Source organism: Saccopteryx leptura, unplaced genomic scaffold (assembly GCF_036850995.1).
Source record: "Saccopteryx leptura isolate mSacLep1 unplaced genomic scaffold, mSacLep1_pri_phased_curated manual_scaffold_39, whole genome shotgun sequence".
Classification (NCBI taxonomy): Eukaryota; Metazoa; Chordata; class Mammalia; order Chiroptera; family Emballonuridae; genus Saccopteryx; species Saccopteryx leptura.
Genome location: NW_027095721.1, coordinates 199,616 through 265,596, shown reverse-complemented (window position 1 = coordinate 265,596; position 65,981 = coordinate 199,616). Strand labels below are relative to the sequence as shown.

General features: G+C 40.6%; 1 protein-coding gene and 1 pseudogene across 1 annotated transcript; both read right to left on the bottom strand.

The window, feature by feature from the left end:
* Window positions 1-6,495: 6,495 nt before the first annotated feature.
* On the bottom strand, window positions 6,496-18,339 carry LOC136386998 (histone-lysine N-methyltransferase PRDM9-like). Its single transcript, XM_066358081.1, has 3 exons — window positions 18,237-18,339; window positions 11,066-11,167; window positions 6,496-7,106 (listed from the first exon to the last, which is right to left on the bottom strand). Exons 1-3 carry the CDS (start codon window positions 18,337-18,339, stop codon window positions 6,496-6,498), a joined length of 816 nt encoding a protein of 271 aa, XP_066214178.1.
* A 13,583-nt stretch (window positions 18,340-31,922) lies between these two features.
* LOC136386997 (histone-lysine N-methyltransferase PRDM9-like) lies at window positions 31,923-38,365 on the bottom strand (annotated as a pseudogene).
* Between the last annotated feature and the right edge of the window lie 27,616 nt (window positions 38,366-65,981).

Sequence of the window (65,981 nt, the reverse complement as noted above, 5' to 3'; positions counted from 1 at the left end):
TCATAAAAGGAACTTGGAAGTCTTCCTCTTGAATTTTTTGAAATAGCTTGAGAAGGACAGGAGTTAGTTCTTTTTTGAATATTGGTAGAATTCACTTGTGAAGCCATCCAGCCCTGGACTTTTTTGGGGGGAGAGTTTTTTGATAACTGTTTCGGTCTCATTTGTTGTAATCAGTCTGTTTAGGTTTTCTGATTCTTCCAGATAATTTTGGGAAGATTGTATGTTTCAAGGAATTTGTCCATTTCATCTAGGTTGTCTAGTTTTTTGGCATACAATTCTTTTTTTTTATCTTTTTTTTTTTTTTTGTATTTTTCTGAAGCTGGAAATGGGGAGAGACAGTCAGACAGACTCCCGCATGAGCCCGACCAGGATCCACCCGGCACGCTCACCAGGGGCGATGCTCTGCCCACCAGGGGGCGATGCTCTGCCCCTCCGGGGAGTCACTCTGCCTTGACCAGAGCCACTCTAGCGCCTGGGGCAGCAGCCAAGGAGCCACCCCCAGCGCCCGGGCCATCTTTTCTCCAATGGAGCCTTGGCTGTGGGAGGGGAAGAGAGAGACAGAGAGAAAGAAGGGGAGGTGGAGAAGCAAATGGGTGCTTCTCCTATGTGCCCTGGCTGGGAATCGAACCCGGGTCCCCCGCTCACCAGGCCAATGCTCTACCAACCAACCAGGGCCTGCATACAATTCTTTATTGTATTTTCTTACAATATTTTGTATTTCTGTTGCGTCAGTTGTGTTATTTCTCCACTCTCATTTCTAATTGTATTTATTTTAGGCCTCTCTCTCTTTTTCTTGGTGAGGCTGGTTAAAGGTTCATCGATCTTGTTTACCTTTTCAAAAAACCAGCTCCTAGTTTCATTGATCCTCTGTATTGTTTTCTTTAGCCTCTATGTCATTTATTTCTGCTCTGATCTTTATTATTTTCTTCTTTCTACTAGCTATGGGCTTAACTTGCTGTTCTTTTTCTAGTTCTTTTAGATGCAGGGTTAAGTTGTTTATGTGAGCTTTTTCTAGTTTCTTAAGGTGTGCCTGCAGTGCTATGAACTTCCCTCTCAGGACTGATTTTGCTGTGTCCCATAAATTTTGAGTTGTTATATGCTCATTTTTATTCGTTTCTAGGAATTTTTTAATTTCTTCTTTTTTTATTTTTTATTTTTCTGAAGCTGGAAATGGGGAGAGACAGTCAGACATACTCCCACATTCACCTGACTGGGATCCACCCGGCACACCCACCAAGGGTGACGCTCTGCCCACCAGGGGGCGATGCTCTGCCCCTCCGGGGCGTCACTCTGTTGCAACCAGAGCCACTCTATCGCCTGGGGCAGAGGCCAAGGAGCCATTCCCAGTTCCCGGGCCATCTTTGCTCCAATGGAGCCTCAGCCATGGGAGGGGAAGAGAGAGACAGAGAGGAAGGAGAGGGGGAGGGGTGGAGAAGCAAATGGGCGCTTCTCCTGTGTGCCCTGGCCGGGAATTGAACCCAGGACTATGCATGCCAGGCCGACGCTCTACCGCTGAGCCAACTGGCCAGGGCCGAGCTCCTTATGATTTAAGGTAGGCATTTCCCAAACTGTGGCCCCCTCAGGCCATTAATCTGGCCCTTGCTGCACTTCTGAAAGGGGCACTTCTTTTATTGGTGGTCAGTGAGAGGAGCACTGTATGTGGCATCCCTCCTACAGTCTGAGGAACAATGAACTGGCCCCATGTGTAAAAAGTTTGGGGACCCCTGATTTAAGGTATAAGTGACATTTTCTAAATAACCCCCCCAAATGCATCACAATTGGAAATATAAAATAATTTCAATTGAATAATAATTAAAATAATACATTAAAAAGCTATGTGGCACTGGCCATATAGGTAAGTGCAGATACCATTTTCCCAAATGCCAAGGTGACAGGTGTGAGCCCCATTGTTGGCACCTAAAAGGAGCAACAAATGAGCACCATAACTAATTAAAACAACTAAGTGGAGCAATGAGTAATGCTTCTCTCTCTCTGTCTCAAATGAATGGATGAATTTGGAAACTAATGAAATGTGGAGTGATGAATCCACAACGTGGTCACTGTGTTCTCGAAGCAGGAAGCAGAATAAAATGACAAACAAAAGGCCCAGATCTCTATTAGAGACCATGTTTCTATTCTTCAGCTGACAAGGACATCTTTATTGTTCATATACACTCTGGATTCTGAACATCAGTGTTTTCCACCCATTTTTTACTCTGATGGTGCCTCTTCCTACAGTGGAAACCTTTTTCCTCTTGTTTCCCCCTTTCACAGGGCTGGCGTGCCTTAAGAAAAACTCCTCACCCAAACCTGAGCCAGAGGGCTGCAAGGGACAATGGGCTTCTCAGGACACAATGGATTCCTCTAATGTGCCATCAAGCCTATGAATACTGAAGCCTTCTATCAGATAAGACTAAATGGAACCTAGGGGTTTTTCCCTGAAACACATTTTTCATTTTTTGTTTTTTTTGTTTTTGAAATGAGAAGCATAGAGGCAGAGAGACAGACTCCTGCATGCAACCAAGCAGGATCCACCCAGAAAGCCACTAGGGGGACAACTGCTCATACCTATCTGGGGCATTGTTACATTGGAACCATCCTCAGCACCCAGGCCAATTTTGCTTCAATGGAGCCTCTTCTGTTGGAGGAGAAAGCTGGCAAGGTGAGAGGTGAAACAAGAGGGAAATGGTTCCAGTGTCGGAGAGGCACCATGGGAGGCAGAAATGGGAGGGAAACACTGTGATGTGCAGAATTAGATTGTTGATAATTAAAAATAGTCTTTTCTAGGTGAAAAATAAAAACATGGTCGAAGAGATACTTGGAATTTTTACTTTGTTTTTCTTTTCTTTTTTTCTGCCTTTCTGTTGAGCGAAATGCACTAGGCATGTTTCAGGTCTATCACAGCTTTTTCCATTAGATTTTTACACTTTTTACATTTATTTGAGAGAGGAACATGAAATAATTTCTTGGTCACTTCTCTTAGATGCTGAGATCTGTGACAAAACCCACAACCTTGGCACACAGGGAGGACACTCCATGCACTGAGCCATCTGGTCAGGGCACCATATGTTTTTTAAAAATTATTATCTTTCAGATGAGAAAATTATTTTAGATTTCCAGTTCCATTATATGTTACAGCTTATTTAATATTTCATTTTATAAGTGTAAGTATAAGAACTTCCTGGTTTATCTGTTACTAATGATTTCAAGGTTAACTCTCATGAGAGGAGGAAACATGGGTTATGTAATTTCAAATCTTTGAAGTTTGCTGCCACTTGCTTTATAGTGCAATGTGGTCCCTTTTAAATGTGTCCTTCATCTGTGTCTCAGCGTTTTGGTTCTGTACATCTTGGGAACAAGACCTTCATTGTGATCATGAGGAACTGGGGTGGGTGCAGTGCATTATCTGTCAGTGGTTGTATTGCAGGAATCAAAGAAGGAGAAAAACGCCCAGACAACTTGATGAAGAAAGTAGGATTTATTTAGCTGGTGTAGCAGTGTGACCCCCAAAGAGGCAACCAAACACGTGCTTTCCAAAGTTAGATTTCTTACGTCTTATATATCTTTTACAGAATACAAATATTCATGCAAGGGGCTCGTGATCCCTTTTTCTAGAGGTACATGTCACTCTCATGACTCCAGGATGAGAGGGTGGATTTAGGTGGAATCAGAGGGTAAGTGTTGGAATTTTTAATTAAGGTATGTAAACATGGTTTCTTGAAAGCTTTTGAGAAAAAAAAGGGAAAAGGGTTTTCAGATAAGTTCTATCTTCTTTGCTCTATGTAGCAAGTGGCCCCAGGCACCCTTTCAGAGAACTATAGGACAGTGATGGGCAGTCTTTTGATCTTGGTTTGTCAAAATTCACCAAAAAAAAACAAGCATAACTCGGGTGGTGTGTCACTTTGAGAACAATAGCCTAACAAGAAGTCCCAAACTAGAGGCTCAGTGTCAGAGTTCTGTTGTTTTGGCCTACAGACCTCTGGGATAGAGTGTCTACACTACAGCAAATGCTTTATCCTCGGCTACTGCACCTGGCCATTCAGGAGCCGAGGATAAAATGTCCTTCTCAGCATGTGGCCCCGTGCTTCTTTGGTATGCGACAGTGTCATCAAAAATGGCTACGTGTTTCAGTGTTGACACGCATGTCATAGGTTCACCATCATGGTTATAGGAAGTAGTTAACCTAAAACTCTCTGACTCAGATACCCCTGCAGACTCCCTTCCATTGCATTCTTCTTGTTTCTTCCTCCTCAGTGAAGAGGGGGCCTGTCCCTCCTTCCTCAGGTGATCCAGTTATCTGCTTATGTTAAGTACGTTTTCTATCTCTACTGATTTTTTTGTGTGTGGTAATCTATTGGTTCCGAAAAAGGTATTTTCTATCCCTAAATGAGAGTTGGATAAAATTTATGGTTATGCCCTGGCCAGGAAGCTTAGTTACTTAGAGTGTCATTCTGATACACCAAGGTTGTAGGCTTAATCTTTAGTCAGGAGACATCTACAAAATAATGAATGCATGAGAACATCGGTACAGTCATATTTGGAGTTTAGCAGTTCTAATAGATGTGAGTGCTATACTATAGTAGTCTGAATTTGCCATTTCCTAACGATATATCAGGCAGAGCTTATTTTTACAAGGTTAGGCACTTGGTCTTGTTGAAATAAGAAACATGAAAACTGGGAGTTTTTAAGACTATCCAAACCAAAATGACTTCAATCATTTGGAATGAAGATCTCTAATCCTGGAGACTGATAGTGTAGCAATTTCTATTTCATTTATTTATTTTTAAAACTCATTTTGAAGATTGGAGATAGAGAGATGAGAGAAGGGGAGGAGCAGGAAGTATCAACTTTCATCTATGCCTTATTCAGGCGAGCCTACTCTTTTTGTTTATTTATTTTATTAACGTTAGTGTGTGGAGAGAGAGAAGCAATTTTTGTGTGTGTGTGAGAGGGACAGATCGTGACAAAAAGAGAATGAGATAAGAAGCATCAATTTTTTGTTGGGGCACCTTAGTTGTTCATTGATTGCTCTCTCATATGTGCCTTGAACAGGAGGCTACAGCATGAGTGACTCCTTGTTAGCCAGCAACCTTGGGCTTCAAGCCAGTGACCATGGGGTCATGTCTATGATTCCACACTCAAGCCTACATTCCTGCACTCAAGCTGGTGAGCCAGAGGTCAGGCCAGCGACCTTGGGGTTTTAAACCTGGATCCACCCCATCTTAGTCCAATGCTCTATGCACTGCACCACTGACTAGTCAAACACCATTTCCATTTTATAGATTAAAAAACAGGCACAGAGAAGTTGATAATCTAGCCTTAGGTCGCACAGCTGGTGAGAGCAGAGCAGGGATTCATACCCACTATGGAATGATCTGGAGTCCATGTGGTGTATACCATGAGATTCTCACCCTGAAGGGACAGTGAAGAGATAGTGAGGGAGACCAGGTGCCCATACAGAGCCAGGCATATGGACAGGCACATATTTCTCCCTGGTTTTTACCACTGGGATAACAGAGGTCAGAGAAATCCAGGACAAGAACCAAAAGAAGCCAAGGGAGGAGGGTGATGAGCCTACTAGGAGAGAAACTCCACTTCCTGGGAGTCAAGAAAATCCCTTTCTCTAGTAAGACTGTCTCAAATCCCTCTCACTGGGCAGTAACCTAAGAAGATTGACTCCAGACTTCCACGTTTCCAGGGTTGAGTTTCTGTGTTTGACAGTGTGAGTTCTCTGTGGCCCTCTGGGAACTCTCTGCTTTCAGTGATGGGGAGGGGGTAAATGAGGTATGTGGGCATCATAGTTTTATAAAGATAAGATATATTAGAACAAGAGGCCAAGAGACCATGGAGGAGATTGGTGTTGACATTCCAATAGCACTTAAGGAACTATTTGTCAAGGTCATCTCTTGTTATGAAAGTGAAGAACTTGTTTAACCAGTTACTTCTGTACTAATTGCAGTCTTATGAGGGTAAGGGGTCAGTAGCCTTCCTCTGAAGTCCCCTCAGAGCTGAGGTATGACCTGTGTGGTGGCTATGGCTGTGGAGATGCAAGTTAATGCTAATGACTCACTCACCCTCCTTGCAAACAGGGGGCTTCGCCCCTGAGTGTGTACTCTGGTGTCTGAGGAGAACTGATTTTTGTGTAAATCCTCACTCACAATCCCTGAAAACATAGGGCTTCTCCCCTGAGTGTGTTCTCTGGTGTGTGAGAAAATTTAACTTCTGTGAAAAGAGTCGCACACACTTTATGCAAACATAGGGCTTGTCCCCTGAGTGTGTCCTGTGGTGTCTGAGGAGATGTGACTTTCGTGTCAATCCTTGCTCACTCTCCCTGCAAACATAGGGCTTCTTCCCTGAATGTGTCCTCTGGTGTGTGAGAAGATTTGACTTCTGTGAAAAGCATCGCACACACTTTCTGCAAACATAGGGCTTGTCCCCTGAGTGTGTTCTCTGGTGTGTGAGAAAATGTGTCTTCTGTGTAAAGCCTCACTCACATTATCTGAAAACATAGGGCTTCTCCCCTGAATGTGTTCTCTGGTGTGTGAGAAGATGTGACTTCTGTGTAAAGCCTCGCTCACACTGTCTGCAAACATAAGTCTTCTCCCCTGAGTGTGTCTTCTGGTGTCTGAGGAGATGTGACCCATCATCAAAGCCTTGCCCACACTCTCCATACTTGACAGCTACAAATCTCGACATTCCTACTCTCATAGACAGTTTTTCTGTGTCCACAGAATACATGTTCTGGACTCTGCTGGGCACTTCCTGCATCATTCTCTCTTGCTCACTAGAGCTTTCCAGGTGTCCTTTGGGAGGTTTGAAAAAAGCCCTTGAAATCCTCCTCTGCCTGGTCCTTTTAAGCAAATGTTTGGACTTTTCTTTGACCTTTTGACCTTCAGCTTTGTCATTCCAGTTGTGTGTATCAGTATGTTGCTGCTGCTGATTTGGATCCTCTGGGCAGGGATCCTCTGATTGGAGGTGATTTCTTGCAGATGTTCCTGGGAGAATTTGAGAGGGGTGATTGCATCCCACATGTTGACTGAGTAATTTCTGACTGGAGAAGGCCAGAGAGCAGGAGGGACATGGGTGTATCTCTGGCTGTGGTTCTGCTGAAAAAAAAATTTTGGTCAGGACAGATGTTTAAAAGGCTGCCTGGGCCATATGTTTTGTTAAGACTTGTCACACAAGTCATTCTTATGGGGTTGACAGTGTAATCTCTTTCTCCCACAAAGTGTTTCTTTACAGTCTGTTTTCTCTTTTCATTTTTATGTACTATATCTTCTTTAGAAATCCACAAGGCCCACATTAAGAGTTCTTTCTACACATTGCCAGATGTGGGACTATCAAGTAGCAAACAGATGACAAACTAAAAACATGTCCTTTCTCAAGCTTCACATAAAATATTCATAGTTGATTTTATTCAGTGTCAGCCCATTTCATATACAATAGGAAGACCTCTTTCAAAATAAATCCCCAACCATACTTTTTAAAAATTGATTGATTTTAGAGAGAGAAAAAGAGGAGGAGGAAGAAGAAGAAGAGAAAGGATGAGGAGAAAAAAGAAGAAGAAGAGACAGAGAGACATTTATTCATTGTTCTACCTAGATATGCAGTCATTGGTCATTTCTTGTATGTGGTCTGACCAGGCTCAACCTTGGTATACAGAATGGTGCTCTAACCAACTGAGCTATCCAGCCAGGTTCCCCAATCATACTTCTTACATTGCTGACTCCTATTCCTCTCCAGCTAATCCATAATCCTCTCTCACTAGGAGATAAAGTAATCTCTGAGAGGATTCCCCACTGAAGTTTATTCTCCAAAAATTAACAAAGCAAATCTTAGAGAATAAGCCTCCCTATAGCCAAGAACAGCAAAATCATCCCACCTCACTCAGGAAGGTCCCCAGTGTCTCAGCTTGGATCAGAGCACTGCATTCCTGGCTTCTGGACATCTATTGAAACTCTGCTGTAACCCTATACACTAGACAGGGGTGGACATTAGAAAACAGGCCCATGCCAGTTTTACCAGTGCATAGAGTGTTGGCCAAGCATGTGGATGTCCCAGGTTTGAACCCCAGTTAGGGAACACACAAAAAGCAACTACCAGCTTCTCTTTTCCTCCCTCTCCTCCTTCCCACAGCCAGTAGCTCAATTGGTTTGATCATCAGCTTGATATCTCAGTTGGTTCAAGTGTTGACCTCAGGCACTGAGGGTAGCTTGGCTAGTCAGAGCATGAACTGCAGACTTGGGTTGCTGGGTGGATCCTGATTGGGGCATATGAAGGAATCTGTCTATCTCCCTTTCTCTCACTTAAAAAAATTAAATCAAAATAAAAAATATAAAGATTTAACCTAAGAATCAAAGGAATATGAAATGAATTCTTAATTTCTAAAGCATCTGATTCAATATTTTACTGACTTTAGAGTGTACCATGAAGATTTCTAAGAAGAGTTCTCTCTCTTTTTTTTTCATTTTGAAGAACAGTTGTGCCCACCTCTAGTTGCTGTAAACTGTCTCTTCTCCTTGCTGCCACACTTGATGCTCAGCATCTGGCCATAGTCATCACCATACAAGACTAGCAGCTCACAGTCTGGCTTGATGACCCAGAAGGTTTGGTAAAAAATATGCCCATGATACTGAAAGGCTACCAGGTTCTGCTCTTAATCATCCCGGGCACAGTTCACATACCTGGGATTCAGGCAGGTGAAAGAAAAGAAACTCACAGGTGATGAATTCCTACTGCCTCTGAGATCCATGTCCAGCTCTGCACCTGACAGTCGGGCTCTGATGTCACTCACTCCCACAGTGCTCCCAGAGAACCTTCTGTTTAATGTCTGAGCCTGTCACAATGTCATATGACTTCCTATGTCCAGGTCCTGCTTATGGTGCTCATCCTTCCTAATACCATTTTCCAAAGCCAATTTCAGACATAACCTCCACCCTGATTGGCCATAAATTCCAGTAACCACTAGCTTTTCCAAACTAACTCAGGTTGTTTTATATCACATAACTTGCTACTTGATGTTGGACTCTGTGTCTAGATTAGTTCATTTCATTCAATACTCAGCCCAAGTCCATCTTTTCTTGAGAGGCCTTTCTCCATTACTCTCACATTTTATTTAGGCAGCATTTGATGCCTCACCAGGTTCCCCAAAAAACCTGAAGGTTTCCCTGCCCCACCGAAGTGAGAAACAAAGAGGGAGACAGACAAACTCCGGCATGAGCCTGACCATAATCCACCTGACGTGCCCACCAGGGGGCAATGCTAAACCCTTCTGGGGTGTTGCTCTGCTTCAACTGAAGCCATTGTAGTGCCTGATTTGGAGGTCATGGAGCCATTTTTAGCACCCGGGCCAACTTTGCTCCAATAGAGCCTTGGCTGTGGGAGGGAAAGAGAGAGATAAAGGAGTTGGGGAAGGACAAAAAAGCAGAAGAGCAATTCTCTGTGCCCTGGCTAGGAATCTAATCTTGGACTTCCACAGTCAGGCTGATGCTCTACCGCTGAGCCAACTGATCAGGACTTGGAGCTCTCTTTGTCTTAGCAAAATCATAAAGAACAATATTAGCTTACTCACATGCTGTAGCTTCTGATGAAAGAGCCCCTCAAGGAAGTGGCCAATGATCATTGCTCTGCAGGCTTCAGAACTCAGTTCTAGTTAGAAGTGAGACTGGGATCATTTGCTGCCTTCACAGTTTTAAGCTATCCTGGTTTAGATATCCTGGCACTGTGTGATTCTCAAAAAATAGAAAAGTTATAGTTAAACATTTCTAAAATTAATTGTTTCACTCTGTCTGCAATTCATCCTCTATAAGAAGATGGGTTATATGATCTGTTTAAATAATGAATACCTTCCTCTGAACTGGAATATAGTAAGGGCTTGCTTAAATAATGTTCATTAGATCAATTAAAGTATAATCCAAGCCCTCAAAATTTTTTATCCAGTGCCTAAATTTTGTCTAGCATAAAGATTTATATTTTGAGGACATATGCTTTATTTTTATCTCCTTTTTTAAATCTAAATACCTCCTGCCTTGAAAGAGCACTGAAGGGAGAAAAAAGAGGATCAGAGGATTAAGGGAGACCACTGAGGGAGGCATGATGAGAAGGAAAGATGTATGGGCCTGAGAGGGACAAGTGTTCTCCGTGACTCCCAGAAACTTATTGGCATTACCTCATCCAGTTGGCCAAGGATTCATCCTTCCCATCCACATACTCATGGAAGTTTCTCCCTTTGGTGATCTGCATTTGAGGAAGAAAATATAGAGACTTTTTTGGATGAGCAGGTAATAGAGAAATTATTTTACCCTACTGTCAACAAAACTCTTTCAGCTTGCATGCATTGCCACTCTGGACCACATGATACTTTTCTTACTCATCACATCTGAGTTGACCTGTCCACTCAGGTCTAGGAGGAGGCATTCTTTTGTGTCTGTAACACTTTACTTCCACTTAACCTGTGATACTTATCAGGAGTTTCATAGTGTGAAAAGTGCACTTGTACCCAGAACTAACCATATTGTCTCCATCCATGTCCTAGTATGTAGAAGGGCAGGTCCCACCAAGCCATGGGAGTGATGTGGAAAGCCACAAGAAAGGGAAAGAGGTAAATGTTTCTCACCAGCCAGGATATCCATTGTTGCCTGCCTCTTCATCTTCTGTAATCTGGCCCTCATAAGGGCCAAAGTGCAGATCCTCTGGCAGAGCAGATGCATCATTTCACACTCCAAGACCAGCCTCAGGGATGCCCAATACTCTAATTCTCAACCCAGGGGGCAGAGTGAGGGCTGCGTGGTTTGGATGCCCCTTATCCACTGCACTGTCTTTTACAAATGCACGTCACAACTGTCAATGAAGAAGTTCTGACACTTCTCACAATCTGGGGGTGAGAGCAACAGGGATTAGGGAAGGTGTAGTGCATGTTCCTGGACATATAGAGCTTCAGAGAGAGCACAGGCACTCACATTATTGAGCCTCAATTCTGTAGGGCAAGTCCATAGAGAACAGAATGCTTAAATGACTGGACAATATTATTGTATGAAGAGATAACATGCTTCTGAGGGTAACTTACAGAGGTAGTCATCATCCTGGGGTTTGCTGTCCTCTTGGTGCACATGGCCTTTTCTTTCTCGTAGACTATACATCTTTACTTCAGTCTCCTTTCTCATGAGATCTAAGTTGGAGAAGAATGAGTTGAATGGAGGCTGGAGTGTTAGTCCCTATGTTATCAGAAAACACACAGTCTCCTCTCATCAAATTATCACATGTCCTTCTGTATACTCTGGTATTTTCCTTTGTAAAATATTGGCTCAGAGAGCCTCTATAATAGTAAGCCTCTACACTGACTACAGATGACCAATGCAATAATTGTTTTTATATCTTCCCATTATAAGGTTTAACTTCCCTCCATTTAATTATTCATAAAATATTTATTAAGGGCTCAGTATATGTAAGGCATTTAGGAAAGGCCTGTTATACAACACCAACAGCATATGGTTGCTATTATCAGAGATGTATTTATTGGACAACGTGTATCTGTCAGTTATTTTACATTGAATTTAAGCCCTAGCCAGTGGCTCAGTGGATAGAGTGTTTACCCAGTGTATGTCCCGGGTGTGATTCTGGTCAGGGTACATAGGAAAAACGACCATCTTCTCTACCCCATTGTCTTTCCTTTCTCTCCCTCTTTTATTCCTGCAGCCAGTGGCTCAATTGTTTTGAGTATTGGCCCTTGGTGCTGAATATGGCTCAGTTAAACAAAGCACATCATCCTGAGGTGCTAAAAAATAGCTCAGTACTCGAGAAATGGGGTTTCCAGGTAGATCCTGGAAAGAATGTATATGGGAGTCAGCCTCACTATCTCCCCTCATTTTACCTAAAAAGTAAACAAATATATACACAAAGAAATAAATTAAATCGAATACTGTCAAAGAATATATGCATGTATCTTCACCTTACACATTAGCATTCAAGAGCTCAGAGAATCTGTAAGATTTGCCCAAAGCTCCAGTGCTAAATTCACTCTCGGTTTAGTAGAGCTTAAATCCAGGCCTATCCAAAGTCTATCCCACATACCTAGGCCATAATTATTAGTCTGTCTAGAGGACTTAGAGGGACTGAAATCTACAAATTTTTTTCTCTTACCCAATTTTCATCTAGAGTGTTGTCCAGAGGGTCTTGCTTCTTGAGAATGGACTGTGATTCTGAGGACCCAGGTTTGAAACCCTGAGGCTGCTGGCTTAAGTTTCAGCTAATCTGGCTTTAGTGCAGGCTCACCAGCTTGAGCATAGGTTCGCCAGTTTAAGCGTGGGATCATAGCCATGACTCCATGGTTGCTGGCTCAAGTCCAAGGTAGCTGGATTGAGCAAGTGGTCACTCACTGTACTGTAGCCCCCCAATTAGGGCACATATAAGAAAGCAATCAATGAACAACTAAGGAGCTCAATGAAGAATTGATGCTACTCATCTCTCTCTTTTTCGGCCAGTCTGTCTCTCCCTCTCTCTCTATCTCACACTAAAAGCAAAAGAAAAAGAAATTGGTCATTCATGTCAAAAATATAATAAAGATTGCTGAGGCTATTGTTGTCCTCTTTTGGTTCCATATAAATTTTTGGAATATGTGTTCTATATCTTTGAAGTATGTCATTGGTATTTTAATTGGTATTGCGTTGAATTTATAGATTGCTTTGGGTAATATAGACATTTTAATGATGTTTATTATTCCTAACCATGAGCACGGTATATGCTTCCACTTGTTTGTATCTTCCTTGATTTCTTTTATCAATGCTTTGTAATTTTCCGAGTACAAGTCTTTAGTCTCCTTGGATAAGTTTACTCCTAGGTACTTTATTTTTTTGGTTGTAATTGTGAAGGGGGTTGTTTCCTTAATTTCTCCTTCTGACTGTTCATTGTTGGTGTATAAAAATGCTTCTGATTTCTGAGTATTGATTTTATATCCTGCCACTTTGCTGAATTTATTTTTCAGGTCCAGTAGTTTTTTGACTGAGACTTTAGGGTTTTCTATATACAATATCATATCATCTGCAAATAATTATAGTTTTACTTCTTCTTTTCCAACTTGAATGCCTTTTATTTCTTCTTCTTCTCTGATTGCTGTGGCTAGGACTTCCAGGACTATGTTAAATAAGAGTGGTGAAAGGGGGCACACCTGCCTTGTTCCTGATATTAAGGGTATTGCTTTTAATTTTTTCCCATTGAGTATGATGTTGGCTGTGGGTTTCTCATTGGACACGAATAGCCTCAGCAATCTTAAAAAAGAAGAATAAAGTGGGAGGTATCACACTTCCTGATATCAAGTTATACTACAAGGCCATTGTACTCAAAACAGCCTGGTACTGGCATAAGAACAGACATATAGATCAATGGAACAGAACAGAGAACCCAGAAATAAACCCACAGTTCTATGGACAACTGATATTTGACAAAGGAGGTAAGGAAATACAATGGAGTAAAGACAGCCTCTTTAACAAATGGTGTTGGGAAAATTGGACAGCTACCTGCAAAAAAAATGAAACAGCTTACACCACTCACAAAAATAAACTCAAAGTGGATAAAAGAATTAAATGTAGGCCATGAAACCATAAGCATCTTAGAAGAAAACATAGGCAGTAAGCTCTCGGACATCTCTCGGAGCAATATATTTGCTGATTTATCTCCACAGGGAAGTGAAATAAAAGACAGGATAAACAAATGGGACTATATCAAACTAAAAAGCTTTTGCACAGCTAAAGACAACAAGAACAGAATAAAAAGACAAACTGCACAATGGGAGAACATATTTGACAATACGTCTGATAAGGGGTTAATAACCAAAATTTATAAAGAACTTGTAAAACTCAACACCAGGAAGACAAACAACCCAATCCAAAAATGGGTGAAAGAAATGAATAGACACTTCTCCAAAGAGGACATACAGATGGCCAATAGGCATATGAAAAAATGCTCAACATCACTAATCATTATAGAAATGCAAATTAAAACCACAATAAGATATCACCTCACACCAGTCAGAATGGCGCTTATCAACAAAACAACACAGAATAAGTGCTGGCGAGGATGTGGAGAAAAGGGAACCCTCCTGCACTGCTGGTGGGAATGCAGACTGGTGCAGCCACTGTGGAAAACAGTATGGAGATTCCTCAAAAATCTGAAAATCGAACTGCCTTTTGACCCAGCTATCCCACTTTTAGGAATATACCCCAAGGGCACCATAGAACGGCTCGAAAAGGAGAAATGCACCCGCATGTTTGTGGCAGCATTGTTCACAATAGCGAAGATCTGGAAACAGCCCAAGTGTCCGTCAGAGGACGAGTGGATTAAAAAGCTTTGGTACATATATACTATGGAATACTACTCAGCCATAAGAAATGATGACATCGGATTATTTACAATAACATGGATGGACCTTGACAACATTATACGGAGTGAAATAAGTAAATCAGAAAAAAAAAAAAAAAACTAAGATGAATCCATACATAGAAGGGACATAAAAATGAGACTCAGAGACATGAACAAGAATGTGATGGCAACAGGGGCGGGAGGTTGGGGGAGGAGGGAGTAGGTGAAGAAGGAGAGAGGGGTTAGGGGAGGGGAGGGGCACAAAGAAAACCAGATAGAAGGTGACAGAAGACAATTTAACTTTGGGGGAGGAGTATACAGCACAATCAAGTTTCAAAATAATCTAGAGATATTTTCTCTCAACATATGTACCCTGATTTATCAATGTCACTGCATTAAATTTAATAAAAAAAATATAATAAAGATAACTTAACTGGATAGAAAGTCCATTTCCTTAACATAACACTTTCTTCTTTCTGTCTTCTTTTTAAAAATTTTTAAAAATTTTCCTGACCTGTGGTGGCACAGTGGATAAAGCAGTGACCTGGAACACTGAGGTCACCAATTCGTAACTCCAGGCTTGCCTGATCAAGACACATACAAAAAGCAACACTACAGATTGATGCTTCCTGCTCCTGTCTGCCTCCCCCTTCTCTCTTTCTGTCTCTCTCACTCCTCTCTCTAAAATCTATGAATTAATTTTTTTTATTAATTTTAGAGAGTGAGGAGGCAAGAGTGAAAGAGAAAAATTGATTTGTTTTTCCACTCATTTATGCATTTAGTGGTTGATTATTCTTCCTTTTACGGTTGTTGTGAGTCAAGGGGCAGAGAGAGATTAACAGACGAAATCATTAAGGACTAGCAAAGGACCACCGCTTGCTCAGGCAAATGGCCTTGAGTTTATGCAGTGTCCTAACTTTTCTCACAAGATAACAAAAGGCTTGCCCATTAAGAAATTGACATAACATTAAGAGTAACTTTTACTTAAAGATATATAGAGTGCACTTGCAAGATAGCTTAGTAGCAACATAATTTCAGAAGACATTTAATGCTATTGCTTCTGTGGATTCCCCCACATTCCTCTCATTATCTGAATAAAGAATTTTGGAAAGTATACAAACCTCATGAGAGTGTCTCACTGAGAAAGCCCAGCAACTGCCTTCAGTCATAAAACAAGTCCCTTAGCAAAACATTCTTTTCTTGCTGACTGCATTCCCATCCCAGGCCATGCAATGGGCCATTCCATTACTCCTTTCCTAAGATTCTATTGTCTAGTCAAATTTTATTTATTTACTATATTCACACACTAGTTAAGTTCTAACTATATTCTTCTCAGAGTGTTCCACCATCTGCAGGTCAGGTAAGCAAGAAGAAAGAAAAGTTTCTCTACTCTATCACATGAAAAGGCTAGGGAGGAAAAATGTTGAATTAAGTGAAGGCCGCAAGGTGCTCTGTGCACAGCCACTGCCTCCTACCCATTCACAAGTCACAATCTATTCTTTCTAACATGATTAAGAAGAAATTCTCCTACAAACTTAACCCTTTATGAGGGATATCATAGCCAGCCTCTTATGTTTATGAGCCCAGTTCAAGGGGCTTACAGGCTTCTCTGTGGAACTCACACCCTCTGTCTCATTTCCAAAGAAATCACTATGAATCTACAGGGAAAGCACGGTACTATTATCTCTGCACTATAAATAATAGCACACACCCAGAAAAGGGGGGATATAAGGCCAGATTAATTCAAAAAGTCAAAGGGGGAAGTATTGTTGTGCCTTTCCTTTGCAGTGACTTTGTCAACCCACAGCCATTGGTCTTCACTGTGGTGACTTTGTCAACCAGCAGCCGTTGGTCTTCTCTGCTGTGACTTTGTCAATCAGCAGTTTTTGATCTTCTTCTGCTGTGACCTTGTCAGCCAGCAGTTGTGGGTCTTCTCATGCTGTGACCTTGTCAGCCAGCAATTGTTGATCGGCTCCCAACATTTCTCCCTTCCTGTAATCCTGAGACTGACATGTACTTCTAGGCAAAAAAGAAAAGATAGACACTAAAATGATTTGTGAATGTCTTTGATTGTATTACCTTGAAAGTTTTAATGTTAATCTTGTTAATGTAATGTAAATATTGTTAATGATTGTGTCTTGCTGTCATGCTTCCCAACCTGTGTGTTGTCAAAGGGTATATAACCAGCCTCTGAGATGTACTTGCGGAACATGATTTGGGACTGCTATGCCCGAGTCAACCATATGTGACCAGCATATTTAACAAATCTCCTCCTTCAATAAAATTCTTCAAAATTTATCTGGACTGGGTGTCTCTACATAAACCCAATGGAGTAAGGTACAGTGCCTTTCAGAATTTGGGGTATGGTACTTTATAACATTTCTTTCTTTACAGCTCTTCTAACCCTCCATCTAGAACCCTGTAAGAATGTTATCTGTATGGCCAGTAGGCACGGCCATCATCACAGCTACCTGGCCCATGCAGATTCGCATTTGATTTGGACAGACAGTAATGAAACAATGGAGCCAAGAACTGGTGGGTCATCAACTTTAATCCTAGCTTGCATCTCATGGGCAAGTAAAAACACACACTGGCTTCAAAAACCCACTCATTCAGTGCTCACAAAGCTATTGTCTTATTCAGGTTTTCTAAAATCAAAGGTTTCCAGCTCACCAGACTTACTCACTTCTGTTCCCCATCTCCTTTTCTCTGCACAAACTCTGCAAAAACTGGCTTCTCACTCAGCACTCCACCATCTCGCCTGCTTCTTTCGGCCTCCTCCACGTGGCCTCTCTCTGCTCTCCTCTTTGCTTTCTCCTCTAATACTAATCTCAGGAACTGAGAGAGAACAAGCTCACTGTCTGCCCCAGTTTATAGTGTAGAAATACAAAACCTTTAATCCAATATACAAATAAGAAAGTCTCTGATACAAAGTCACTTATCTGAGACATAATGGGATTCCTCATAAGAGTGCACCACCCTACATCATGCAATCAGTCAAAGGTGTGGGGAAAAGCTTAGTCTTAAAACTAAGCCTTAGAGCTGTAATGACCTGGCCTGCTTACAGCCTGTCCCACACACACAATATAAACTATAAGTGAGCAAACATGTACATTATATTTACAAACTTATTTGACCAACATTATCATTACATAGACATGTTTTCAAATGAATGAACATTACATTAAAAAATACAGAGTGGCTCTGATTGTGGCAGAGCGACGCCCCAAGATGGACAGAGCATCGCCCCCTGGTGGGCATGCCAAGTGGATCCCGGTTGGGCGCAGGCAGGAGTCTGTCTGACTGCCTCCCTGTTTTTAGCTTCAAAAAAGTGCAAAAAAAAATTTTAAAAATACAAAATTTAATTAATGATAGTCTTATAAAATAATTTCAAAGGAACAATGATGAAAATACTACTTCCAAGGCCAGATTGCTCAAAGTTTCCAGGGCTGTGCTTTCTGACAAAGGTGAACAGGCCCTGGGGCCATATTCAGCCAACAAGGTGCCATTTAATATTATCAAGAGCATGGGGATCTGGCTGGATGTTAATTCTGGGCTGTGAATAGAAGGAACACCTCCTCACAAGCACCTACAATGCAGAGGACGTTCCCCAGGACACACAATGATCCTGCCCCAAAGCTCAATAGTACTCAGAAGACAAACCCTACCCCACAAGAAACAGGATGATGAGTGACATACAATACAAACAGCAGGTCATTCTGCTGATCTTACACGGGGAGCAGAAGCATATTCCCTAAAAACAGTCTGGGAGCTCTTCTCTTCTGGCGGCCAGCTGCACCTCCTCCCTGAACCTCTAGCTTGCTCGCATCCCCTCTGTCCAGTCCCCCCACCCCATTATCCCCAGGCCCCGGGGATACACTCACGTTTATCTGAGCTCTGCACCTCCCGACCAGTGAACTTCGGCCCCTGCCTGGAAGCCTCACACTTCACGTCCACAGGCTTGCTGCCTCTTCCCCTGCGCCTCATCTCCAATCTGCTCAGGCCCCAATTTCCCTCGGCCCAGCCCCGTCCCTCATCTAGGCCAGGCCCCACCTCTCACCTCCCTGCTGATCCTACCTTAGGCCTCACGACAGGCCCAGCAGCTCACACACAACTTTAGTTTTCAATGGTTCATTTACATGAAAACAGCCATGAACCTGGTACACACGTTCACGTTTACTTTAGCAATAAAATTCATTTTCATTTTATAAAACTAAAAACTGCCATTGAAAATGCCATCTTTAGAGAATATAAACAGGAATCACAACATAGGAGACATTCTGAAATGCAATAACCCTAAAGGGACACGATGATTGCAAGGGAAATGGTAGAAAAACTGCACGGTAGGGCGAATAAAGGGTGACGGTCATTCCAAGAAAAATACTACAAGAATTAATAAATATGAATACGACAATTAATTCCTTCTCAGTCACAGCGAAAACTTATTGTGGAACCCTCCTATATTAGGAAAACATTATAAAAATAGATATTATACAACTGTTGTTATGATTGAGGGCAAAAATCATCACTGCAAACAGTAGCACTTCCTATCAATAAGCTTTAGTCACTCGGTGATTCCAACTTTTTCTGTACTTAATATAAACTCAATAACATAAACTCCCACTTACAGCACAGTTACAAAAAAAAAAGAAAAACAATCATTGAAATATATTCAACACATCTCTCATTCAGAGACTGATCGTCACTCCTTCAAAAGTGATAGACACCCTGCTTTAAAAAAATCAGTAAGGCCTGACCTGTGGTGGTGCAGTGGATCAATCACGGATCTGGAATGCTGAGATTGGTGGTTCAAAACCTTGGGTTTGTGGTGGCGCAGTGGATAGAGTGTCGACCTGGAAATGCTGAGGTCATGGGTTCAAAAACCTGGGCTTGCATGGTCAAGGCACATATGGGAGTTGGTGCTTCCAGCTCCTCCCCCCTTCTCTCTCTCAGTCTCTCCTCTCTCTCTCTCTCTCTATTTCCCTCTCTCTCTCCTCTCTAAAATGAATAAATAAATAAATAAAAATTGAAAAAAAAGTTAAAAAAAACCCCAATAAACCTTGGGCTTGCCCGGTCAAGGCACATATGGGAGATGATGCTTCCTGCTCCTCCCCCATTCTCTCTCTCTCTCCTCTAAAATGAATAAATAAATAAATAAATCAGTAAGGACAGAACAAACCTTATGTCAGTGCTGGTCAACCTGGTCCCTTCCGCCCACTAGTGGGCATTCCAGCTTTCATGGTGGGCGGTAGTAAGTTTTTTTATAAAGATTTATTCTGCCAAACTTAGTGAAAATCCGACATAAAGTATTTGGTAAATAATTATTATTATATGCTTTAACTTGCTGTAACTCTGCTTTATAAATTTTATAAAGTAAAGTTACTTCCCTATTATATAAATTACCATTACTGAGGAACCGGGGGGGTGGTTAGAAAATTTTACTACTAACAGAGACACAAAAGTGGGTGGTAGGTATACAAATGTTGACTACTCCTGCTATAGACGGATGTTATAAGCTCATTTTCCCACTAACCTGTATGTGATCAAGTGTATATAATGAGCCTCGGAGCTATATTGGGGACTGCACGATTTGGGTCAGCTATACCCTGTGTTTGTCATATGCAGCTGGCTTATTAATAAATCTCTTCCTATTAATAAAACTCCTCAAAAATTCATTTGGACTTGGTGTCTCTACGAAAACCCATAGAAGTAAGGTATGGTACTTTACAACAGTTTCCCATTATGGGTTTCTAGTATAGTCCATAATAAATTCACCTGGATATTGTCATGAGGTATTGTGATGGTTTTCCTATGGGGCACTAATTCAATGTGTTGTGGTAGGATTTCTTTTCATCTTTGGAGCTATAATAAAATATCTGTCGTTGATTTCTTTCTCATTCTTTTGTATTCTGTCGGGAGCCGATCAATGACTGCTGGCTGACAAGGTCACAGCAGGAGAAGACCCACAACTGCTGGCTGACAAGGTCACAGCAGAAGAAGATCAAAAACTGCTGATTGACAAAGTCACAGCAGAGAAGACCAACGGCTGCTGGTTGACAAAGTCACCACAGTGAAGACCAATGGCTGCGGGTTGACAAAGTCACCACAAAGGAAAGGCATAACGATACTTCCCCCTTTGACTTTTTGAATTAATCTGGCCTTATATCCCCCCTTTTCTGGGTGTGTGCTATTATTTGTGGCACAGGGATAATAGTACCATGCTTTCCCTGTAGATTTGTAGTAATTTCTTTGGAAATAAGACAGAAGGTGTAAGTTCCACAGAAAAGCCTGTAAGCCCCTTGAACTGGGCTCATAAATATAAGAGGCTGGCCATAATATCCCTCATAAAGGGTTAAGTTTGTAGGAGAATTTCTTCTTATTAATCATGTTAGAAAGAATAAAATTACAAATTAACTAGTGTATGAATATAGTAAATGAATAAAGTTTAACTAGACATTAGAATCTTAGGTAAAGTGTAGTGAAGTGGCCTGTTGCGTGGCCTTGGATGGGAGTGCAGTCGGCAAGAAAAGAATGTTTTGCTAAGAGACTTGTTTTATGACTAAAGGCAGTTGCTGGGCTTTCTCAGTGAGACATTCTCATGAGATTTATATACATTCCAAGGTTTTTTGATTCAGATAATAAAGAGGAATATGGGGGGATCCATAGAAGCAATAGCAATTAATGCCTTCTGATATTATGTTGCTACTAAGCTATCTTGCAGGTGCACTCTATATATCTTTAAGCAAAAGTTACTCTTGATGTTATGACAATTTCTTAATAAGCAAGCCTTTTGAAGTCTTGTGAGAAAAATTAGGACACTGCATGAACTCAAGGCCATTTGCCTGAGCAAGTGGTGGTCCTTTGCTAGTCAGTCCTTAATGATTTCATCTGTTAATCTCTCTCTGCCCCTTGACTCACAACAACAGTAAAGTTGAGTTATTAGTTAGTACTAATCCTTTAAAAGCTTTTACCAATGTTGTTATCACTATTCAAGTTATTTTGTAGTTGTACTTTGAATGATTTGCCACCTGATTTGTAGTTTATAGATATAAATTAACTGTTTTCTGGAAACATGTAACCATAGTGAAACAAAATACCATGTGATTGTAACTTAGTGTGTGTGCATAAAAAGAAAGATAGACCAGCATTTGGCAGAGATGCCTGGCAGTAAATGCTAACTAGAGAATAAAGAGAAAGAAAAGAATTCGGCTCTCTCACTCGATTTTTGCCGACGCCGTCTCCTCCTGTGGGACCCCTGGATGCCCCCAGGGCTGGACCCTGGCATTTGGAGCCTGAAACAGGGACCCACAGGTAATCCCCCCTTGTTGTCTCAGGATGGCTAGGACTCCACTCAGGGTGCTGCAGACACCCCTGTAAGAAAGACAGGGTGAGGATAGGTGGAGAATTTCAGAACTTAAGATTTTGAGAAGTCATGGGCCATACTGAGTCTAAAGAAAGAAGACTCTTTATAAAAGTCATTAAGTATACACTTTCCCTAAAAGGAGTTAGTGTTTCCCCTCAACAAGTAGCTCATTTTATGAATTTCATACAAAAATGTTCTCCATGGTTTCCAGATGAGGGAACGCTTAGTTTCGAGAAATGGGTTAAAGTTGGAGAAGATTTAAAACTTTATTATGAGCTACACGGACCAGAAAGGGTCCCAGTTGATACATTTGCTTTATGGAGCTTGATTAAAGATGCCTTAAATCCAGAACATGAGATGCATAAATTCCCTAAGGCAACTGCTCCTCCAAAAGAAGAGACTCCGTTAATTAGAAGTAGAAGGCAGTCTCAAGATAGTACAGATCATGCTATGGCCTCTTTAAAATTAAGTAAACATCAGGATGATAGTGAAAATCATTTATCTCAAACAGATGAGGCTGAATTAGAAGATGAGGCAGCTAAATATAATAGGGATAATGAGGATTGGAAGTCAAAAACAGTCTTGCCTATATTATATTCCTCCAAGACTGACAAAAAGGATAAAAATAAGGTTATTAAAATGGCTTTGCCTCTACCAGTACAATCACCAGATGTTAATGATAAGAAAAAATCATCAGGGTTAACAGGGTTGCACAAGGCAATTCAAGCTTCTTGTGACCAAGGGGAAACTGATTTGGCATTATGTTTTCCTATGGCTGTGGCTGGTGAATTTGATGATGAGGAGGATCCTACATGGGAGCCGCTTTCTTATAAATTATTGAAAGAGTTGAAAATGGCTTGCAGTCAATATGGACCCACCTCTCCTTATACTATGTCTTTGATGGAAACAGTTTCTCATACTTGGATGACTCCTTATGATTGGGAACAAGTGGCTAAAGCTTGTTTATCTGGAGGAAATTATCTCCTTTGGAAAGCTGAATATGAGGAGCAAGCTAAACAACAGGCAGTTAGGAATCAGAGGATTCATAATCCTGTGATTAGAGAAATGATTACAGGAGAAGGAGAATTTGCTGCTGTTAGTGAACAGTTAAAACTTTCTAAACCGGCTTTGATACAAGTGAATGGTTGTGCTATATCAGCTTGGAGAAAGTTGCCGGCTTCATCTGGTGGAGATGTTACTGTGTGGTAGGAGTAAAACAGAAAGGTGATGAACCTTATGAGGAGTTTGTTGCTCGGTTGATTCAAGCAGTAAGAAGAGTTATTTCAAATGAGATGGCAGGAGATATTATAATTAAACAGTTGGCTTATGAAAATGCTAATTCCACTTGCCAGGCCATGTTGTGGTCAGTGAGGAGAGAAGGAATGATAGGGGATTTCATCAAAGCCTGTCAGGATGTAAATCCTGCTTTTATTCAGGGAGTAACTATTGCTGCAGCTTTAAAAGGAGAAATGTATCCTCAATTTATTAAGACTGTGTATCAAGAAAAAATGCCTTCTGTTAATGAAGCTTCCTCTAAGGAAAGTCTTACTTGCTTTACTTGTAATCAAATGGGCCACTTTAGCCGACAATGCCCTAACAAGAGTGGGCAAGCAGGCCCAGGAGTGCAAGGGACAGCTCCCATAATTAATAATGCTAATAATAATGTCCCATTGCCTACGACTTTGTGTCCACGCTGTCAAAAAGGATATCATTGGGCAAAGCTGTGCCTTTCTAAATTTCACAAAAACAGACAGCCATTAGGACCAAAGTTAGGAGTAGAATGGCAGCCCCCACAAAATCAAAATCTAGCAAGCAATCCAAGTAGTAATCAGGGAAACTGGCAAGGGGGCCAGCCTCAGGCCCCAATAACAATTGGTGCCAGCCTGAATCCATTTGTCAACTCCGGTCTGTCTCAGACCTCACCCGGGCCTCCCGCATGGCGGGCAGGAGTTCTGCCACTGAACCACCCATGCCTCCATGCAAAATATGAGAAGCAAGCCTCTTGTGGGGGTTGAAATGGAGGGATTTCAGCTGCCGGTTGTAGCAGCTATTAGAATTTAAGAATGATTAGAGACTGAGATGAGTTTTAAAGTTGTGTTATTATCTGATTTTCTTTAGTAAATAGAAGGACTTAAGAGTTTGGAAAAATTACAGTTTTTTTGTTCTCCTCTTTCTCTCAACTCATTTTATTTCTTTCCTGTTCTATGCCTGAAAAGAGGGCAAAGGGAACACCTGTTTGGATATGGCTAAACAGAATCTCATAAACGGCCATTCTTGAAACTTTTCAAGAGAGAGTTCTGTTTAGTTTCTATCCAATATGTTCCAATCAAAATAGCCCTGTGTAAAAATCAAGCAGGCCATATTCTAATCTCTAAAATCCCGGGTTTCTCTCTAATTTGTCTGATTTGTCTACTTTGTCTGATTCTTGTTTGTGTTTGGTCTTTGTTTAATGTTGTCTAAATGTGATTTTTTTAAATTCTTGCATGCAAAAATTGAATATGCCAGCTCTAATATTATAAAAATATCATCCCTACAAATTTATAATTTTAATTGAAACAAGTAAAGCACGCTCATTTAAATTTAAATAGTATGAAATATGAATCCTAAAGACTTGTTGATTTTGACTAAACTGCTTCAAGCTTCAGGCTGCTTGCTGCCACTGCAGAGCATGAAGCAGAGTAGATTTGCCTAACAAAGGTGTAAATTTTTTAATACAGAAAAAAAAAATGAAAGTCACACTAGAATTTTCCAGCTTTAATGTGTTCTTTAAATTGCCTGTTAATTAATGGAGTAGAAATGTTTTTATGAATATAGGACACTCGTATACTGGAACTCCTGCAAATCTTCTTTATCATGCTTCTTACTTAAAATTTTTTCTTTTGAATGCTGACATACAGGATTATTCAACAGCTGAGAGATGCTGGAATCCTACAGGAGATGTTGAACCTGTTTCTTCTGCAAACTTTTACTCTCTTTTGTTTAATCCAGCTAATAACGCTGTTTTGTCTTTTTCCAAATAGCTCCAGATATACGGAAATGATTTATATAGGTGAATAAAAACCTTTAAACCCCTCACCAGTTGCAGTGCCTCATGGCTACAGTGTAATTGTTATAGATTTACAGGACTGCATTTTTACTATACCATTAGCTGCACAGGATTGTCGAAGGTTTGCATTTAGTCTGCCATCAGAAAATTTTAAACATCCTTATGAGAGGTATCAGTGGAAGGTATTGCCCCAGGGAATGAAAAACAGTCCCATGCTTTGTCAAAAAATTTTGAATCAAGCTTTAGATCCAATAAGATTAAAATATCCTAATCTTTATTTAATTCACTATATGGATGACATTTTACTTGCTTTGCCTGATCGGAAAAAATTGCATAATATTTTACAAGAAACAACTCAGTCTTTACAGAATTTTGGATTTAAAATAGCCCCTGAAAAAATTTAAGTACAGCTACCTTTTAATTACTTGGGACGTGTTCTGTCTACAGACATTGTCAGTACTCAAAAGTTACAATTAAGAAAAGATCATTTAAAAACTCTAAATGACTATCAAAGATTATTGGGAGACATTAATTGGATTAGACCCTATTTGAAATTAACTACAGCAGAGCTTAAGCCATTGTTTGATATTTTGAGAGGAGATGCTGATCCAACTTCTCGAGAGCTCACAGAAGAAGCGGCAAAAGCTCTTAGAAAAATAGAAGAAGTAATTAATAATCAACATTTAGTCAGAGTTATTATAGAGGAACCATGGCAGCTTGTGATTTTAGCCACTGAACACACTCCTACCGGATGTTTGTGGCAGAATGGCCCTCTAGAGTGGCTTCACTTACCTGTCTCTCACAAGTAAGTTATTATGCCCTATACTGATTTGGTGGCTACTCTTATAATTAAAGGAAGAAACCGCAACAGAGAGTTGTTTGGTAAAGAAGTGATGGAAGTCATTGTTCCTTATAATAAGGATCAATTTCAAGCATTATTACAGCTAAATTCAGAATAGCAAATTGCTTTTAGTAATTTTACAGGGCAGGTTTTATTTCATCTTCCTGCTCACCCACTGCTGCAATTTCTAAAAAGACAATCAGTAATTTATCCCACTAAGACTTCTAGAAATCTGCTGCCCCCTCCCAGCCAGAAGGAGACTCCTGTGCCACCCGCATCACCAGTGACTTTCCAGCAAAGGTCATCAAGAAACTCTCCGTATGATCCTGTTACTCGAGTGATGCAGTGATTGTCACTACAGGAAGCTAGACGACCTCCCTATCATAGTCAATGGATGGCTCACTCTACTCGAACTGTCAACCCACCAACCTGGGACCAGTTGAAGGCATTGACTGAAAGGGCTGATTTAATTTGTCATCGACAAAACATACATTGTAACCCTGTTAATATGTTTATTGTTATGCTAGCTGTACTTTCAATTCAGGTACTTAATGTTGAGGCTACTGGACAAAACAAATCTTATTGGGCTTATATTCCAAATCCACCATTAGTTAAGCCTGTTACTTGGGGAGGAGATGATATACCTGTGTTTAATAATCATACTAAGTTTTTGGGAGGATCATGTAGTTCTTTTATTATGCATAAAACTGATTCAAATTTCTCATTTCATGGAAAAATGGATAAGGTACATATATGTTTTATGTTTAATAATACTCGCAAGATTTCTGGGTGTTTTCCTACTACACTTAAGACTATTTTGACTGACTCTCCTAAAAGTAATAAACCTGGACACATTACAAGAGACTTATGGTCTCTCACAATTTTAATGCCTGGAGGCCCTGACACCCATGAGTATAATCCTGTTACCTTGCCTCCTAAGGGATTTCACCCATGTAAACTTTATCCTCCAAAAAAGGCAACTCAAGAGCCTTACTGGTGGTCTGTGGAGAATAGATTTGGTTTTCCCCCATGGCAAGAATGTGCATATTACAATTATATGAATTATACTGCATATGCTGTTAATTTCTCTGTACAAGATTGGTCTAGTCCTTATTTTGAATATGATTATAGAAAATTAGTGCAGGAAATGAGATACAATTACAGTTGGTCAGATAAATATAATCCTTTAAATAAAATCATCACACGTTGGCAGTCTACTGGATGGATACCTGCACAGCTGACTTATCAGGATGAATCAACCACCAGGTATCAAACAAAGCTTTGGCAGCTAATAGCAGCTGCTGCACCAGCATATTTGGTTAGGCCTTACCCTTATCCTGTTCAGAATATTTTTATTCAGGCTTGTGTACAGGCTCCTTATGTACTCTTGATTGCTACAATGAACAGTAATCTTTCTGTTAGTACTTATAATTCTATGTTTAGCATTTCCTGCTCTCACTGTGTTTTAACAAACTGTCTATCTATTGACACCAAAGCTCAAGTCATGTTTATTTTGCAGCAGCCACCTTATGTGGTGTTACCTGTTAGTCTGTCTCAGCCTTGGTATGATGACCCAGGGTTGCATGCACTACAGGCTGCTTCTGAAGCGCTTGCTCACCATCAAGGAAAGCGATTTGTTGCCGAATTGATTTTGGGAATTACTGCTCTTATTACTATTATAGAATCTGTAGCTGCTTCCACCACTGCTTTAGCTCAATCAGTTCACACTGCAAATCATGTAGATAGTTTATCTTGTAATATATCTTTTGCATTAGCAATACAGGAGACTCTAGATGAGAAATTAGAAATGAAGGTGAATGCTTTAGAGGAGGCTTTTATTCACATAGGTAATGAGCTGTTAGCTATGAAGGCTAGAATGACTCTTAGATGCCATGCAGGATTCAGGTGGATATGTGTGACTCCTTTAGAATACAATCAGTCTATCATAGCATGGAATAATATACAGAATCATTTGTTAGGTGTATGGAATAATAGTGATATTAGTTTAGATTTGAAGGAATTACATCAGCAGATACAAAACTTAGGGCATTCAGGCTCTTTAGTCTCTGCCTCATCAGTAGCTGATCAATTTGTTGAAAACATTAAAAGTATGTTTTCTATGCATGACCTGACCTGTCTAGCTACTGATATAGGCATAATAATAGCTGTGGCAATTATCACTCTTCTTGTCCTTCCAATCATCTTCTGACTCTTAAACAACAATCACAGGAAAATAGTGGTGAAAATACAAAAGCTTTATTTAAATAATAAAAAATGGGGAGATGTTGGGAGCCAATCAACGACTGCTGGCTGACAAGGTCACAGCAGGAGAAGACCCACAACTGCTGGCTGACAAGGTCACAGCAGAAGAAGATCAAAAACTGCTGATTGACAAAGTCACAGCAGAGAAGACCAACGGCTGCTGGTTGACAAAGTCACCACAGTGAAGACCAATGGCTGCGGGTTGACAAAGTCACCACAAAGGAAAGGCATAACGATACTTCCCCCTTTGACTTTTTGAATTAATCTGGCCTTATATCCCCCCTTTTCTGGGTGTGTGCTATTATTTGTGGCACAGGGATAATAGTACCATGCTTTCCCTGTAGATTTGTAGTAATTTCTTTGGAAATAAGACAGAAGGTGTAAGTTCCACAGAAAAGCCTGTAAGCCCCTTGAACTGGGCTCATAAATATAAGAGGCTGGCCATAATATCCCTCATAAAGGGTTAAGTTTGTAGGAGAATTTCTTCTTATTAATCATGTTAGAAAGAATAAAGTTAGAACTTAACTAGTGTATGAATATAGTAAATGAATAAAGTTTAACTAGACATTAGAATCTTAGGTAAAGTGTAGTGAAGTGGCCTGTTGCGTGGCCTTGGATGGGAGCGCAGTCGGCAAGAAAAGAATGTTTTGCTAAGAGACTTGTTTTATGACTAAAGGCAGTTGCTGGGCTTTCTCAGTGAGACATTCTCATGAGATTTATATACTTTCCAAGGTTTTTTGATTCAGATAATAAAGAGGAATATGGGGGGATCCATAGAAGCAATAGCAATTAATGCCTTCTGATATTATGTTGCTACTAAGCTATCTTGCAGGTGCACTCTATATATCTTTAAGCAAAAGTTACTCTTGATGTTATGACAATTTCTTAATAAGCAAGCCTTTTGAAGTCTTGTGAGAAAAATTAGGACACTGCATGAACTCAAGGCCATTTGCCTGAGCAAGTGGTGGTCCTTTGCTAGTCAGTCCTTAATGATTTCATCTGTTAATCTCTCTCTGCCCCTTGACTCACAACAACAGCAAAGTTGAGTTATTAGTTAGTACTAATCCTTTAAAAGCTTTTACCAATGTTGTTATCACTATTCAAGTTATTTTGTAGTTGTACTTTGAATGATTTGCCACCTGATTTGTAGTTTATAGATATAAATTAACTGTTATCTGGAAACATGTAACCATAGTGAAACAAAATACCATGTGATTGTAACTTAGAGTGTGTGCATAAAAAGAAAGATAGACCAGCATTTGGCAGAGATGCCTGGCAGTAAATGCTAACTAGAGAATAAAGAGAAAGAAAAGAATTCGGCTCTCTCACTCGATTTTTGCCGACGCCGTCTCTTCCTGTGGGACCCCTGGATCCCCCCCGGGGCTGGACCCTGGCAGTATTCCATCTGTTCATTAGTTCCCAAGTGATAGATATATGAATTTACCACAAATTCCAGCTTTTGTTTTTCCACCTGGCTGCCTGACCTCACCCTTACTTACTGGATAATTGCCTTGAGGCAGAAGAGTTTCAGGAAGCTGGTCAACCTGCCCCAAAAAGGAGTGTTTGAGAAAGCTGAAACCATAAAACCATAAAAGGCACAAACCAAAACTTTTGACTCAGTACCCCCTCAGGTTCTCCCAAGGGTTCCTTTCTTCCTTTCAATAAAGCCTGTTACTCCGGTCTTTTCAGACTCCCATGGATTCAAACACCAAGGTGTTCTGAATAGAGTGGCTTTCCAGTGGAATGTGTTTCTGTTTAGCTCAAATGGGCTTTCTCTGTTGGTTTGAATGTTTTTTTTTTGTTGTTTTTTTTCCAGAGACAGAGAGTGAGTCAGAGAGAGGGATAGACAGGACAGACAGACAGGAATGGAGAGAGATGAGAAGCATCAATCATTAGTTTTTCATTGTGCATTGCAACACCTTAGTTGTTCATTGATTGCTTTCTCATACGTGCCTTGACCGCAGACCTTCAGCAGACCGAGTAACCCCTTGCTGGAGCCAGGGACCCTGGGTCCAAGCTGGTGAGCTTTTTTTTTTTTTTTTTAAGATTTTATTTATTCATTATAGAGGGGGGGAGCAGGAAGCATCAACTCCCATATGTGCCTTGACCAGGCAAGCCCAGGGTTTTGAACTGGCAACCTCAGTGTTTCCAGGTTGACGCTTTATCCACTGCACCAGCACAGGTCAGGCGCTTTTTTTAAAATTATTTTTATCTATTTATTCATTTTTAGAGGAGAGAGAGAAAGATTGAGAGAGAGAGAGAGAGAGAGAGAGAGAGAGAGGAGCAGGAAGCATCAACTCCCATATGTGCCTTGACCAGGCAAGCCCAGGGTTTTGAACTGGCAACCTCAGTGTTTCCAGGTAGACGCTTTATCCACTGTGCCACCACAGGTCAGGCCTGGTGAGCTTTTTGCTCAAGCCAGATGAGCCCATGCCCAAGCTGGGGACCTTGGGGTCTCGAACCTGGGCCCTTCCATATCTCAGTTCAATGCTCTATCCACTGCGCCACCACCTGGTCAGGCGGTTTGAATGTTTTGAAGACATTTTTAATAATTAATCTGGTTAAATGTGGTGAAAATAAGCTCTTCTTTCTGTTATAGATTTTGGTGAAGTCTGGATTCACAAATTATTGAATGAATGAAAGTTTTGTAAAACAGTGTGGCTTTGTGTGTTTTTCTGTAGGAATATGGTGCAGTATGACATCTGGTGTTGCTATTATCCCATTGAGGGCATGGTGTACATGTCGCTTTGTCTCTGATTCTTACAGCTTTCTGGTCTTGAGGGTGTTAATCCAAATTCGGAGGGACTCGAATTATGGAAGACAGAAGCAAGGTCTGTCATTTACACATTAAAGCTTTATTGTCTAGCTTGGCCAAGCGGTGGGAACTCCGACAGAAATCTGATGGAGAGCACACTGGCCCTTTGTTTTATTTAGTTTTTATAGTTTTGTAAGTGGGAAGTACAGAAGCAAAAATTGTAATTAGGAGCCCCTTACTGCTATTGGTTATAGTCATATGTCCTTTAACATGATAGGACCATGTTCAATTTGCAAACCATACATTATTTTGGAGAAAACAAAATTTACAAGTCAACACAATGGTAGAAAGATATTTCTTTACATATTAAAAGGCCTTCCTATATTTTTTAGTGTTCATCCGCCATCTCTCTGTCCAGAGTCAGACGTATTAATTACATGCATTTACATAAGAGAGGTAGTTTCTGTGGGGACAAATGCCCACAAATGGCTTATAGTTATAAGAAAAGGTTTATTTTGGCTTTTCCCTTCCTGCACCTGGCTAGCCATTCACTCCTTTCCCCACAGGTGTGGTGGAATGTCAGGGAATCTATGCTTTCCTTCCCTTTTCATTTACAATACAATGGCAAGAGCCATCCTGGTTATGCCAATCACACAGTACAGAGACTATTCTCACAATTTCTCTGCACACCTTAACCCAAATTAATAAAATGTTCTCCAAGCCTCCTAAAATATTAATATTAATTCTGTAGCCTTTTGGTACTTTACAATATCTGCAGGTGAAATGGATCAGTGGCTCCTCAAGGGAAATTTATGTTTCTATTGTTGATGAAAAAGAAAAAATATAGCTCTTTTTAAATTAAACAGAACTGTGGATAGTAAATGAAGCTGAGAAGGTTGGGGAAGTAAAGTGGATCCAAGGAGCAGAAAATCTGATGTTTTAACCCACCACAGCTCATGCTGGGTAGTTCTGTCTGACAGAAGAACTTTCTTTCAGCAAAAGTAATGCCTCTTACTGAAGCCTGTCAGTTGTGTTTTGCACCTGTGGAGTGTGAGGAAGTAAGACATCTCAGCCCTCATTGTCATTGTTATGTGAATCATTTACAGCTAACTGTATTTTTTCTGCCTAGGTAAAGAAGTTTCAGTGAAGATATCATCCATGCTCCGAGCCCACCCACCACCCGGTGTGAGACATGTTGCCTGAGGGCTCGGGGGTTTGGGGCCTGGTGTCCAGCTCTGGCTGCAGTTTGAGACAGGCCCCTGGGCTGCCATGTTATCTATTAGAATACGTCCAGGGTTCCACCTCAGATGGCAGTCCATGCCCGGTGTGTAGCACCTGCCTTCCACCACCAGGCCTCTGTGGTCTGATACCCCTTTTTGGTTTGTTTCGGGGATGCATAGGGTTGAGGAGTGTCTTCCAGGGTGGTGGTCAAAGGCAAGAACTGCGCGGGGCAAAGGACTGGGCGTGGCTGTGAAGGGCGGGACAGGCTAGGGGCCTGCGTTTGTATAATGCGCAAATTGGTGTGCGGCAGGACATGAGACTGGGCAGGGAATGGGGCAGGCATGGTGTGGGGCATGAATTGCGAGGGGCAAGGATGGCAGAAGTGGGGTGGATGTCATGAAGCTGCACAGGGCAGGGTGGATGGCAATGAGATGAAGAGGCAGGTGGGATCCTGCAGGGCAGGGTAGACAGTGAGGGGTGGGGGCAGTGTGAGGCAGGGACAGAGCAGGGCCTGGACTTCGAGGGCAGGACACTTACCTGTGGCAGGGTCAGTCCCTGGAAAGGAGCTGCAGCTTCTCCTAGGAGCTTCCTCCCTGGAGAGGGGGTAATTCCCTGGAGAGGGTCTTCATTTTTGGATTTGGTGACCGAATGAGGGCCGTCCTTCTGTAGAGTGTCTCTTCTTCCATGGAGGGGAGACATCTCCCTCGAGATGTTTAGTGAGGAGAGTGAGCCCCCCCCCGACCAGAATCTCCCTTTTCTAGTTAAGCAATGTTCAGACCTGTAGAATATTTATGAGTTTATTTTAGCCAACCTCATGACAATTGCTAGTAATTAAAGTCTCAGTGGATTGAAAAAAGTGATATGGAAAATGGCATTTTGCCCCATATTTTGTGATAGATATATGAATTTACCAGATCTTCCAACTGCCCTTTGGTTGTTTCTCCTGGTTGCCTGACCTCACCCTTACATACTGGACAGTCGCCCCTGAGGCAGAAGAGTTCCAGGAAGCCGAAATCTTAAAAACGCCAAAGGGAACATACCAGAAATTCTGACTCAGTACTTGCTCAAGGCTCTTCAGAAACCTATAAAATTTACCTCATAGTCTGTACCAGTTCCCTTCTCCCCAAAGTAGTGCATGGCGAGGTTCCTCTCTTTCTTTCAATAAATCCAGTTACTCTGGTCTTTTTAGACTCCAATGGATTCTTATATTTGGTGCAGAAACCCAGGACAGGATACTGGTTTTCTGGATGATCCCTCTTTGCCATCCAAACTTACAATCAGAGAAGCAATGGGTAGTGGCAGCTCATCCCAGGCTTACTCCCTGATTCTGTTTGGACATGTAATAATAGGTTGATTTGCAAAAAATCTGACCCTGTCCTGAACTCTTGCTGAACTAGAAAGTAAAAAGTTTTCTTCCTTCCTTTTCCATGGTCAGCTTATCTTTTCCACAAAAATTTTCTCAGGTCAGATGGTTTTCTCTGATATGCCTCAGCTTTTAAGAGGATTGACTTGCACTCTTGGTAGACTGCTTAAAAAGACTAGATGCCTAGCCAAACCTCTCCACTCTCTCTCTCTCTTGGAGCTCCCTGACAGTTGGTGATGACCTCTCTCAGGAAAGACTCCCCCAAACAAAGATTTTCTTCTCTTGGGACAGTAAAAAAAAGGGGGGATCGCAACCTCTTGCTCACCTGTCTTCACTATGGGCTCTTCAGAGTTTAAGTCTTCTAACCAGACTTCTCTAGGATGTCTCATAAAAACCTCACTAAGTTGAGCCTCAATGACCTTAAGCCAAGAAAACCTCATTTTTTTCCTGTAACACAGCGTGTCCCCAATACAAATTAGACAATGACTCCCATTGGCCTGAAAATGTGACATTCAATTACAATATTCTAAGAGATCTTGACAGTTTCTGCCACCAAACTGGGAAGGCCTCAGAAATTCCTTACATGCAGGCTTCTTCTCCCTTCGCTCCTGTCCTTAATCTCTGTGCCACACGTTCTACATGCAGGCCATTTTTGGCAAAAAAAAAAAAAAAAAACCTCACCTAAAACCTGCACTCCTAATCTTTCCTTCTCCATGGACTCCCAACTCTTTTATCCTCCTGCCTGACACCGGGGGGAGACAGCCTTTTGGGACTTTTCTCTGGTCCCTCTGCAGACCTCTGAAACTGAAGTCTCTTCCCTCCAGAAAGCCCCATCTTTTTGCAAAATCTTATTTCTTATTCACTTGCAAATACCAATCTCTCACCTGCTCTGCTGGCCAGGGGCCCTCGTTTCTCCACTGTGTTCTTAAACCCCTACTCTCTTCTTACAGATGGGCAGCTCTGTCTCTTTTTCTTGTTTGACCCATTCTCCCTTCCCCACTGACTTTGGCTGTAACTTACACATCCTCCCACCCCAAGGGCTTTGGTTGTCTCTCCCCCCTCCCCTCCGGCTTTGGATGTATCTTACCCATTCCCCCCTTCCCACAGGCACCTATACCTTCCTCCTCCTCATCCTCTCCCCTCTCCTCAGAATTCTAAATCTTTTTGACTCCTCTATGTGGCACCCCCACCAGCACTTTAATCTCCTCTCTTTCCTCCTGCAAATTTTGACCCTTCTTCTTTCTTCCAGCTGTTCATGTTGTTCATTCTTCTTCTTTCTCTCTTCCTCCCTTCTATGCTGAGAACTCCTTTCCAACTCAAAATAATTAAAAAGGCAGAGTTGTCTATTAAACTGTGTGAAGAAGTAATCTGGTTGTCTCTTTGTCAGAAAGTATCTCTAGTATAATTTTAATTGAAACAAGTAAAGCATGCTCATTTAAATTTCTTAATTTATAATTTATATGTGAAGTCTTTGTTTAATGTGTAACTGTGTCTGTTTCTTAGGCTTTAAACCAATAATTACTCACCTCTTAAATCAAGGCTTACTCATCCCCATGGACTCTCCCTGCAATACCCCCACCACCTGCAGTCACACCTTAGATCAAACTCAAACCCTTTGTAGTCTCCAACCACCTACCACTGCAAATCAAATCCTTTCTTTCCTCAGTGTAATAGGCTTCTTTAGACACTGGATTCTCAATTTTGCTCTCTTAGTCAAGCTCCTCAGTAAGATCATCTGAGCATGGCTTTTAAGGTCTATAATGGCCAATGGAGTAACAGAAAAGGCAAATAAGTCCCAAAAGATTTCAGAAAATACCAGCTTTTGGCATACAATGTTAAAGGCTCCAGCACCCTAAAGGGCTTCATAGAATTCCATCAGGATCCTGCTTCAAGAATGGAAAGAAAGGTCATTGAACTGAAGCCTGCCTAGCTTCCCGGCCCCAAGATGAGACATGTCTTTGCTGTGGAAAAAGGTACTCTAAAAGGTAAGCTGCCCTCTTGTTCCATGGAGGGAGGATTCTGTCTCTTCTACTCCTGCTCCCACTACCTATGACCTGAACTTGTCCATCATGCTGGGAATTACCACTGAAAGCCCAAGGATGTTGTTCATGAGCCTAAGGTATTTCTTCCAAGTAGCAGATAAACTGATCTCATTTTTTTTTTTGTAAACACAAGGGCCATCTACTATGCCTTGCCTAAATATTTGAGTTTTCTTTATCCGTCAAAGATCTCTACTGTGGGTATTGACAGTCTGGTTTTGTTGCTTTATTTAATGTATATTATCTCCTTTATTCCTTTATTGTCTCACGGCACCATGATTATTTTAGCTGGGACCCGCTGCTAATTCAAGCTAGAAGCAGTAGTCACTAGGAGTTAAACTGTAGCTTCAAAGTGTACAAATGTAACTACCCTAAGTACTTGCAGGATTTACAGGTTACTCAGCAGGCTGTTCAAAGACTGTCCAAGAGGCGCTTCCAGCATTACATCACACAAAGACTGACTTTCACGTGGACAGGTCCACACACCAGGATCCTGAAAACTCCCACTGCTGCGAATGTAGAAAAATGGCTTGCATTACTCCAACCAGAAAGCAGAAGTGGGTTGGTCTACATATGGCAAATATATAAAAAAAAACTAGACTCTTTTAATCAGACTTTGGGAAATGGGAAACTATAGTAAAAAAAGTCAACTTAATTGTCACGAAAGGTTAAAAATGTTTCAATCAAGAGTTCTAACTAGAAAGAAAATTGTATGGTTTTGATAATAGAAGGTATAAGGTATGAAAATAGTTTTGAAAGAAAAACCAAATTGTTATGAAAACCAGTTATTTCTGAATAAGAAAGTTTATGAAAGTTGAATGTTTATATAAGTTGTAGAAGATTTGTGCAGGTTTTAGAAAGTTTGTACCAAGAAAAAAGAATTTGGTCAGAATCTGGTTCTTGAAGAATGTTTAATTAGTCACCCCAGTTAACAATCCTCTAATCTCCCCACTTATTGGGATAGCTCTTTCCTCCACCCTGACCATCTGGAGCTCAGAAACAGAAAAACAAAACTGACCCCTTGTCTTTCTATTCTCTATTCACCTCTCAGCTAGCCTCACCCAATCAGAGACTTTCTACTTGTGTGGGACCAACACCTATATGTGTCTTCCTACTAATTGGACAGAAACCTGTACCCTTATCTATCTCACCCAAATTATCAACCTAATCCCACCCCAAGAGACTCTTCCAATTCCTAGTACACCACCCATCAATCTAAGAACCAAACGAGCTATACAGGTGATTCCTTCTCTTGTTGATTTAAGAAGTTCTGAAAAAATAGGTGTAGGGGCAGGAGGATTTGTCACTACCTTGTCTTATTCCCACTCTCTCTCTCTCTCTCTCTGGCTCTGAAGCCCAGTGAATTCATAAAACACAAACCAAGTCATGGAATCATTGGTTTCACACAAACTGGGTGTTTTGACTGGTGCCATTTATTGGTCCACTCATTCTTCTATTTATTTTTCTAAATTTTGGACCTTGCCTCTTATGTTGGTTTACTACTTTCCACAGAACCACATGCAGACATTCACCAATCAGAAAATTGGAAAAGTTTACTGAACCCTACACAGCAACCCTAAAACCTGCCTTCACAAAACAGAAAAATCTGAAACCCTATATCAGCAGACCTATAAATTAACCACTACTGTGAACAATAGTGAAAAAACCCCTTGTTCTCAATGCTAGCACCAATTATAGGACGAATGCTAATTTTTGCCTAATTTTACTGCTTGCCCCCCTTTTTTTTTATCAAGTTCTGCAGGCCCAACTGGGAGAAATCTCCAGAATTACCTATAATCAAATGCTTTTACAACCCATACTCCAACTGCAAACAGAGGGCTTCTCCCTTGAGTGTGTCCTCTGGTGTGTGAACAGATGTGACTTTTGTGTAAAGCCTCACCCACACTCCCAGCAAACATAGTGTTTCTCCCTGAGTATGTCCTCTGGTGTATTAGGAGATCTGACTTTCATGTAAAGCCTTGTTCACACTCCCTGCAAATATAGGGCTTCTGCCCTGGGTGTGCTCTCTGGTGTCTGAGGAGATGTGACTTCTGTGAAAAGCCTCGATGACATTCCCTGAAAACATATGGCTTCTCCCATGTGTATTCTCTGCTGTCTTAGGAGAGTTGACTTCTTTGAAAACCCTCGCTTACACTCCCTGCAAACATAGGGCTTCTCCCTTGAGAGTGTCCTCTGATGTGTGAAGAGATATGACTTTTCTGTAAAGCCTCAATCACATTCCCTGAAAACATAGAGTTTCTCCCCTGAGTGTGTCCTCTGGTGTATTAGGAGACCAGATTTTCATGTAAGCCTTGTTTGCACTCCCTGCAAATATAGGGCTTCCCCCCTGAGTGTGTTCTCTGGTGTGTGAGGAGAGTTGATTTCAGTGAAAAGCCTCGCTCACACTCCCTGCAAACATAGGGCTTTTCCCGAGTATGTTCTCTGGTGTGTGAGGAGATTTGACTTCTGTGAAAAGCCTCACTCACACTCTCTGCAAACATAGGGCTTCTCCCCTGAGTGTGTTCTCTGGTGTGTAATAAGAGTTGATTTTAGTGAAAAGCCTCACTCAAACTCTTGGCAAACATATGGCTTCTCCCCTGAGTGTGTTCTTTGGTGTCTTAGGAGAGTTGACTTCTCTGAAAATCCTCTCTCACACTCCCTGCAAACATAGGGCTTCTCCCCTGAGTGTGTTCTCTGGTGTTTGAGGACAGTTGATTTCAGTGAAAAGCCTTGCTCACACTCCCTGCAAACATAGGGTTTCTCTACTGAGTGTGTTCTCTGGTGTGTGAGGAGAGTTGACTTCTCTGAAAATCCTCGCTCACACTCCCTGCAGACATAGGGCTTCTCCCCTGAGTGTATCCTCTGGTGTTTTAGGAGATCTGACTTTCGTGTAAAGCCTTGCTCACACTTTCTGCAAACATAGTTCTTCTCCCCTTAGTGTGTTCTGTGGTTTTTGAGATGTGACTCATCATCAAAGCCTTGTGGAAACTCTCCATTCTTGATAGATTCATTTCTAGACATTACTAATGTCATAGAAAGTTTTTCTGTGTCCACTGTATTCACATTCTGGCCTCTGCTAGGTGGTTCCTGTATCATTCTCTCTTGCTCACTAGAGCTTCCCATGTGTCCTTTGGGAGGTTTCAAAAAGGCCCTTGAAATACTCCTCTGGCTCCTCCTTTTAATCAAATGTTTGGACTTTTCTTTCACCTTTCAACCTTCAGATTTGTCATCCCCATTGTGTGTATCAGTATGTTGCTGCTAATGATTTGGATCCTCTGGGTAGGAATCCTTTGATTGAAGGTGTTTTTTTGTAGATGTTCTTGGGAGAATATCAGAGGGGTGATTGTGTCCCACATGTTGGCTGAGAATTTTCTGACTGGAGAAGGCCAGAGAGAAGAAATAACATGGTTGTATCTCTGGCTGGGGTTCTGCTGGAAAAAAAAATTTTGGTTAAGACAGATGTAGAGAAGTCTGCCTGGGTCATATGTTTTGTTAAGACATGTCCCACGAGTCATTCTTATAGGGTTGACATTGTAATGTCTGTCTGCCACAAAGTGTGATTTTACAGTCTCTTTTAATTTTTATGTACTATATCTTCTTTAGAAATCCACAAAGTCAATATCAAGGGTACTTTCTATGCGTTTCCAGATGAGGGACTGTCAACTAGCATTAGGGGCTGTTTTACTCCTTGTAGGGGTGTAACAATGCTGATGTTTCTTATATACATGTAGCTTTTAACACAGTTGTTTATAAAGACCATTGGCCCCAACTAGGAATTGCTTCCATCATAGTTTCCAACAGATGATAAACTAACAATATGTCCTTCCTCAAGATTCACATCAAATATTCATACTTGATTTTATTCAGTGTCAGCCCATTTCAATGGGGAGTCCTTTTTCAAAATATTTCCCCAACCATACTTTTTAAAAATTGACTGATTTTTGAGGACAAAGAGAGGAGGAAGAAGATGAAGAATAATAGGAAGAAGAGAGGAAAAAAAAAGAAGAAAAAAGAGAGAGGCATTTATTCATTATTCTACCTAAACAGGCATTATTTGTCATTTCTTGTATGTGCCCTGACCCAGGCTCAACATTGGTATTATAGGTTGGAGTTCTAACCAGCTCAGCTAAGCAGCCAGGGTCCCCAATCATAATTTTTACATACCTGACACCCATCCCTCTCCAGCTAATCCATAATACTCTCTCTTTTGGAGATACAGTAATCTCTGAGAGGATTCCCACTGAAGTGTATTCTCCAAAAATTAACAGAGCAAATCTTAAAGAATAAGCCACCCTATAGCCGAGAACAGCATCATCATCCCACCTCACTCAGGAAGGTTTCCAGCATCTTAGCTCAGATCACAGCACTGCATTCCAGGCTTTTGGGCATTTATTGGACCTCTGCTCTTACCCTATATGCTAGACAAAGATGGCCCTCAAAAAACAGACCCATGCCAGTTTTCACAGTGAATAGAGTGTTGGCCCAGCATGTAGACATCCCAGGTTCAAACCCCAGTCAGGGCACACATGAAAAGTGACTATCTGCTTCTTTTTCCCTCCATATCCCCCTTCTCTCTCTCTTCCACTCCCACAGCCAGTGGCTTAATTGGTTTGATCATCAGTTCAATAGTTCAGTTGGTTCAATTGTTGACTTCAGGTGCTGAAGACAACTCAGCTAGTCTGAGCGTGGACCTCAGACTGGGGTTGCTGGGTAGATCCTAGTTGGCGTACATGAAACAATCTGTCTATCTCCCTTTCTCTCACTTAAAAAAACTTAAATTTTTAAAAATTTTTATCATAAAAGTTTATGGTTAGTGCTGTGTTTAAAGGCTATCATTCTAGTTTCGGAGATGACGTCAGAGTGATGGCGTGGTAGGAAGCGATGCCGATAAATCTCCCCATAAACTCAACAAGATCTTCAACTAGAAAAAGAAAAACCTTTCCTTGGAGCCTTCAGATGCTTTGCAACACACCCGAAGGTATGGTCGAGCGAAAGATTGGCTAGATATATGATCAAACCCTGGGGGAAATAGGGAGTAAGAAATGCTCTGCATTCCTCTTTAACCCAAACAGGACGGCTTTCACTGAGAACTGAGAATATAGAAACTAAGGCAGGCATAGGGAGTGAATAGATCCAGGCTGCGGTACAAACAGCCAAACCAGGCTGTGGCACAGAGATCCAAGCCGAGAAAAAACCTGAGCAATTCAAGCTAACATGCGCGCCAAACCCAGACAAAGAAAGACAAGTGGGGCAGCCATTTTCTGCATCTCCTGGTCGGCGCGCGTGGATAGTGGGTGAGAGATTCCTACAAACACTTCAGGGGTGGGCACCACCCATGCTAACCCACAGAGAGGCAGAGTCAGAGGCCTCTGTGTGGGCAAAAAGCGGAATCTCTGAGGAGCCCCAGTGCCCTGAGGGGACCGGGCACGAGGAGGGAGCTGGAGCAAATTCCAATGCTGGAACTTTTCTGTGCAGGTGGAGGGCTTTCTCGGAGTGAGAGGCTGCTGGCCTGATAGCCTGGTCAGCGTGCACAGAGAGTGGGCAGGAGATTCCTCCGAACTCCTCAGGGGTGGGTGCCCGTGTTTTCCCACAGAGGGGCAATGTCAGGGGCCTGTGTGTGGGCTGAAAGCGGAATCTCCTGGCCACCCCAGTGCCCTGGATAGCCGCACACAGGGATGGAGCAAAAGCCAATTCCAACGCCGGAACTTTTCCATGTGGGCGGAGGGTTTTCTTGGAGTGAGACACAACTGGCCTGATATCCAGGTCGGCAATCATGGAGAGTGGGCAAGAGATTCCTCTGAACTCCTCAGGGGTGGGCACCCATGTTTTCCCACAGAGGAGCAGAGTCAGAGGCCTGTGAGCAAGCCAGGAGTGGAATCACCGAGCCGCCCCAGCACCTTGAAGGGGCCGCCACAGGGAGAGAGCGAGAGCCAATTCCAATGCTGGAACTTTTCTGTGCGGGCAGAGGTTTCACTCAAAGTGTGACGTGGCTGGTCTGACATTCTGGTCAGCACGCACGAATAGTGGGCAAGAGATTTCTCTGAATGCCTCAGGAGTGGGCACCCGTGTTATCCCACAGAGGGGCAGAGCCAGAGGTCTTTGAGTGGGCACAAGCCCCGCCTGATTATGCTAGCAGCTCTGACTGACTGAGCCTTACTCAGAGCCCTGTGCTGAGTGGGAATAGAGTGGGGATTTTCCAGCTCTTTGAGCCTCTTACTATCCAGGCAGAGGCAGCAGCAACCCCATAGCTGGATTATCAGGCTTCTAATTTTGGAAGGAAAGACTAGGAGAGAAGCTCCAGGAACACTCGCACAGTGAGAAACCCTCTCACTTCTGGAGCCTATAAACGCTAATGAGCCTTGATTGCCAACGAGACTGAAGCCCAATACATGACATCACCATAGAGAATTATCAACTGCAAACCTCTACCAGAGCGTGCCACAGGGGCAGAACCCGGGGTACAAAGTCACCGACCAGGAAGAGAGACAGAAAAAAAAAAGCAAGACGATAACCTCTCAAAATCAAGGATAATCTTCAGACTTTATAACCTATCCCATTTTATTATATTTGTTCATCTGTGTCTCTTTTCTTCATTCTTGATTTTTTTTCCTATTCCAATTTGGTCGTTTACTTCTCTCTCAGTCTTACTCTCGCCTCTCTTTGAACTACACTACCCATAAGTGTTACATCTCCCATTATCTTTTCTTTCCTCCTCCTTTCTCTCTATGAGAGTTGCAATCCAAAACTCCTAACTCTCTCTCTCTCTCCTCCTTTTTCTTTTTTCTTCTTTAGTGGTACTGTCTTCTCTCTCTTTCTCTCTCTCTTTTCTCCCTCTATATTAGTCTCTTCCTTTCTCCTTTACATCTTCTCTCATTCAAACCTCAATAACGAACAAATTATCTTATCTGGGACTCAAACTTAAGTTTGTGGCATTTTGGGGGGGTTTTACTTCACCTTTTTAACTCATTAGCAGTGCTCCCATCCCTGGCTCTCCATTTTATCTACTTCTTGTTCCACTAAATACAATAGTAATTTTTTAATTTTCAACCCCTTTTTCCTGTTTTCCTCTTATTCCTCTCATCATAACTCTTAGTCAGCCAACACCTAAAAGCAAATCATTTTATTCTTGACCTAAATTTTTTCCTTATTTGCTTTTTGTGAGTCCATACCACCCCCCCTTTTATATATATATATTTTTATTTACTTATTTTTCTTTTTCTGTTTTTTTTTTCCTTTACCCCTTTATTACTTCTCCCCAATTCAGGCCCTCCACTACAGGTATTGTTTGTTCTATTTAGTAAAATATAAGTCACAGTTCACCACAAGATTTTCTCAAGAAAGAGGGGAGAGGAGAGGAGAGGAAAAAAGGAGGAGAAGAAATAATTATCTTTTATCTCAAATTTTTATCTTGTTTTATTTTTCTTTATTTAATGATTAATTTTTTAAAAAAAAACCTCAAATTTTGTTTTTATTTTAACTTTTTTTCCCTATTAAATCTCATTAATACTATAAACAAAACCACCCTCAGATGTCATTAAAGAAGAAAAAATTGAATATCATGAATACAAAAGAAAGAGAGGTAACAGAGAGAGATGAGGAAAAATCTATGGAGAAAAAATTTAAGATATTGGAAACCTTGGAGTTAAACGACAGAGAATTTAAAATAGAAATCCTAAAAATACTCAAAGATATACAAGAAAACACAGAAAGGCAATTTAGGGAACTCAGAAAACAACTCGATGAACACAAAGAGTATATCTCCAAAGAAATTGAAACTATAAAAACAAATCAAACAGAGATGAAAAACGCAATTCACTAGCTGAAAAATGAGGTAACAGGCTTAGCTAATAGAACAGGCCAGATAGAAGAGAGGATTAGTGAAATATAAGACAAGCAACTTGAGGAACAACAAAGAGAAGAAGAAAGAGACTCAAAAATAAAAAAAAATGAGATAGCCCTACAGGAATTATCTGACTCCATCAAAAAGAATAACTATCCCTGGCCGGTTGGCTCAGCGGTAGAGCGTCGGCCTAGCGTGCGGAGGACCCGGGTTCGAATCCCGGCCAGGGCACACAGGAGAAGCGCCCATTTGCTTCTCCACCCCTCCGCCGCGCCTTCCTCTCTGTCTCTCTCTTCCCCTCCCGCAGCCAAGGCTCCATTGGAGCAAAGATGGCCCGGGCGCTGGGGATGGCTCTGTGGCCTCTGCCTCAGGCGCTAGAGTGGCTCTGGTCGCAACATGGCGACGCCCAGGATGGGCAGAGCATCGCCCCCTGGTGGGAAGAGCGTCGCCCCCTGGTGGGCGTGCCGGGTGGATCCCGGTCGGGCGCATGCAAGAGTCTGTCAGACTGTCTCTCCCTGTTTCCAGCTTCAGAAAAATGAAAAAAAAAAAAAAGAATAACTAGCAAATCGAATACAACAACATATTAAAAAAATAATACATCATGATCAAGTGGGATTCATCCCAGAATCTCAAGGATGGTTCAACATACGTAAAACGGTTAACATAATACACCATATCAACAAAACAAAGAACAAGAACCACATGATATTATCAATAGATACAGAAAAGGATTTTGATAAAATACAACACAATTTTATGTTTAAGACTCTCAACAAAATGGTTATAGAAGAAAAATATCTCAACATGATAAAGTCCATATATGATAAACCATCAGCTAACATCATACTAAATGGCACAAAACTGAAGGCTTTCCCTCTTAAATCAGGAACAAGACAGGGTTGCCCACTCTCTCCACTCTTATTTAATGTGGTACCAGAGGTTCTAGCCACAGCAATCAGACAAGACAAAGAAATAAAAGGCATCCATATCGGAAAAGAAGAAGTAAAGGTATCACTTTTTGCAGATGATATGATCCTATACATCGAAAACCCCAAAGAATCCACAAAAAGACTACTAGAAACAATAAGCCAATTCAGTAAGGTCGCAGGATACAAAATTAACATACAGAAGTCAATAGCATTTCTATATGCCAACAATGAAACATTTGAGAATGAACTAAAAAAATAATCCCCTTCACGATTGCAACAAAAAAAAAAATACCTAGGAATAAACATAACACAGAATGCAAAGGACTTATACAATGAAAACTATAAACTATTGTTAAGGGAAATCGAAAAAGATTATGAGATGGAAGAATATTCCTTGTTCTTGGTTAGGTAGAATAAATATAATCAAGATGGCCATATTACCCAAAGCAATATACAAATTTAATGCAATTCCCATCAAAATTTCAATGACATTTTTAAAGAAATGGAGCAAAAATGATCAGATTTTATGGAACTATAAAAAGCCCCGAATAGCCAAAGCAATCCTAAAAAAAAGGAATGAAGCTGGGGGCATTACAATACCTGACTTCAAACTATATTATAGGGCCATGACAATCAAAACAACATGGTATTGGCAGAAAAATAGACACTCAGACCAATGGAACAGAACAGAAAGCCCAGAAATAAAACCACATATATATAGTTAAATAATTTTTGATAAAGGGGCCAACAAAACACAATGGAGAAAAAAAAGCCTCTTTAACAAATGGTGCTGGGAAAACTGGAAAGCCACATGCAAAAGAATGAAGGTGGACTACAGTTTGTCTCCCTATACTAAAATTAACTCAAAATGGATCAAAGATATAAACATTAGACCTGAAACAATAAAGTACATAGAAGAAGACATAGGTATTAAACTCATGGACCTGGGCTTTAAAGAGCAATTTATGAATTTGACTCCACAGGCAAGAGAAGTGAAAGCAAAATTTAATGAATGGGACTGCATCAGACTAAAAAGTTTTTGCTCAGCAAGAGAAACTGATAACAAGATAAACAGACAGCCAACTAATTGGGAAATGATATTTTCAAACACCTGCTCAGATAAGGGCCTAATATCCAAAATATACAAAGAACTCATAAAACTCAACAACAAACAAACAAACAATCCAATAAAAAAATGGGAAGAGGATATGAACAGACACTTCTCACAGGAAGAAATACAAATGGCCAACAGATATATGAAAAGATGCTCATCTTCTTTAGTTATTAGAGAAATGCAAATCAAAACTGCAATGAGATACCACCTCACACCTGTTAGATTAGCTATTATTAACAAGACAGGTAATAGCAAATGTTGGAGAGGTTGTGGAGAAAAAGGAACCCTCATCCACTATTGGTGGAAATGTAAAGTAGTACAACCATTATGGAAGAAAGTATGGTGGTTTCTCAAAAAACTGAAAATAGAACTACTTTATGACCCAGCAATCCCTCTACTGTGTATATACCCCAAGGTAAAATATAGTAAATATCACTCACAGCCACTTGCCTGGGGTCCTGGAAACAAAGTGTCTTGAAAGGGCTGGCTTATCTTCCAAAAGAAAAGGGGAGAGAGAGAGACAGATGGTGAGGGGCAGAGGAATGCATGGGAGAACCTGAGAAGCTGACTCATCCAGTGCTGGAGGCGGTCATAGCTGGGTCAGGGGTTGATCCTTCCACATAATACAAGAAAAGTGGTTCCAGGTCAGCCATCTCAAGATATCTCTCCATCTCCAATTAGTGCAAGAAGACACAGCTGAAAACAAGAAGTGGGAAGGAGGGACAGTAACTCAGGTCTCCATGGAGATCTAAGATAAAACTCTCCCTAATGAAACAGAAAAAACAACCTGCCACCAGAGAGATTAACTAGCAGATCAGGCCTTCAGTGTCTCAGGTTACACCCACCACATTCCTAGATACAATTTCAAATAAGCCCCCTGCTGAGATCAGTAAACAAGACTACACCAGAGAAGAAATTAAGTAAATAAAGACCTCAAAGCAGCTAAACACAACCCAAGAAGACCTAGAAATAACAAAAATGAAAATTGGAGGCAGACAACACAAAACCTAGACTCGACCAGCCCTACAAACAAATACACAGACATAATGAGAAGACAGAGAAGTGCAATGCAAATGAAACCACAAGAGAAATCTCCAGAAAAGAAACTGAGTGATATAGAAATAAACAAACTGGTGGATGCAGAGCTTAGAATAATAATTGTTAGGATGCTTAGGGATCTTAGAACAACAATGGATTGTCATTACGAACACCTAAATAAAGAGATAGCAAGTATAAAAAAGGACATTGAAATATAAAAAAAGAATAAGTCGGAGGTGACAAATACAATATCAGAAATGAAGACCACAATAGAAGGAATTAAAACCAGGATGAATGAAGCTGAAGATTGAATCAGCGAGTTGAAGGACAAGATGAACAAATGCATAGAAGCAGAACAGAAAAAAGAAAAGAGACTCAAAAGTCTGAGGAAACTCTAAGAGAGCTCTGTGACAACATGAAGAGAAATAACATCCGCATCATAGAAGTGCCTGAAGAAGAAGAGAAAGTACAAGGGATAGAAACTTTATTCAATCAAGTCATAGCTGAAAACCTCCCTAAATTGATGCAAGAAAAAATCTCACAAGGTCAAGAAGCAAAGAGAACTCCATTAAAGAGAAACCCAAAAAGACCTGCACCAAGACACATCATAATTAAAATACCAAAGTTAAGCGATAAAGAGTAAATATTAAAAGCTGCTTGAGAAAAGAAGGCTATCACCTGCAAAGGAATCCCTGTAAGGATGACACTCAACTTCTTTTTTTTTTTTTCTGTATTTTTCTGAAACTGGAAACGGGGAGAGACAGTCAGACAGACTCCCACATGTGCCCGACTGGGATCCACCTGGCACGCCCACCAGGGGCGACGATCTGCCTACCAGGGGGCGATGCTCTGCCCCTCCGGGGTGTGGCTCTGCCGCAACCAGAGCCACTCTAGCACCTTTGGCAGAGGCCAAGGAGCCATCCCCAGTGCCCGGGCCATCTTTGCTCCAATGGAGCCTTGGCTGCGGAAGGGGAAGAGAGAGACAGAGAGGAAGGAGGGGGCGGGGGTGGAGAAGCAAATGGGCGCTTCTCCTATGTGCCCTGGCCGGGAATCGAACCCGGGTCCCCCGCACGCCAGGCCGACGCTCTACAGCTGAGCCAACCGGCCAGTTCCAGACACTCAACTTCTTAACAGAAACATTTGAGGCCAGAAGAGAATGGCAAGAAATATTCAAAGTAATACAGAACAAAAAACTACAACCAAAACTACTTTATCAAACAAGGCTATCATTTAAAATTGAAGGAGAGCCTGACCAGGCAGTGGTGCACTGGATAGCGTGTTGGAGTGGGATGTGGAAGACCCAGGTTCGAGACCCCGAGGTCGCCAGCTTGAGCGAGGGGTTACTCAGTCTGCTGAAGGCCCGCGGTCAAGGCACCTATGAGAAGGCAATCAATGAACAAATAAGGTGTCACAACACACAATGAAAAACTAATGATTGATGATTCTCATCTCTCTGTTCCTGTCTGTCTGTCCCTGTCTATCCCTCTCTCTGACTCTCTCTCTGTCTCTGTAATTAAAATAAAAAAAATAAAATAAATTTAAAATTAAAGGAGAAATAAAAAGATTCCCAGACAAAAAACAAACAAACAAACAAAAAACTCAAGAATTTTATTACACCAAACCAAAGCTGCAGAAAATGTTAACGGGTCTGTTTTAAATAGATCAAAGTGGGTAAAGAATATAGCAAAAAAGGAATAAAGCTTTAAAGAATAAAATAGCAATAAACAACTATATATCAATAATAACCTTAAATGTAAATGGATTAAATGATCCAATCAAAAGACATAGGGTAGCTGCTTGGATAAGAAAACAGGACCTGTACATATGCTGTCTACCAGAGACACACCTTAAAACAAAAGATGCACATAGACTGAAAGTAAAAGGATGGAAAAAAATATTTTATGCAAATGGAAATGAAATTAAAGCTGGGGTAGCAATACTTATATCAGACAAAATGGACTTTAAAACAAAGATATAGTGGGCAATAAAGAAGGTCACTACATAATAATAAAGGGAGCAATCCACAGAAAGATATAATGATCATTAAATATCTACGTACCTAATTATAGGAGCACTAAATATAGAAAGCAGACTTTGATGGATATAAAGGGTGAGATCAACAGCAATGTCTATAGTAGTAGGAGATTTAAATACTCACTAACATCACTAGAATAGAACCTCAAGAAAGAAAATTAACAAAGAAACAGCAGACTTAAAGGACACACTAGATCAACTTGATTTAATAGATATCTTTAGAACCTTTCACCCTAAAGGCAGCAAAATATACATTCTTTTCAAAATGCTCATGTATATTCTCTAAGATAGACCACATGTTAGGACACAAATTGCAGTCTCTCGACAAATTTAAGAAGATTGAAATCATATCAACCATTGTCTCTGACCAAAATGGCATGAAACTAGAAATCAATCACAACAGAAAAAATGAAAAATACTCAAAAACATGGAAACTAAATAGCATGTTATTAAATAACGAATGGGTTAACAATGAAATCAAAGAAGAAATAAAAAAATTCCTAGAAACAAATGATAATGAGCAAACAACTCAAAATTTATGGGACACAGCAAAAGCAGTCCTGAGAGGGAAGTTCATAGCACTTCAGGCATTCTTTAAGAAGCTTGAAATAGCTCAAAGAAACAACCTAACCCTTCATCTAAAAAAACTAGAAAAAAAACAGCAAGTAAGGCCCAGAGGTAGTAGAATAGAAAATAATAATGATCAGAGCAGAAATAAATGACATAGAAGCTAAAGAAACAATACGGAGGACCAATGAAACCAAGAACTGATTCTTTGAAAGGGTAAACAATATTGATGAACCTTTAACAAGACTCAGCAAGAAAAGAAAAGAGCCTGACCAGGCAGTGGCACAGTGGATAAAGAGTCGGACTGGGATGCAGAGGACCCAGGTTAGAGACTCCAAGGTCACCATCTTGAGCGCGGGCTCATCTGGTTTGAGCAAAAGCTCACCAGCTTCAACCCAAGGTTGCTGGCTCAAGCAAGGGGTTACTCAGTCTGCTGAAGACCTGCAGTCAAGGCTCATATTAAAAAGCAATTAATAAACAACTAGGGTGTTGTGATGTGCAACAAAAAACTAATGATTGAAACTTCTCATCTCTCCATTTCTGTCTGTCTGTCCCTGTCTTTTTGACTCTCTGTCTCTGTTAAAAAATAAAAATAAAAAAAAAGAGAGTACTCAAATAAATGAGAAATGAGAGTGGAGAAATAACCAACACAACAGAAATAAAAAATATTGTAAGAAAATATTATGAAGAACTGGTATGCCCAAAATATTAAACGATCCTAGGTGCAATGGACAAATTACTTGAACATATAATCTTCAAAAAATCAATCTGGAAGAATCAAAAAACCTAACAGACCAACTACCAAAAGAAAAGAGATCTAAACTGGCTATCGAAAAACGCTCCCAAAAAACAAACTCCTGGGCCCGATGGCTTCACATGTAAATTATACCAAATATTAAAAGAAGAACTAACTCCTATCTTTCTTAAGCTATTTCAAAAATTCAGGAGGAAGGAACACTTCCAAGTTTTTTTATGAGGTGAGCATAATTTTGATTACAAAACCAGGCAAAGACAACACAAAGAAAGAAAATTATAGGTCAATAACTCTGATGAATTTAGATGATAAAATTTTCAAAAAAATATTAGCAAACCAGATCCAGCAATACTGAAAAAAGTCATACAACATAATCAAGTGAGATTTATTCTGGGGAGGCAAGGATGGTACAACATTCTTAAATCAATTAATGTAATTCACCACATTAAAAAAAATGAAAGAGAAAAACCACACAATAGTTTCAACAAATGCAGAAAATGCATTTGATAAAATCCAGCACTGAGCCTGACCTGTGGTGGTGCAGTAGATAAAGTGTCGACTTGGAAATGCTGAGGTCACCGGTTTGAAACCCTGGGCTTGCCTGGTCAAGGCACATATGGGAGTTGATGCTTCCAACTCCTCCCCCACTTCTCTCTCTCTGTCTCCCCTTCTCCTCTATAAAAATGAATAAATAAAAAAATAAAAATAATTTTGTTAAAATCATAACTTCAATAGAAATCATAATCAGCCCAAAACACATTTAAAAAAATCCAGCACTGATTTATGATCAAAACTCTTAGCAAAGTGGAAATACAGGAAACATACCTCAACATGACAAACCCACAGCCAACATTATAATTAATGGACAAAAATTAAAAGCAATACCCATAAAACAGGAACAAGGCAGGGGTGCCCCCTTTCACCACTCTTATTCAACACAGTACTGGAAGTCTTAGCTACAGCAATCAGACAAGAAGAAATAGAAAGCATCTGTCGGGAGCCAATTAACAACTTCTGGCTGACAAGGTCACAGCAGGAGAAGACTCACAACTGCTGGCTGACAAGGTCACAACAGGAGAAGACCCACAACTGCTGGCTGACAAGGTCACAGCAGAAGAAGATCAAAAACTGCTGATTGGCAAAGTCACAGCAGAGAAGACCAACGGCTGCTGGTTGACAAAGTCACCACAGTGAAGACCAATGGCTGCGGGTTGACAAAGTCACCGCAAAGGAAAGGCACAATGATACTTTCCCCTTTGATTTTTTTAATTAATCTGGCCTTATATCCCCCCTTTTTCTGGGTGTGTGCTATCATTTATGACACAGAGATAATAGTACCGTGCTTTCCCTGTAGATTTGTAGTAATTTCTTTGGAAATAAGACAGAAGGTGTAAGTTCCACAGAAAAGCCTGTAAGCCCCTTGAACTGGGCTCATAAATATAAGAGGCTGGCCATAATATCCCTCATAAAGGGTTAAGTTTGTAGGAGAATTTCTTCTTATTAATCATGTTAGAAAGAATAAAGTTACAACTTAACTAGTGTATGAATATAGTAAATGAATAAAGTTTAACTAGACATTAGAATCTTACATAAAGTGTAGTGAAGTGGCCTGTTGTGTGGCCTTGGATGGGAGCGCAGTCGGCAAGAAAAGAATGTTTTGCTAAGAGACTTGTTTTATGAATAATGCAGTTGCTGGGCATTCTCAGTGAGACATTCTCATGAAATTTATATACTTTCCAGGGTTTTTTGTTCAGATAATAAAGAGAAATATGGGGGAATCCATAGAAGCAATAGCAATTAATGCCTTCTGATATTATGTTGCTACTAAGCTATCTTGCAGGTGCACTCTATATATCTTTAAGCAAAAGTTACTCTTGATGTTATGACAATTTCTTAATAAGCAAGCCTTTTGAAGTCTTGTGAGAAAAATTAGGACACTGCATGAACTCAAGGCCATTTGCCTGAGCAAGCGGTGGTCCTTTGCTAGTCCTTAATGATTTTGTCTGCTAATCTCTCTCTGCGCCCTTGACTCACAACAACAGTAAAGTAGAGTTATTAATTATTACTGATCTTTTAGAAGTTTGTACCAATATTGTTATTGCTATTGTATAACTATACTTTGAATAACTTACCACCTGATTTATAGTTTATAGATATGAATTAACTGTTATCTGGAAACATGTAACCATAGTGAAACAAAATACCATGTGACTGTAAATTAGTGTGTACATAAAAAAGAAAGCTAGACCAGCATTTGCGAGAGATGCCTGGCAGTAAATGCTAACTAGAGAATAAAGAGAAAGAAAAGAATTCGGCTCTCTCACTTGATTTTTGCCGACGCCGTCTCCTCCTGTGGGACCCCTGGATCCCCCCCGGGGCTGGACCCCGGCAAGCATCCAAATTGGAAAAGAAGAAGTAACACTATCATTATTAGCAGATGATATGATACTGTATATAGAAAACTGTAAAGTCTTTATCAAAAAATAACTGGACCTAATAAACGAATTCAGCAAGTTGGCAGGATATAAAATTAATAAATAGAAATCAGAGGTATTTTTATACACAAACAATAAACTGTCAGAAAGAGAAATTAAGGAAATAATTACCTTCAGTATATTAACCAAAAAAATTAAGTACCTAGGAGTAAATTTAACCAACGGCGTTAAACACTTGTAATTGGAAAATTATGAACATTGATAAAAGAAATCATGAAAGACACATAGAAGTGGCCGTTTACGTCAAAAACATAATAAAGGTCACTTAACTAGACAAAAAGTCCAGTTCTTTAACATTACACTTTCTTCCTTTCTGTCTTCTCTTTTTTAAAAATTTTTAAAAATTTGCCTGATCTGTGGTGGCACAGTAAACTGATAAAGCAGTAACCTGAAATAATGAAGTCAACAATTCATAACCCAAGGCTTGCCTGGTCAAGACACATACAAGATGCAACTACAAAAATTTGGCACTTCTTGTTCCTGTCTGCCTCCCCCTTCTCTCTTTCTCACACCTCTCTCTAAAATCAATAAAATTTTTTATTGATTTAAGAGAGAGAGGAAAGAGTGTGAGAGAGAAACATTGATTTGTTGTTCCACTCATTTTTGCATTTAGTGGTTGATTATTATTTCTTTTTTATTTTCTTTTTTTTTAGCTAGAGAGACAGGAAGGGAGAGGGATGAGAAGCATCAACTCATAGCTGCAGTACCTTAGTTCTTCATTGATTGCTTTCTCATACGTGCTTGACCAGGGGACTCTAGCTGAGTCAGTGACTTCTTGCTCAAACCAGCAAACTTGGGCTTAAACCAGTGACCATGGGGTTACATCCACGACCCCATGCTCAAGCTAGCAACTCCTCAGTCAAGCCAGCAACCTTGGGGTTTGGAACCTGGGTCCTCATTGTCCCAGGTTGATGCTCTATGCTTTGTGCTACCACCTGGTCAGGCTTCAATGGTTGATTCTTATATGGGCCTTGACTGAACATCAAATCCACAACCTTGGTGTATGGGGACAACTCTCTCTCGAATTAAGCAATGTGGCCAGGGCTCCTTTCTGTCTTCTTGTTTCAGAGTGACCTTGTCCAGTCTAATGGTACAATGACCATCTTGCCTCTTTTCCTTCTTATTCTTCCACCCTTACACATTTGGCCATCCTTGCCCTTCCTTAATCATCAGAGTATGGTCAGCACCAAACAATCTGGGGAACACAGCCTCAGGTTCGTGGACCACAGAAACCATTTGGGTCAAGTTAGAGATCACATCTGGTCTTCAGCTGTTTAAATGCTACACACATGAAAGCGGAATAACCTTACTGATCACACCCTCATGAAACCAGACACACTGAAGAGATGGCTGACACAGGGCCTGAAACAATGGCCCTTACCATGGCCCACAACCCCAGCTGCCTAAATCACCATGATTAATTCTTTCTTGTCTGCAATGTGGCCGGCACTACCCAGACAGCGCTGTCCTGGAGCACTGCTCATTGTACAGATCTTCCTCCTCCTCTTGTGATGACAAGTGTTCTGAATGAATTATTTCTTATGCGCTTTTATACTTTTATACCATTCCTGCTCATAAACACATCTATAAATATGTGCAATTACTTACACATGGAGGCAGTGTAGCAAATCGCCCCTTATTGCACAATATACTGTTTGCATCTCACTCCTTTGCTAAATGCAAGCTCTGTCCCTTGTTAGCCGCTAAGAGGAGGGGACCTGACCCTGGGTCAGTTTCTAAAGGGCAGCACCGTGCCTGTGGTTCCTCACTTCGCTGCCTCCAAGTCCATTCTTCATGCGAGTCTTCAGTGTCCTCCGCCGCGGGTCTGGTGGCCTGCCGGCAGTGAACCATGGAAGCGGTCCGAGGGGCTGTGAGGCCTGGGAGAAACAAAATTGTGGTCCCTATAGTGAAGCGCTTGAAGGAGCAGCCCTGACATAGGCCGGCCAGTGTGCTGCACGCAAGTGCCGCCCATGGTTCCCGCCGGTTCTAGCGCGGTTCCCACGCCTCGTCACCTGTGCGCAGCAGCGCGTTCTGGTTCCTCTCCACGTTGGGGCAGCGAGCCTTCTCTGAGTCGCCCATGGCGGCCACCCCTCCTGGGAGAAGTAGGCGCAGAACTCCCTGAAGATGTCGGTTGCCAGGGGAGATGTAGCCACGTGACCCCGGGTAGCCGCTGGCGGAACCGCCCCTCGCCCTGCTGGGTCCGGTCCAGGCTTGCCCCAGCCCCACTGCCCTGTGCTCACCTGCGATTAGGCCCACGCCTTGCTTGCCACTCCCTCAGTACCACCCCTCGGGCCCCCATTCACGTCCATGCTCCAGGCACCGCGCACGCCCAGCCCCGACGTGCCTGCGTGGGAGACAGCACTGAGGCTGACTGCTTGTCCCACGGGCTCGCTTTTGCATGCGTGCGTGCTCGGGGTGGGGTGTCCTGAGAGGGGACATGTGGGTCCAGCCCCAGAGGCTCAAGGATGGGCCAGGCTGGGGACTCCAATGAATTCAATGAGCCCCCCTTGCTCAAGCCAGCGACTTTGGCTTTAAGGCAGCGACCTTTGAGGTCAACCAGCAGCCATGGGGTCATGTCTATGATCCCGAGCTCAAGCTGGTGCGTCCGCGCTCAAGCGGATAAGCTTATTACATTTTCTTGTTGTTCAAGTGCTCTCTTTGTTGTAAGAGACTAATATTGATATTCTAGGAAGAAAAGTTCAGGCTTTCCTGTCCTTTCCTTTAAAAATGGAGGGAAAGAATTGTAAAAGTCTCCTGAGTTACAAGGACGACTAGGGTCATTTGGTTTTAAAATCTCTGAAAGAATTAAGGTTAACTAAAAAACTTCTCTTCCAATAGGAGGCTGAATTTTCATACCACCTTGCATTGATTGTAGTTCCTCCCTTTCCTGGGATCTTCAGAGTAAAATACCTCTAGGCTAGTAAAGAAAGAGGAATCCTGAAAGATTTGCAAATGTCTTTGATAGTGTTACCTTGAGAGTCTTAATGTTTCTGTATATCCCCGAGACAAATGTTATACTCTTGTTAATAATTGTGCCATGATGTCATGCTCTCCCCTACCCATGTGTGATCAAGGGTATATAAGGAGCCCCTGAACTATTATGGGGGCTGCATGTTTTGGGCCTCATGCCTCATGTCAGTCATATGCGGCCGGCATATTTAAATTTTTCTCCTTTAATAAAACTCTTCAAAATTCATCTGGACTGGGTGTCTCTACATGGATTCAATGAAGTGAGGTACAGTGTCTTTCAGAACCTGGGGTGCAGTACTTTATAACATCTTGAGTCCTCTATTCTATTCTCAAGTTTGTTGAACATTGTTATGACTATTTGAGTTTTTTATCTGTCCAATTACTCATCTCCATTTCAAAACTATTTCTCCAGAGTTTTTTTCTTGTTACTTTATTGAGGGTATATATTCTTCTGTCTCCTCATATTGTTTGACTTCCTGCTTTTGTTCCTTTGAATAGAATGAAATAGTCATCTCACCCAGTCTTGAAAATGTTGTCTTTGTTACATTGTGTGTTGAATAGTTTCAGCCTGAGGTTTGTAGTTGGGGGAGGTGCATGCATTGCCTGTCACTGGCCTGAAAGAATGGGTTCTGAATGGGCCACCTGGGGTGTGTGAGCCTTTTTTTCCTTTTAGTCTGGGAGGGCTGCTTGGTATAAAAGGGGCTGCGTGGTGTGTGCTGTGTGTCCTGTTTTAATTATCTGTTGTCAGAGCATGGTCTGCGCTGGGTTACCTGATTGCTTTCTTGTATCTCACCCCCCATTAGATCCACCCTTTGTCCTGGTGGGGTAGCTGGGTGCACAAACAAACTTAATTTGTTCATTCTTCACCTTCTTGGGGCTTGGCAGCCCTGTGAACATGCACAGCATTGCCCCTACCCTCACTCCACACTGGGCTGCAAGGTTTTGCTAGCTTTGTGCTTTCTTTGGGTAGAGCAGCCTGACCAGTGAGAGCAGCAGTGCCCCCAATCTCTGCACTTTCTCTCATCAGGCAGTCCTGTGTGCAGAATATATACCATTTGCTGGCTCCCCATTTTCCGGGAAGGGTAATGCCAGTAGTGACCCACTATTTCTGCACTTTCTCTGGGTCATATAGTCCTGCAGTTGGTATCAGAGTGTTTGCTAGCTCTGCACTCTCTCTAGGTGGGGGAGCCCCACATGCACATGCACCTCATTGGGTGAAGTGTTGCCCTGCCATACTTACCTGCTGGGTCGATATCAGTGAAGAGGAGCTCTCTTTACACAAGCTATGCTGCCCTCATGATTCTGTTGTATTTTGCTCCAGGTGTTGTAAAGTGTCTGTACCTCAGTTCCATGGGTTCACGTAGAGACACCAAGTCCAGATAAATTTTAAGGACTTTTATTAGTGAAAGAGATTTATTAAATATGCCGGCTGTATATGACTAACATGGGGCATTTGCAGACCCAAATCATGTGCACCAGGCCCAGCCCTTGCGGCAGGTTATAAACCTTTCACACACACACATGCAGGTTTGCAGGAAAAAGAAAAGGAGTATGGGACACAATTCATTAGTAAGCTTATAGCATTTGTCTATAGTATTTATAAAAACATTTCTATATATCAAAACTTAAAAGGTAACACAATAGCAAAAATATTGTTCTAAATATTAAGAAATATTTCTAAATTTTTTAGTGTTCATTTGCCATTTTTTTGTTTAGCAATATATACATTAATTATACCTTTTCAGGAGGGGAGGGGTGGCTTCCCTGGTGCCAGGTGATTAATGCCTGCAAATGGCTCATCAAATAGGAAAAGGTTTTCTCAATCTTGCTCTTCCTGCACCTGGCTAGCCATTTACCTGCTTCCTCACAGGTGTGGGGGAAGGGAGGGAATCCAAATCTCCTTCCCCTCTTTATTTACAACACAATGCTATCGGCCATCCTGAGTTGGTGCAAATCATACAAGTATAAAAATTATTTTTGCAAAATGTCTCTGTATGCCTAGCCCAAATTATTAAAATGCCCTTTAAGCTTCTTAGTAAAAGGAAGTTTCCTACACAGTATGTTTCTGCAGGCCAGGAAACTTTCATATTTTCTCCCCCTCCCTTCCTCAAAGGAAGGACAGGACATGAAAGCCTGACATTTCCTCCTAAATTATTAATATTAATTTTTCAGTTTTTTGGTAACTTGCTACACAGGAGGGGAGGCTGGGGGTGTGCTGCAGTGCCCTGCGGGGGGCCATAAATCCTGGATGGAGCTACTGTCTTCTACCCACGTGCCCAGGAGATGGAAACAGTGGTGCTTACTGGTCTCTTTGGACTTGAATTGTTCCTTTACCTCCTGCAGAGCTCTCATAGTTCCTCAGTCTTTTTTATGCACTCTCTCTCTCTGTCTCTCTCTCTCTTTCTATCTCTCACTCACTTGTAGAGAAAAAAAGGAAGGAGAGGGGGAGAGTTGGAAAAGCAGGTGGTCACTTCTCCTGTGTGCTGTAGCCGGGAATCAAACCCAGGACTTTTGCATGCGAGGCCGACACTCTAGCACTGTGCCAACCAGCCAGGGCTTAACTTCTTTTATATACAACTAATTTGTGTATTGTAAAATAGGATGGGCTTTGATTTGAAAAGTATGTTAAATATTAACATTTTTTACTATAAAAAATATATTTTTATTGCATAATTGCAAGAAAAATGATCTCTAAAACAACAACAACAAATTTTCATACAAATATATCAACTGTTAATATTATGACATTATATCTTCCTATTCTTTGTGTACTTCTCATATTTCTCTATGTATATATACTCAGGTACATTGGGTTTGTGTATATCTGTGTGCATAGATGTGCATTGCACATGAGCATATCTCTCTGTGTCCACAGTGTCTGTCATTTCTGGATATCTGTGTACGTATCCAAATGATTATTTATTTATTCATTCATTCAAGAAACACTTATTGTATTTCTATTATGTGCCAGTCACTGTCCTCAATGCTGGCTGTCTATAGTGAATGACACAGACATACTTTCTGTCTTTATGAATACTACACTGACATGGGGTAGACAGAAAGAAAAAATATATACATTAATAAAAAAAATCATAAGTTTAAGAAGCACTGAATTTGGTAGTGCAATATTTTTGGTGTCAGTTATGATTTATTGTGGCGAGGTTCAGTATATCATTTCCTCAGAAGGCAGAGCTGAGACATAAGTCTCAGTTTTTCAGCAATGCGTGTTCTCAGGTATAAAACTGAGAAAATATAGAAGTTATGAAACAAAGACCCTGGGAGGTGTTCTGTGAGAAATAGATCCTAACTTTTATGTGGTGGCCAGAGCTCAGATAAATTCTGATGTCCAAAGCATAGGAGGTCTCTCAGTCTGGACTACTGCCAAGGCACAAGAGAAAGTGCATGTTAGGAAAGGGGTCACTTTGTGCTAAGCAAATAGAAATAGTGATTATGCCCCTGAAATCCAAGAGTAAAGAGAATTCTTCAGGTGCTGTCACCACAGCAGATTAGATGATCATTTTATTTTTTAATTACCTCTGGTTTTCTCTAGTAAATTTTTCCCCAAAATACAATAGCATGCTCTCACCAGAGAGCTCAGTAGTTAAAGCATCACACCCGTATGCTAACGTCATAAGTTTGCTCCTGGTTCAAAGCATATACAGAAACAGATTGATCTTTCTGACTCTCTGTCTGTCTTTTTCCCCCTTTATGTTGCCTCTAAAAAAATAAATAAATAAAATAAAAAATGACAATGGCTTTTTTGTTGTTGTTTTTGCAGCTTAAATTGCATAGAAGAATAAATTATGTTATACAAAATCTCACCCGAAGAGGAAATAAATGGTAATGTTGTAAAGTACCATATTTTCCCATGTGTAAGAAGCCTCCCTGTATAAGACACATCTTAATTTTGGGGCATAAATTGTGAGAAAATGATAACAAATTCCAATAAACGGGAAATGTAGGTAAAAAATACTCAAACCACTGTATAAGATGCACCCAGTTTTCTAACTCCACATTTTTCAAAAGATATGAGTCTTATACATGGGGAAATATGATATACACTCTCCAAATGTCTCTGTGAACATTTCTTTTTCTTTTTTTTTTTTTTTTTACAAAAACAGAGAGAAAGTCAGAGAGAAGGATAGATAGGGACAGACAGACAGAAATGGAGAAAGTTTTTATTATGTGCCAGGACACAGATCAATCATCAGTTTTTCTTTGTGACCCCTTATGTGATCATTGCCTCCTGTCTCATATGTGTGTTGACCAGGTGGCTACAACTGATCAAGTGACCACTTGTTCGAGCCAGCGACCTTGGACCGATGCTGGTGAGCTTTGCTCAAACCACAGGAGCCCATGCTCAAGCTGGCGCCCTTGGGATCTCAAACCTGGGTCCTGCGCAATCCAGTTAAATACTCTAACCCCTGCATCATCACCTGTTTAGGCTGTGAACATTGTTTTTTTACTTTTTCTGAATTTTATTTAGTATTGTGTTTCTCAGTATGGGTGGAAAAGCTGTGTATTTTAAGGTTTTCTTGCCCTAAAATATATTCATCACTATATTTTTATATAGGTTTCCTTATGTAGTTTTTATTTCCATTAATTTTAAGGTATTTTGCAACTTGAATTATGATTTTCATGGGAGGGTTATTTAGGAGTGGATTTCCTAACCTTCAGAAAAGGAATGTTTCATTAATTTCTATTACTATTTACTATATTATGTGTAATGACAACAGGAAACATGCTTTATATCATTTCTAACGTTAGAGTTAGTTGAAACTTGCTTGAAAGAACATACAGGATTATCTGCGGTAAATGTTTTCCAAGTGCGCTTCCTTGCTGCCACCTCGTGTGCACATTGGGAATAACAGCTCAGATCAGTTCACCTGGAAAAATACATCAGTTGTGTGTTGTGAATTATCTATCAATGTTGAAGGCAAGGCTAACTAAAGTAAACTATTATAACTTGTAAATATAAGTAATTACTAGTTACTGCTTGCTCCTTCTTTCAACATTCATTGTAGTGAAAGCAAGAGGTACACTCATTATCATTTCCATCCTATGAAGTTGGCTGGAACTTGCTCCATAGCACATACAATAACGGTCTCTGTTACATGTGCTTCCCTGCTGACATCTCGTGTGCATCTTGGGAATCACGCCTCAGTACAGGTCCAAAGGAATATTTGTTAGTAGAGCATTGTCTATAAACGTTGATTACCAATTTGCCGTTTCTGTAAAGATTTTGTGTATCTCTAGTTGTTTGTGTTCTGAAAATCTCTCGGTTCATCTTGATTTCCTTCTTTCCTTCCAGCCATGCTTTCATAAAAGCGCTTTGAAAATGCCCATCATATACCAGGCACTGTGCTAGGAACTCATGTCTTTGCACTCAATGACCTCCCATTCTACTCTTTTAACTTCTGTCTTTTGAAATTTTTTTATATCTACTTCGTATATTTAAAATAGGATGTGCTTTGATTTGACAAGTATGTTGAATTTTAACAGCTTTTTTATGATTTAAAAAATGTATCTTTATTGCAGAAGTGCATGAAAAAATGATCTCAAGAACAACAACATATATTCATACAGATATATCTACTGTTCATATTAGGATATTTCCTTTCCATATTCTTTGTGTACCTATTATATTTCTCTATTTCTATATACTCAAGTTCACTGGGTGTGTGTACATCTGTGTGCATAGATGTGCATTGCATATGAGCATATCACTCTGTGTTTATAGTGTCTGTCATTTTTGGATATCTGTGTACATATGCAAATGAATATTTATTAATTCATTCTGGAAACACTTATTGTATTTCAATTATGAGCCAGGCAGTGTGCTTGGCACTTGTTTCCTCTAGTGAATGAGACAGACTCACTTTCTGTCTTTATGAATGCTACACTCTCATGCAGTACACAGAAAGATAAAATATACAAAAATAAAATAAGTATAAGTTTATCAAGCACTGAATTTGGTAGTGCAATATTTTTTATGTCAATTATGATTTATTGTGGTGAGTTTCAGTATATCAGTTTCTCAGAAGGCTGAGCTGAGACATAAGTCTCAGTTTTTCAGCAATTCATGTTCACAGATGTAAAACTGAGAAAATATAGAAGTTATGAAACAAAGACCCAGGGAGGTGTTCTGTGAACCAAAGAACCCAGCTTGAGTGTGTTGACCAATGCTCAGATAAATTCTAATGTCCAAGGCTTAGGAGGTCTCTCAGTCTGGACTGCTGCCACGGCACAAGAGAAAGTCCATGTTAGGAAATGTTTCACTTTGTGCTAAAAAATTAGAAATAGTGATTATTCACCTGAATTTAAAGAGCTAAGAATAGTCTTCTGGTGTTGTCACCACAGAAGACTAGATAATCATTTTATTTTTAATTACCTATGATTTTTTCTAGAAAAATTTTTCTCCAAAATACAATGGCTTGCTCTCACCAGTACGTTCATTAGTAAAAGCATCACACCCATACGCTAATGTCATAGGTTTGCTCCTGGGTCAAGGCACATACAGTAACAGATTGATGTTTCTGACTATCTGTCTGTATTTTCCCCACTTTATCCTGCATCTAACATGAATAAATAAATAAAAGAAAAAATGACAATGGTTTTTTGTTGTTGTTTTTGCAGCTTAAACTGCATAGAATAATGAATTATATATTTCAAAATCTCACCCCAAGAGGAAATAAATGGTAAGGTCTTAAAGTTCCATATTTCCCCATGTATAAGAAGCCTCCTTGTATAAGACACACCTTAATTTTGGGGCACAAATTTTGAGAAAATTATAACAAATGCAAATAAATGGAAGTGTAAATAAAAAATACTACAAGCACTGTATAAGACGCACCGAGTTTTCTAACCCCACTTTTTTCAAAAAAGATGAGTCTTATACATGGGTAAATGTGGTATACACCCTCCAAATGTCTCTGTGAACATTTGTTTTTTTCTTTTTTTTTTTTTACAGAGACAGGGAGAGAGTCAGAGAGAGAGATAGATAGGGACAGACAGAAAGAAATGGGCAGAGTTTTAATTATGGGCCATGTAACAGATCAATCATCAGTTTTTCGTTGTGAGCGTTACGTGTTCACTGACTCCTGTCTCATATTTGCCTTGACAAGGGGGCTACAGCTGAATGATTGACCGCTAGCTCGAGCCAGCGACCTTGGGCACAAGCTCCTTAGAGTTGCTCAAACCACATGAGCCCATGCTCAAGCTGGCGCCCTTGGGATCTTAAGCCTGTGTCCTCCGCATTCCAGTCAAATGTTCTAACCACTTCGCATCGCCTGCTCAGTCTGTGAACATTTTTTTTTTACTTTCTCTGGATTTCATTTAGTATCCTGGTTCTTAATATAAGTAGAAAGGCTGTGTATATTAAGGTTTTCTTGCCATAAAATATATTCATAACTACATTTTTTCAATAGGTTTCCTTATGTAGTTTTTATTTCCAATAATTTTGAGGTATTTTGCAACTTGAATTGTGATTTTTAGGGGGGAGGTTATTTAGGAATAATTTCTTTACCATCAAAAAAGGGATTTTTAGTTAATTTCTATTACTGTTTACTATATTAAGTGTAATGACAACTAGAAACATGCTTTATATCATTTCTAAGGTTAGAGGTAGTGGAAACTTGCTTGAAAGAACATACAGGATTATCTGTGGTAAATGTTTTCCAAGTGTGCTTTCCTGCCTCCACCTCGTGTGCACCTTTGGAATAACAGCTCAGATCAGTTTACCTGGAAAAATACATTTGTTGGGTGTTGTGCGTTATCTATCAATGTTGAATCCAAGGCTATATAACAAAAAATTTTATAACTTGTAAATATACGTAAATTCTTGTTACTGCTTCCTACTTCTTTCAATGTTAATTGTAGTTAAAGTAAGAGATATACATGGTATCATTTCAATACTCTGAATTTGGCTGGAACTTGCTCCACAGCACATACAATAATGGTCTCTGTTACATGTGCTTTTCTGCTGACACCTCATGTGCATTTTGGGAATCACGCCTCATTACTGGTGCAAAGGAATATTTTGGTAGACAGCATTGTCTATAAACTTTGATTCTAATTTGAAGTTTCTGTAAAGATTTTATGTACCCTTAGTGTTTTGTTTTCTGAAAATCTCTCGGTTCATATTGTTTTTCTCTTTTCCTTCCAGCCATGCTTTCATAAAGCCTTTGAAAGTGCCCATCATACACTAGGCTCTGTGCTAGAAACTCATGTACATTCACTCAATGACTTCCATTTCTACGCTTTTAACTTCTGTTTTTTTTTTACTTCTTCTTTGTTTCAGTATTTTTCTAAAGCTTGAAACCAGAGAGACAGTCAGACAGACTTTCGCATGCAACCGACCGAGATCCACTCAGCACATGCAACAGTGGGCAATGTTCTGCCCAATAGGGGCCAATGCTCTGCAATACCGAGTCCTAGACCTGTTGTGACTATAACCACTCTTGCGCCTGGGGCAGTACCAAGGAGCCATCTCCAGCGCCAGGGATATCTTTTATTTAATGGAGCCTCTGCTGCAGTAAAGGAAGGGAGAGACAGAAAGGAAGGAGAGGGGGAGAGGTGGAGAAGCAGGTGGTCACTTCTCCTGTGTGCTGTGGCTGGGAATCAAACCCAGGACTTTTGCATGTGACGTTGACACTCTAGCACTGTGCCAACCAGCCAGGGCTTAACTTCTTTTATATACAACTAATTTGTGTATTGTAAATAGGATGGGCTTTGATTTGAAAAGTATGTTAAATTTTAACATCTTTTTTATTATAAAAATGAATTCTTATTGCATAATTGCAAGAAAAATGATCTCTAAAACAACAACAACAAATTTTCATACAGATATATCAACTGTTAATATTATGACATTTTCTTTTCCTATTCTTTGTGTACTTCTTATATTTCTCTATGTATATATACTCAGGTACATTGGGTTTGTGTACATCTGTGTGCATAGATGTGCATTGCACATGAGCATATCTCTCTGTGTCCACAGTGTCTGTCATTTCTGGATATCTGTGTACATATGCAAATGATTATTTATTTATTCATTCATTCATTCAAGAAACACTTATTGTATTTATATTATGTGCCAGGCACTGTCCTCAATGCTGGCTGTCTACAGGGAATGAGAATGAATAACTTTCTGTCTTTATGAATACTACACTGTCATGGGGTAGATAGAAAGAATAAATATATATATAAATAAAAAATCATATGTTTAAGAAGCACTGAATTTGGTAGTGCAATATTTTTGGTGTCAGTTATGATTTATTGTGGCGAGGTTCAGTATATCATTTCCTCAGAAGGCAGAGCTGAGACGTAAGTCTCAGTTTTTCAGCAATGCATGTTCTCAGGTATAAAACTGAGAAAATATAGAAGTTATGAAACAAAGACCCTGGAAAATGTTCTGTGAGAAATAGATCCTAGCTTTTATGTGATGGACAAAGCTCAGATAAATTCTGATGTCCAAAGCATAGGAGGAGGTCTCTCAGTCTGGACTACTGCCAAGGCACAAGAGAAAGTGCATGTTAGGAAAGGGGTCACTTTGTGCTAAGCAAATAGAAATACTGATTATGCCCCTGAATTTCAAGAGCAAAGAAAGTCTCCTGGTGTTGTGACCACAGCAGTCTAGTTTATCATTTTATTACTTAAAATCCTCTGGTTTTCTCTAGTAAGTTTTTTCCCCAAAAGACAATGGCTTGCTCTCACCAGATAGCTCATTAGTTAAAGCAAAACACCCATAGGCTAATGTCATAGGTTTTCTCCTGGGTCAAGGCATATACAGAAACAAATTGATGTTTCTGACCATCTGTCTGTCTTTTTCTCCCTTTATCTTGCCTCTAAAATAAATAAATAAATAAAAGAAAAAATGACAATGGCTTTTTTGTTGTTTTTTTTTGCAGCTTAAATTGCATTGAAGAATGAATTATGTTTTTCAAAATCTCACTCCAATAAGAAATAAATGGTAGGGTTGTAAAGTACCATATTTCCCCATGTATAAGAAGCTTCCCTGTGTGAGACGTACCTTAATTTTGGGGCACAAATCGTATGAAAATGATAACAAATGCCAATATACAGGAAATGCAAGTAAAAAAATTCTACAGCCACTGTATAAGACACACCAAGATTTCTAACTCCTCATTTTTCAAAAGATATGAATCTTTACATGGGGAAATATGCTAGACACTCTCCAAATGTCTCTGTGAACATTTCCTTTTTCTTTTTTCTTACAGAGACAGGGAGAGAGTCAGAGAGAGAGGGATAGATAGGGACAGACAGACAGAAATCGAGAAGGTGTTTATAATGTGCAAGGACACAGATCAATCATCAGTTTTTCTTTGTGACCCCTGAGGTTTTCATTGACTCCTGTCTCATATGTGCCTTCACCAGGGGGCTACAGCTGTTTCAATGACTGCTTGCTTAAGCCAGCGACCTTGGGATCAAGATAGTGAGCTTTGTTCAAACCACAGGAGCCTTCGCTCAAGCTGGCGCCCTTGGAATCTCAAACCTGGGTCCTGCGCATTCCAGTTAAATACTTTAACCCCTGCGTCATTGCCTGTTCAGGCTGTGAATATTTTTTTCTTTTACTTTCTCTGGATTTTATTTAGTATCCTGTTTCTTAGTATGGATGGAAAGGTGGTGTATTTTAAGGTTTTCTTGCCCTAAAATATATTCCTCAATTCGTTTTTTCATAGGTTTTCTTATGCACTTTTTATTTCCATTAATTGTAAAGTATTTTGTAACTGGAATTGTGATTTTAAAGAGACGGTTTTTTAAAATTGAATTTCCTTACCTTCAAAAAGGGGATTTTTTGTTAATTTCTATTACTGTTTACTATATTATGTGTAATGACAACAGAAAACATGCTTTATATCATTTTTTACATAAGAGGTAGTTGAAACTTGCTTGAAAGAACATACAAAAAGATCTGTGGGAAATGTTTTCCAAGTGCGCTTCCCTGCTGCCACCTTGTGTGTTCCTTGGGAATAACAG

Bases quoted from the DNA above. Each gene is read 5' to 3' on its own strand.
- LOC136386998 (XM_066358081.1), bottom strand. From the start codon at position 18,339: ATGAGGCGCAGGGGAAGAGGCAGCAAGCCTGTGGACGTGAAGTGTGAG. The intron at 11,168-18,236 runs GTGAGTGTATCC...TCTCCAACTTAG, and splicing joins GGTGCAGAGCTCAGATAAAC to ATCTCATGAGAAAGGAGACT. The intron at 7,107-11,065 runs GTAAGTTACCCT...TTTTTTTTTCAG, and splicing joins CCAGGATGATGACTACCTCT to CAGAACCACAGCCAGAGATA.